Source organism: Triticum aestivum, chromosome 5A, assembly GCF_018294505.1.
Source record: "Triticum aestivum cultivar Chinese Spring chromosome 5A, IWGSC CS RefSeq v2.1, whole genome shotgun sequence".
Classification (NCBI taxonomy): Eukaryota; Viridiplantae; Streptophyta; class Magnoliopsida; order Poales; family Poaceae; genus Triticum; species Triticum aestivum.
The window spans coordinates 599299725-599371813 of NC_057806.1; the positions used below are offsets into that span (position 1 = coordinate 599299725).

At 44.5% G+C, this 72089-nt stretch overlaps 1 protein-coding gene across 3 annotated transcripts; it reads left to right on the forward strand.

Moving 5' to 3' along the window:
* The first annotated feature begins 11270 nt into the window (after nt 1-11270).
* Nucleotides 11271-17756, forward strand: LOC123105165 (homeobox protein knotted-1-like 12). Of its 3 annotated transcripts, none has more exons than XR_006450718.1 (6): nt 11271-11782; nt 11884-12003; nt 12107-12221; nt 16676-16917; nt 17023-17339; nt 17473-17756. XR_006450718.1 is itself a non-coding variant. In XM_044527171.1 (5 exons), the coding sequence occupies exons 1-5, from the start codon at nt 11489-11491 to the stop codon at nt 17251-17253; spliced, it is 1002 nt and encodes a 333-aa protein (XP_044383106.1). In that variant the 5' UTR covers nt 11271-11488; the 3' UTR covers nt 17254-17756. The 3 variants fall into 3 exon arrangements, 1 of the variants encoding a protein (XP_044383106.1); XR_006450719.1 differs by having other exon boundaries at nt 17488-17756; XM_044527171.1 differs by having other exon boundaries at nt 17023-17756.
* The last annotated feature ends 54333 nt before the right edge of the window (nt 17757-72089 follow it).

The following is a 72089-nucleotide window of genomic DNA, read 5'->3' on the forward strand; positions in this document are numbered from 1 at the left end:
GATGGCCGCGAGGTGCTGCTCACGCGGGTCGTGCATATGAAGGCAAACCTGCTGAACGACATACACGATGTTGAAGAAGGTCATCCACTTGGGGAAGACGACACTCTTGAACTCGAGGACGATGGGGACGAGGGAGCATACATTGGGAATCGCGGTGGCCTGCGCCCAAAGGGCGGCGTTGGGGTGAGGTGCAGGCGGTTCGGAGGTGGCCGGCGCCATGGGAGGGAGTGGAGGGAGGTGGCCGGCGTCGCGGGATTAGAGGCCGGCGGCGCTAGGGTTGGAGGGAGCGGAAGTGAGAGGATTCTTAGGCTGATACCATAAAAGATTTAGGAATACTTGCCACACTTGGACTTTTCCATTGCATGTCAATATATAGACAGAATTACAATCCTAACCATAAATGGGAGATCGCAATAATATCGATACTCCTCAATTTCGGGAATTAGGAGATATGTCATGATACGTGACATATTAGTCTAACATCTACCTTTGGAAGATGCATGCAGTCACTTTATTAATTATTCACAAAAACCTCACGAAGTAATACATCAATATGCGCGAAGCCATCATTTTGACAACATCTGCCGCTACTACATTGATGAAGGGATGCAGAAAGTGTGAGTCGTATACCCAGACTTCTCACCTAGCTTAACATCTAAAGCCGGAGGCCTCGACCAAGCCACATGCCGGGTCTAGGGCATCAACCGGTCCGACACACTCATAGATCGTCGCCGCCGTGTTCCATCAATCCATCTTCAGAGCAGGTACTGATGCATCAACCTTGCCAGGCCTGCGGTTGACACCCCCACAACGCCAGACAGCACCTCCTCCGTGTGCGCATTCATCATCGCGCATCCATCGACGAGACTTTGTTGCGTCTCGCCGCCGAGAGTCCATGACGCCGATGCATCACAAGGAACACCGCTCCACTGCAGATGCCATCCACCGGTCCCTCGAGACTATGCACACCTCCAAGAATGGCGCACTCAAGAGGGGTACGACACATGAGCGTTGTCGTCATCCGATCTACTGATCTAGGGTACCACAACCCCCTACTTTCGAAATATCAAGTACTCCCTCCATTTCCTTATACAAGGTCACAAACTCATATTACAGGTATCAAGGTAAAATTTAATGACTGATTTGCAAGCCAACTTTTCTTTTCGTTAACCAGGATAATTAATACAAGGCATGCATGCAAGGAAGAAATGAGAAGGAAGTAGCTCTATATCATTATGACTACATGCATAATTTTTTTAAACAAATTGCTAGTATGAGAAAACATCATTATTTTTTGTCTCGATTACTGTTAGTTGTCTTGTATAGATGCAAAATATATTTTTCATAGTGCCCTTATATAAGGGAAGGGAGGAAGTACATGTCGATCATCGCTGCTAAACAATGAGTAATGCACACTGATCCAAATTATTTGTTCTTAATACATAATCGAAACATAATGAAAACATAAAAATTGTTCTAGTGCATAACTAAAATAATAAAAGCAAAGTTTACTTATTTCCTGCATGGATCCACATATGGTCCACAAGATCATTCGGAATTTAGAAGTTGCATATGCACCCGTCGATCTTGCAGTTGTCGATGCATCTTTAGAAATTGGCAATATGTTCTGCCTCTTGTTTCAGGAGGCGGACCAGAACACCTAGCTTCTGAAAATCATGTGTGCGAGCTGCCCCTTCACTGTCATCCTCGAGAATCATGTTGTGTAAGATTAAGCAACATGTCATGAGCTAGCAAAGTGTCTCCACTTTCCACGTCATTGCAGCTCCACGAACCACACCCCAACGAGTTTGGAGCACTCTGAATGCCATATCCACATCCTCCCTAACTGCTTCTTGCATTGTTGTAAAGTAGCTTTGTTTGTTTCCATGGGGATCAAATGTGGTCTTCACAAACACCGCCCATTGAGGATAGATACCATCCACAAGGTAGTACCCCATGTTGTAATTGTGCATGACGGTGTAGTTGCACGGCGAAGCTTCTCCATCACAAAGTCTCTTGAACAAAGGAGATCGTTGGAGAATATTGTTGTCATTGTTAGAACCGGGCATGCCAATGAAAGCATGCCAAATCCACAAGTCGTTCGATGTCACTGCTTCAAGTATGATGATGGCTTCTTTGACATGACCTTGATATTGCCCACAAACCTTTTGGGAAGTTTTTCCATTGCTAGTGCATGCAATCAACTGAATCCAACATATCTAGGAATCCTCGTGATGCTCCAATTGCCAACAATTTTTCTGTGTCCTCCGTAGTTGGCTCTCCCAGGTACTCTGGTCCCAACATCTTCACCATAGTGCGTGCAAATTGCACCATGGTGCAAAGGACCGTGGTCTCTTCCATCCGAATTTCAGTATCAATTGCATTTGATACCTTACCATAAGCAAGCATACTGAGAGCAGTTGTGCATTTCTACAAATGAGAGAAATAAAGTTTTACTCAACAATCCTTCCTCAGCTTGAAGTTGTCATCAGCCTTCTCCACGGCAGCCACTACGCGTAAGAACAAATCTCTGCTCATCTAGAAGTGATGTCATAAGAAACCTTCATGGTATGTTGGGTCCATTGTGAAATAGCCAGTGTACAGAAACTGTGCACCAGCAATCGTATCTCGGGGAATAACTCTCCGACCCTTTATGCAACCCATGAAGTTCAGTACGTCCTCCTCTGACTTCTCCATTTCCTCTTGGATCATCATCATTTCAGCATCTTCGTTGTCCGAATTGAACGAATATATGAGCTCGTTGTATATGAATTCGTTAACACCATGTTTTCATAGCCATCATTCCATCGACGAATCCATCAGTGACCTAGAAATGACCAAAAGAATAAAAAAAACAGCTCAAATATTTCATTGAACACATAGAGCGTGAGGTGTATATCCCGGGGAGTTGGACGTACCAGGACGGTGCCTTGACCTGTTGCGGCACGGTCGGCGGCGGTGTGGGTCGGGTCCTCCGGTGGCGAAGCCGCGTGTCGGGGACAACGATAGAGCAACGATGACGACGAAACTACGGTGGAGGTTGTGCTGACAAAGGAGAAAAGAGAAGAGGAACAGGGGTGGTCACGCAAGTAAGGGGCGTCTTCAAACAAATTGGCGTGGGCCCTTGCAGCCAGTCCTAACGTTACAACTACTTAATTGTCTTATAGAGTGTGGACTCACGCTGGATATTAATGAATTTTATGTTTAAATTATGCACTATGAATAAATATTTTAACTATGTATTTTTACACATGAATGAAGTTTATTATGCAATATTCATTGTATGTATACTTCTATCATGAAATATCGGCAAGTGACGATGTCCTGCACTAGGGGGTACTAACCTAGTTGTCCCATGCTCCTCGAGTTGGGCTGATGGACCCTCATTCTTCTCAAGAACTCTGGAAGCTGCACGACGGGGCGTGATCAGGACTGCATCTGCCAAAGGCTTGACGTATACTCCAAAACTCCTCCTGCCGCCTCGACACCAAGATACCGACCTTATAACCCTAGATGCCATATCTGGCGTGTATATAAGCCATAGGGTTTAGCCCATGGAAGGGGCATTAACACAATCTCATTCACTTAGCCCTAGAGTTAGAACACATATTACGATCTTGAGGTAGATCAACTCAGTATTCGATACATTCATATCAATATAAACAAGAGCAGGACGCAGGGTTTTACCTCCATAGAGAGGCCCCGAACCTGGGTAAACATCGTCTCCTTGTTCCTGTTACCATCTGTCTGAGATCAACAGCTCGGGACCCCCTATCCCGAGGTCTGCCGATTTTCACACCGATAGCGAGCACATTTACATGAATTTGAGGTATCAAAAGTGAGAGTTATGGGTGCAAAGGAGGATGTTTAAGAGGTCGGATGCCATTGCCCGTGGACACGTGTGAACACACCTATAGATATTTAAGGGTGCAGCTATGATGTCGTAACGGCACCTGCCTTTGAGTGTGTGACATGTGGGCCAGCCACATATTGGGCTCACATCTCATGCAACCAAAGGCACCTGAAGACACTGAAGCTTAGTATGATGTTTGGAGATCTACAACTGGAGTCCTCAAATCCGCTCAAACGCCGGGACGGGCTGCCTAAACGAAAAAACGCCACCTAACCGGGCATTCCACTTTCGGCCCAAACGTCTGGGCACCCCTATATTCAACCCAAATTTGAAGCGGATGTGGGATGTCCGGACACACCAGCCACGTCAGATTGGCCGCTAGGGCCTGCGCCAATTTGTCCATATCTCCGCCCCTCCTTCCCGGTCAATGTCACCGCCACCGAACGCCGCCCCGTTGTCGTTACTTGTAGGCCATCGATTGATTCATTGTGGAATGATGGCTACGAGAGCACATATGCAATGGACAAAATGATCTAACTTAAAAAAAAGTAGGGCTATCAATTATACAGTTTGAGAAGGGTATGAAATATCACTATGAATCTTCTCTATTCGTAACAGTTCATATCCTTCACAAAGCAAGGATGGCCATACTCATAGCGAAAAAGAAGCTTACCGTTTTTGGACGACGCGACTATTTGAACCGGTCGGGTCGCTCCTCGCGCAGCGTGGTAGAACTAAAAAGAAAACAACTCCACCGGCCCAACACCGGATGTACGTCCACAATTAAAATCTTAAGTACTAACAAGTCGTATTTGCGTGCACTGAATTGTGTTTAACCTAAATGATCCACGTGCATAGGTGCATGCCTTTGGTGTTTGAAAAAGATTTGTGGTTGCAAATGATAAAAAATAAGGCACGCTCAATCATTGTCGGCGGACACGTCCGCAAACTGTAGAGGACAGAATTTGCTCCGTCCAATTGAAGATGCTCCTAGTAGTTAATCTCCGTTACAAACTCATCTTATCTGAGAATTTTTGTCGAAAGAGACCATCTGCCCAACAAAATGGTCAAAAAAGACCCCCTCTGGATGAAAGTGACAAAAAAGACCCCCTGGCCGTGGCGGCAGGCGCGCCGGGCGACACGTGGCACCTGCCGCCACGGTGGGAGGCGGCAGCCCCTGCCGCCACGGCGCCAGGCGGCAGGCCGGTGATTACGGGAATCGGCGCGAGCAACCGAACGGGATGGCAGTGTGGGGCACGGCCGCCTTAGGTGGCGGCGGCAATACTGTAGCAGCGGGCCCTGCCGCTTGGAGGGCTGGCGGCAGGCCTGTGCACTGCACGCTGCCGTTTCGTTCGCTGTTTCACATGCCGCTCGTCGTTTTTCTGGGTTAGGCAACAACAACATTCTCCGATGGGGAAAACGGGTCATACACAGCACACGCACAGCTACTATTGCTAGTAATGCATTGGGAGCAGATAATTTGCAGGACGGGCTGCCGTTGCTGTTTGGCCCCGTCGAACACAATGAAACGAATTAAACGCAGTGGGGGAAAGCGACGAGCGGCATGGGAAACGGCGGTACGCAGCGCACAGGCCTGCCGCCAGCCCCCCAGGCGGCAGGGCCTGCTGCTACAGTGTTGCCGCCACCACCTGAGGCGGCAGGGCCCCACACTGCCATCCCGTTCCGTTGCTCGTGCCAATTCACGTAATCATCGGCCTGCCGCCTGGCGCCGTGGCGACAGGGGCTGCCGCTTCGCACCGTGGCGGCAGGTGCCGCGTGTCGCCCGGCGCGCCCGCCGCCACGGCGCAGGGGGTCTTTTTTGTCACTTTCATCCAAAACGGTTTTTTTTGGCAATTTTGTTGGGCAGACGGTCTCTTTCGACAAAAAATCCTTATCTGATTGTGTTTTGAAGACTGCCATTCTGATTTATTTTTCCTACATTCGGAACGCAAGCACATGTCAGTAGCAGTGCACGGCTGACAAGCCAGAGCCACATAAAATACCACTGGCAAGTCAAGGAATACGTACGTACTACAATGTCCCTACGTACAGCGGCTAGCTGATTGACGACGTGTGAGCCGACGTAGCATCAACCCTACACCATAGCCTAGGGGTACACGAGATGACATGATAGGCTGCCAAGCTTTAAGTCCCATCCTCCTCACTGTTCGATAAGATTCTTTGACCATTATCTGCTCAAAAGATATCGCTAGTAAACTATGGGCAAGAACGGCTTGGTTTTCTGGTCTATGAGTTTACATCTACGTACAGCTTTTAGCTGACAAACTTCTTTTCCAAAATAGTTTAGCTGATAAACTAGTTCAATGAAAACTCTGCCTTTTTCTAAACAGCCCGGCACCGTATCAGATAAACCTGCTAGTGGTTTGTGATTTTGACATGTTTTTGTGTAGAATGTGACATGTTCTTATTGTGTTCAGCATAATTGCCTCTGTTTGTCCGGACTCTGGAGTCTCAATCTCTCAACTCCAAGTATTCTCGTCTTTGCTCAGCCATCATCGCCGATTGGGGTGGATCACGTGCCCGTGCCTGCACAGCATGAACTGAACATTTTTCTGAGTGACATGAACTGAACGTTGCTAACTCTAGTAGCCCATCTTTTGACATCGACTTGACAGGACGAGCAGAAAACACGGGCTCCTCCTCTTCTCTCTCACCCTTTCTCTCCCAGAGTCCGAGGGTGCTGTGGAGCTACTCCTCTAGCTCGGTCTCGAATGATTACAGAGTGCAAATATTTTGTACGTACTAACTTTTTGGGATTGTACTAAGGCTTTTAAAATCTCAGTAAATCGTTTACTAGCCGTGTCAGCCCATGGTCCAAGTTTGCATATCGTGAGAAAATCTTTGGTTCATAGGATAGGATTATCATAGGAATATGAATTTTGTAGGAAATGAGATGAGATGTATCTCAAATTCTATGAGTAGGAATAGGAAACAATATGTCATTTGCTTGACACCAAGGGATTTTTTCATTAAGTCTGGGCTCATTTTTATTTTCCTATAAAATGTGGAGGATAGGAACCAATCCTATGTAGGAATAGGAATCTATTCATATGAACCAAAGGCTCTAAAGGAAAAAATCCTATCCTCTAAAATTCCTATGAAATTCCTTCAAACCAAAGGGGGCCTAAATGTTTAGTTTGCATATAGTATTTACTAAATATCACAGTAACTTTTTCACTATAATGTTATGTGCATAGCTAACTAATGCACATATACCCATAAGGATGTAGTGAACTGTATATTCTTGGCGGGGATACGCTTGACTCTACAATATTGTTTCATCAACATCATGTGTCTGCACTATATTTCGTTCACGTGCTTGAACTGGACTTTTTCATGGTGTTTTTTCAACTATCAATTGTCATGTGTTTTAATTGCAATTTTTGAGGTAATTACACAAACACCAACTGTTGTTGTTCATTTTGCAGAGAACACCTATTGGTGTAATCTGTTGCAGCTAAGTCTAATCCGGCATTTAGGTCGGTTTACAAGATTTCTAACAGGTGATCTCGTTGGTAAGTGCATGGGTGGCAAAAAAAAAACGCTCACATCAGCATGCCAACCAAATAATGTTTGGTCCTATTATGCTGAAATGTTCCTAGATTAGCATTAAGTATAGTATGATTTACTGTTCTTTTTTTACTGAAAATGTTAAACTAAAAACGAGCTAACTAACATTCCCATGCTAATCTGGTCGATTGATGGCCAGTTTTCTCCGTCATGCGTGCACTTACAAGTGGGGTCCACCTGTAACAAATCAAATCAACATATCTAACGCTGGATTATACCTAGCTGCAACTGATTACACTAATATGTGGTGTTTTGTACAACAAACCCATAGGCATGGAGTCGGTGTTTTGTGCAAAATCAGCACCGACAGTTAGTGGTTTATGCAATTTCCTCTACGATTTTCAACTGCATGACATGTTGCAACAACTCCACATGTTTGAATGACACTATGGTTTAACTACATCTTTGCGTCGTTACTGCAATGTGTGTGAGTTACGAAAGTAGTGGCCACTCTTTTATTACCAAATAATCATGTGTTCATATGAATTTTATCTAGTTCATTAAAGCAACACATGCAAATATGTAAATGACAATAACGGTTTAATGTAAATTAAATATCAGTTGATGTACAATTGAGGAAAGACAACATCAAGATCATTGGTAGTCTAGATTCCATAAAGAGTCCCAAACTATATCACAGGGAGGAAGTACTGAAGGCAATACATTTTTACTTTGGCATTCTCTAGGTTGTAGATCTGACGGCTCATTAGTTTTATGGCCAGCAATTACGCTTTGAAGTGCAATTTATCCTATGTTTTTTCATGTACTTTTTTTGCATTAGCTTAGTTTAGGCTTTTCAATGCATTGTAAGAACTGTGAAATTTCCGATCATAGTTATTTTTTACTAGAAACCATTTGGATCGCATAAATGATGCTAGCACATTTATACAAATTGCTTTCGCATGTCCTCAGTTTGATAGAAACTTCAAGGTTCGTTCCGGTTCTCTTCTTCTTCTCTAGGGCGTCTTTGCTCCAAGGGTTTCAAATATAATTTTGGAGGATTCTAACTATTAGGTACGTGTGGGTATATGGTACACAGGATTGCAGACCTTATAAATATGTATTTAGGTTTTATTTGTGATTGATTTTATAGGAGAATTTCCACCCACGGCTCCTGGAAAATCTTTCGAACCGAAGAGTCCTAGTTCACACATGGTTCCATGCATATTTTGTGAGGCTGATTGATTTGATGCCAGCACTTGACATGATTATGGCGTGACTTTTTCGATACGACATGCTTCTTGTTTCTCTTTGATTATTGTGTTACTTTTTTCGTTCGTATAACCATTTGGCTAAGTCCTCATTTGTTTTACAGAAATTTTGTAGGAATTCTATCTATGTAACTTATATAATTTTGAGCCATTTGATTTGTAGGAATGAATTTCTATTACTATATAAGTTTGGTTTCTTCCTTCATATTTTCAAAAGGAAAAAACATTAGCTAAGATAAAATGAAAAATCCTATCCTATGAGTTAACTGACATATTTTTTATTATAGAAATTGAGATACATGTCATCTTATTTCCTATTCTTATAATATTTCTATGCTATGAACCAATAGGCCTAAGTTCAATATTGAGTAGATGTGCTATTAAATGTAATAAAAATCACATGATATACTACTAGGTCATAGTACAAGAGGAGGAGAGGGACGGGGCAGCCGCAGACGCAGTAGCGGCATGCAGCTTTTCCAAGAATCTTTCCATCCTGGTGAAAAGGAGGACTATTGCTCCACACATGCAAGGACCAACCCGGGCCAGGGACTAGACGTGGATAGGCGACAGGCCGGGCACACACCGCAACTGTAACCTGCTGGAACTTCTCTCCCTGTACAGTCCCATTATGTGAGTGACCCCTGCCACTGCTGGCAGATGAAACAAGTCACCACTCTGACTGCCCCTGCGCTGCATGCCCTCCTTCAATCAGACCAAACGAAACCTCAAAGAATCCATCCACGTGTTCAGGGAAAAACAGTTGCCCGGAAAACGTTTTAGTTTCAGTTGATTCTGTCTTGATCGTTAAATTAAAATTTCCCTCCTATGAATGAATATTGTTCATCTTCCTCTTCCGATGGTTACCGTTCTTCTTCACCGCCCATCAGCCGCCTGCCGCCACCATCCACGGCCGGTGCCACCACCTTCTTTGTGTCGCCGCCGTTTGGACCTGCCCCCTATGCCCCGTCACAGTCTTCATCGTCAACTTTCCCGTCACCATCCCACACCACGAATCCACCAAAGCTCTGCCTGGCCCTGCTGATACCATCTGCATTGTCGTGGTTCTCGTCTAACCCTCGGATGCTTTGTAGAAAACATCCGACACGACAGAAATAACAAGAGCAACTCTAGCGGAGCCATCATATGAACAACCTCTATGGTGCATAAGAAGCACACTCCATATAAATATGAAGACTGCAAGGCAAAGCGCAAACATAAAGTTATCATAACGCGGCCTTCATAGTTTTGTTACATGTTGGTCCTGCTTGTCATTGACTATGACTTTCATTCCCCAATTCCCTGTCTAGAGCTCAAATCTACTAGTCCCTCACACGCGCATACCACGACTCACGCACACAAAGCACAAACTCTAGCACAACACACGCATACATTAATCACAGATGCCTACTTGCATAGGAATGCATCACACATCTCACACGCGTGCACGCATCTTGCTTGGCCGCCGAGTCATGATTTTTTCCCACCTAATGACAAAAATCATTGTAATCATTTTCAGGGACACATCAAGGATGTGAAATCCTTATGTGTCCAACAAAATGGCTAGTGTAAATTTCAACGACGTTTTCACGGCGGTCCCGTTCCTCCTTCGAGAATATCACCCAATCTATTGGCGGTGATAGTGGAGGCCGTGGGCAGTAAGAAGGGAAGTGTAGGTTCTGTGCGACGAGAAGGAACATATAGATTGTGGGCGGCAAGAAGGAAAATGAAGGTTGTGAGTCTTTCCATAGCCGCGAGGGGCGGACAACAAAAGAAGTGACGATAAACTGCCACGGGCCAGTGCGGGGGGCGAGGAAAGAGCGGCTCTGTCCGTAAATTATGTGACTCGGGGTCGTATGACGACTCTACTAGCTATAGAGTGGTATTATCGGCCAAAATTAACATATCAATTGTTATTATGATTTGTGAACCAACTTGTGATCGGATAGTTAGAAGGGCAGTGGTATCCTTAGCCCATCATAGTTCAAGTCATACATTTGACATTAATACTCGCATTTTTCTGAAGAGAGATGCTAGACTTACGACAGGATTAGACTTACGGGATCACGTGTAGAGTTATGGTTGAAGAAGATTAAGGAGAAAAGGTCCCATCAGCTACAATTAGGGGTGGTTGGTTGGTGAGAGAGGAGTCTGTAAAATCAATTTGTAGAAGCTTTTCGTAAGTGTAGCATTTTTGTTTTGAATGTATTTCAGGCCTTCCGGAGAGGAGACTTTTCCGTCGACTATGAATGCGTCTATGGCGACTTCATCAATTTTAATATGATTTGCCGGCTCAGTTTTTCGAAATTTCTCATAAGAATAGGGTGTGCGTGCGTGTATTCATGGGGATGTTTATACGTGCATATGTATGAGCGTTTTGCTTATATACTATGTTAAAAAAAGGTTACTATGATTTGCTAAAGTTGCTGTGAGAGTAGCGGTAGAAAAAAGATAGAGGGTGGTGCACGTAGTATTTGCATGTGGCACGTACGGATCCGTCTAAGATTCTATATCCTTGGCCGCGGCGTGAGATTGCGTCGTGTCGAAACAGCGGCAACGGCAACAGCGACGCAAGAAAGACAGCTTCATCTTTACTCATGATTTGACATGGGAACAAAGCCAATCCCTTCCCACCAGCCACACACACACTCGCTCATCATTCATTCACCTTCCGGCCTCCTCCTCCTCCTTTCTTCCTCCGTCCGTCCACCCCCAAGTTTCGTCCTCCACCACTACTTCTCTTCTTTTCAGCAGAGTTCATCCCATCTCCTTCCTAGTTAGGGTTTCTTGGCCTTGTCGTCTGTTCTTGATTTGTCGATTCTCTGCGCAAATTATGGAGAGGTTCCCTAATCTTGGGGGAGGAGGAGGGAGCGGCAGTAGCAGCAGCAGTGCGTCCATGGCCTCCTTCTTGCAGCTCCCGCCGCCCTCCGCGTCGTCGCCCTCGCCGGAGCTGGCCGGCGAGCAGCACGGCTCGCGGCTCGCGTTGCAGCAGCTCCTGGCCGTCCCGCCGCCGTCGGCGCAGCAGCGCAGGGAGATCTCGCCGGCGGACGCCGCGACCATCAAGGCCAAGATCATGGCGCACCCGCTCTACTCGCCGCTCCTCGCCTCCTACCTGGACTGCCAGAAGGCATCGCCCAAACCATGCAGATTTAGTTAGTTAGGTCACACAGGATGTGTGCACCTGCACCATGTGCTGAAGCTGAGCGCGCGATTTGCTTTCTCTTATAGGTCGGCGCCCCGCCGGAGGTGCTGGAGAGGCTCTCGGCCGTGGCGGCGAAGCTGGACGCCGGGCATGGCCGGGGGAAGCACGAGTCCCCGCGCCCCGACCCGGAGCTCGACCAGTTCATGGTATATGTTCCTCGATACATACGATGGACCAAGCTCGTCGCGTGATGCCATGTGATGCTTTCCTGTACCTGTACTGATTCCGAGCTCACCGGCCGGCGTGCAGGAGGCCTACTGCAACATGCTGGCGAAGTACAGGGAGGAGCTGGCGCGGCCGATCCAGGAGGCCACGGAGTTCTTCAAGAGCGTCGAGACGCAGCTCGATTCCATCACATTCACAGGTATACTCAGATTTCAGCAGCAATATTTATGCGCCTGGTGGCAGCTGGTGCTTCCGAGATGAGAAGATTCTTGGCTTGCCGCATTGGGAAATGTCCGGTTTGTGCGACGGAATGGAGCCAACTTTTTTCCTCTTTGGATCCATGCTGTCGTTCCCTGCCACTGCCACGATAACCTTTGCCCCTTTGTTTATTTAGGGAGGGGATAAGGGCATGCATTAGACCACAAGTTCACTAATTATAATAACACCGGCATCTTAGCGGAGTACGTACACATCAGCAGTATGTGAGTATTAAATTAGCATCCGTAGTAATATGCATCACGAGCCCACAGGGAGCTCGTGGTTCCAATCTCCGCCTCTCGTTATTGATACCTTCGGCTCTCAGTTTATAATTAATCAAGATTGGAAGTAACACACTGTCTTCAACCATTAGAGTTCATCTTTGGTTCAGCAGAGGCAATTCATAGGCGAACAAGAGGCATGTGGCTTAGCCTCGCTCGTAGGGCTACAAAGTCGATTGTTTCGGCAGTTTAATCATCTATGTCTATGTGGTTTAACACGTACTGTTTAATCAGCTAGCACGAAGGAATTACATCAAGGTAGCTGGTGTTCAGCGCACATAGAGATTATAAATCGGATACTAGTACTAACAACCGGCCTTGTTATTCGGTGGAAGCAGTAGTGATTTAATTGGGATGCAGAACACAGGGTACTAGTAGCTGATTCGACGCGCGTGTACGTATGCGGCGGTGGATGAGCGGTGGGCCTGTAGCACTTCTGTGCCTCCGCGAGTATTAGGGTGCCAATAAATCGCCGCACTGTACTAGAGCGACGCCTACTGTTACTACACTGCGCACCCTGTCTCTTTGTCCAGTCGGAGTGAGTGGGAGGGAGGGACGCCTAGCCTGAATTATTTTGTGGAAACAAATATTAGCAAGGACTTCAAAATGTTTTGCTTGTGAGGTGTTCCTGGTTCCGGCCATGCAAAGTCTATCCTCTGAACATGCAGCTGTCTGTTGTCCTATTGGTGAAGAGACATTCTTGTTTGCACAAGTATTTCACCGCTGCATTTTTTTCTTTTGCTGAAGGAATGAAAACTGACTAGTTTCTTGTTTAATAATGCCCTCGATGTTGCACAGAACACAAAATCACCTCTTCAGATCAGGTCAAGATGTTAATCGTTATGCAATGCTACTTGTTTTTTAGGGACTTCACCATTAAGAGGCCTCTTATGTGGGAGCTTTTTTTTTTTTGCATCGAAGTGGGAGCATTCGTAATTTCATATACACTAAGAGGCCTCTTATTTCTTCGATTTAATTTTGATCGTAGCCATGGAGCATTGTTAATTGGTTTAAGGATTTTGTGTCTTTTGTTTATATATAATCACCCTTTTGTGACCCAAGTTATTCGATGTGTGGTTCCTACATTACATTGTTGAAACATATACATGCTTTGGACTTAGCATGATGGGTTCCTTTGCTGGACCTTAAGAAACTTTTGCATCTTTTGAACAAAGGTTTTTTGGGTGGAAAACTTGTAGTGTTAGATGTACATATGGCAATACTTCATTTTTCCTACACATAATGATATTCAGCACCTCGGTACGTATGAACCTTATTTTTTTTAATATTTAGCAAAAGAAATCATATTTCCAAGTTTAGAAAACTATGAAAATTTCGTGTTAGTTAACAATGGGTAGACACTTGCCATTTTGAATTATTGGTAAAAAATGATTATTCGTGAGCTGTGAAAAAACACAATTTGAGGTATGGAACAATTTGCTATAGTGAAAATTATGTAACTTGTGATGCAGAAATCTATTTTGTGATTTTCACACAGGCTGCAAATGGTCACATTCTTTTATGGAAATTAAAGGAGCAATTTTCTGCTCAATACCAACATGCACGAAGTTTTTCATAATGTTTACAGAAACTTAGAATGTGATCTTTGGTTGGGTATAAAATGGGATCGGCTATCATCTGGTTCCAAATATACTTTCTCAATTTCCTACATATATCATATATGTTTTCCAGAACTAAGTTAAAATTCCAAAAAAGTGCATTTATATCTTTCTCTCCACCGTCTTGTACATCTGATCTGAGAAGTTATTTCACTGATCCTAGGAGTTATTGAAATATATCTTTTCAACAATGGCAGTGATTTTGTTTGATTTCGTACGCTGAGTACTGTGGGCAAATTTCCCTTTTAAAACCAAGTTAAAGTCCATGTACTGTAGTTTGAACAGCTTGTGCTCCTAAGATGTTCAAAAGAAAGTGATAGCATGAAATATGGATGTGGATTTATTTACAAACAACTTCACTTGCTAACATAAAGAAAACGGCCAGTGATAAGTAATCTTTATTATATACTCATGATATATTTGCATAATGAAAATGAGTATTTTTCATATAAATTTCAAGTGTTTTTTATGCCTGGAAACTGCACTTTTGCTATACATCCCTCCTTTAATTCCCGACTTGTTTCTTTTTTTCTCACTTGTTCTAACGGATATTGGGATATGTCAAACAACCCTTTCATTTTGATACTTCGCTATCCATACTTGAGAAAATTAACACAACCTGGCACGTGTATAATTACTTCTATTCCTAGATGGATTCGACAGAATTAGGGTAGTTTGCTAGTTATTGCTCACAAGGCTGCACAAAAGTGAAAGGCACTCCATTTCTCTATCTGGTGTTTGGATGATATGCGTCCGCCCCCTGCCCCCGCGTCGCCTAACCTAGGCGACACGGGGGGCAATCTGCCACCGCGGGCCCAAAGGCCTCCTCCCACGTCCTCTCTCCCCTGCCACCGCCGGAGGCCACGCCCGTAGCCTGGCCGGTGATGGCGGCGGCGGGGCTTTCCCCCTCGCGTGGTGCCTGCGCCTTCCCCTGGCGGCGGCGGCGGCGCAGAACTGCGGGACACCGGCGGCGTGGAGTGGCGGGTTCCCGGTGGCGAGTGTGACAGCGGCGTCAGCGTAGGCGCGATACCGCGACAGAGGAGCCCCTGTGGCGGCGGCCCAGATCGCGGATCTAGCCGTACCCAGATGGGCTTCGGCGTGCCAACGGATCTGGTGAGCGTCTATAGGCGAGCATGGTGGTCCTGACAACGCCGGCCTAGGCACCATGGTGGTGCCATGGCTGGTCAGGCGGCGGCGGCCTGGATTCTCCGTCCAGTCCCCGGCAGCAATGGCGGCGGTTCATGTACAAGTTGCTTGATGGAGGTCCTATATTCAGATCCGGGTGAAAACCTGGCCAAGGCCGGCGGTGACGGCGCTGGTATGCGGCATTTTCCTTCTTGAAGGCATCGCCAAGGAGAAGTTCAAGACAACTATCTGCTACCTCTGGGGGAAACCCTAGATCAGTAGATCGGGTGACGGCAACGCGTTGGTGTCGTTTTCTCCTTGGGGGCGTCATTCTAGGAGGCGTACACGGAAACGAGGGACCAGTGGGCGGCTTTCTTGGTGAAGAGGTGCTTCATCCTACACATTGATGACGACGGATCTCGACGGTGTGGCGCAGTGGAGACTCGGGGCCCGATGTCCGAGGATGGACTCGCGCAGGAGGACGGCGCTGTCTAGCGTCATGGTGGCGTCGATGGCAGAGAGACCTGGCACGGTAGATGTAGCAGTATAGCTCTGAAGATGGATTGGTGGCAGGTGGCTGCGGCGGCCTCATACCCGGCAGGCGTCCTGGTTGAGGAGTGCGCCGGATTGGTGGGTGCCCCATACCCGGCAGGCGTCCTGGTTGGGACCTCGGGTCTTAGATGTTAGGTTTGGCTGCGAGGTCTGTTTGGTATTAGGCTCAGACTATCAGCATCCCTACATCAACTGGATAGGAGTAGTGACAGATGTTGCCTAGACGGTGGCTTTAGTCTACTGTTGTATGACTTTGTAAGGTCTTATGTGAATAATTAATAAAGTGACTGCATGCATCGTCCAGATGCAGAGGCCGGGGGTCCTCCTCCATTTCAAAAAATAAAACTGGTGTTTGGATGAACTTGGGAGGTTGCATGGAGAAGGCTTCTGGCTTTTGCAGCATGAGGTTGCACCTTACTCAATGATGCAAATTTGCAGCAGCATGGTTGAAATATGCCTCCATTTATTGTTCTGATCTTCACCCAGTAACCATTTTCAGTTCACACACTTCTAATTAAGATGACACCTCACTACTCACCGTTTGTTACAATGTGAGGCATGCATTTGTGTGGCTGATATTACTATGTGAATTTCTTCAAAATTAGTTACTTCTATTTGTTGAAGTGGTCCTTCCCCTTTCCGCGTGTTTTTGGATGAGGATATTCTGCATGCACGAACACATGCACCTTTTGAAATTAAACCAGGTGTTATGTATTTTCAATCCAGTTAAGAGCACTCCTATTTTCCTGAGTGGTCCAGAGTCTCCTGAATGAATTCTTATGGGAACGGGACCATCATTTTTGTTTTGTGATGCGCAGACAATAATTGCGAAGGCGCGGGATCGTCCGAGGATGAGCTGGACACGAGCTGCGTGGAGGAGATCGACCCCAGCGCCGAGGACAAGGAGCTGAAGCACCAGCTGCTGAGGAAATACGGCGGGTACGTCGGGAGCCTCCGCCAGGAGTTCTGCAAGCGCCGGAAGAAGGGGAAGCTCCCCAAGGAGGCCCGCCAGAAGCTGCTGCACTGGTGGGAGCTGCACTCCAAGTGGCCCTACCCCTCTGTACGATACGATCGTCATACATGCCACCATTGAATTTCTCGGATAGGTGTCGACGTCGGTAATTTTCAGTCGCTGATGATTGCTGGTGGTGGTGCATATGTGCAGGAGACGGAGAAGATCGCGCTGGCGGAGTCGACGGGGCTGGACCAGAAGCAGATCAACAACTGGTTCATCAACCAGAGGAAGCGGCACTGGAAGCCGGCGCCGGAGGACATGCCCTTCTCCGTGATGGACGGCGGCGTGGGCGTCAGCTTCCTCCCAGCCTCGCAGGGCCCGGCGCTGTACATGGACAGGGCGCCCTTCATGGTGGACGGCATGTACCGCCTCGGGTCGTGAGGCCTCTCTCCCCATCGGACGGGGACTGCCGGCCGGTGCCGTCGGCGTGGTACGTAAGCTCCATGCATGGCAACGGCATGCGGCCGGTACGTAACGTACTTAGTCTGACGACAACCGCTCAATATTATGGTCCTTCGGTAAATACTCCATATATATCTGCCGTTCACGCTGAACATGTCTGCCAAGTAGGAAATATATATATATTTGATTTTCCATCAGCCTGCCTGTGCCCAGGTAAATACTAGGTGGTCGACATCGATGCATGCATGCGAAGTCGTTGTTTCACCACCAGTGCAACATTATTTTGCTAGCTAATGGCAAGTCAGATCAGGCGTACTGCTTCTACATGCCCGGCTCCTCTCATCATCAACAGATAAATTCGTGGGGATGAACAAACTGTCTCATTGATGGGCCCCTGAGATCCATCCTGTAAGATTTGAATAAAACTATTGTATTAATTTGCCGGCCACATAGAGCGGTATATATAAGAGTTTACAAGCCAACCATACCTATTACAATACGACTAGGACTATTACAATACGACTAGGATTAGGTAACTTGAGAGCCAAATAGTAGTCTAACATTCCCCCGCAGTATTAATGGGAGGCTCGATAACGTTGAGACTGGATCGAATATTACAAAAAGATGTAGATGGCAGTCCTTTGGTAAATATATCAGCAAACTGAGCCGTTGAAGGAACATGCAGCACCGAACTTGTCCAAGAGCCACCTTCTCGCGAACAAAGTGTATATCAATCTCAATATGTTTAGTCCGACGATGTTGAACAGGATTCCCGGACATGTAGACAGCTGATATGTTATCACAATAAACAATGGTAGCATGTGGAAGTGGTCGATGCAACTCGGAGAGCAACTGACGGAGCCAGATCGTATCAGCCACATCATGTGCAACCGCACGATATTCAGCTTCAGCGGACGAGCGGGAGACGGTTACCTGCCTTTTCGAGGACCAAGAAATCAAATTGTCACCAAGAAAAACACAGAAACCGGATGTAGATCGTCGAGTGTCGGGACAACCAGCCCAGTCTGCATCAGAATACGCGGTGAGAGAGGTGGGGGATGAATTGTTTATGTGGACACCATGATCCAGAATACCTTTGAGATACCGAAGGATGCGTTTGATATGATTATAGTGAGGAATTCGAGGATCATGCATATAGAGACAAGCTTGTTGGACAGCAAAAGAGATTTCAGGACGAGTGATGGTAAGATACTGGAGAGCACCGGCAAGACTGCGATAAAGAGTAGGATCAGAGAAAGAATCACCATTGGCTGAAAGTTTGAAACTAGTGTCGACAGGAGTATGGGAAGGATGACAGTCTAGCATACCAGCACGATTGAGAAGATCCAGAATGTATTGACGCTGGGAAAGAAACAGACTAGATGAATCACGAATCACTGCAATACCTAAAAAATGGTGAAGAAGACCAAGATCGGTCATAGAAAACTCAGAACGTAGATGAGTAATAATGCGGCACAAAAAAGTTTGAGAAGAAGCAGTGAGAATGATATCATCAACATAAAGAAGTAAGTAGGCAATGTCAGAATTATGATGATAGACAAAGAGAGAGGCATCAGAAAGAGAGGGAATAAAGCCTATGGTTTGAATAAATGAAGAAAAGCGTTGAAACCATGCACGGGGAGCTTGTTTGAGACCATAGAGAGATTTTTGAAGAAGACAAACATGGTTGGGATAGGAAGGGTCTTCAAAACCAAGAGGTTGCTGACAATAGACGGTCTCTTGAAGAGAACCATGAAGAAAGGCATTTTTTACGTCTAATTGGTGAATAGGCCAGGTGGAGGAGACAGCAAGGCTGAGAACAGTGCGTATGGTACTGGGCTTAACTACAGGAGAAAAGGTTTCATCGTAATCAATACCATGCTGTTGGGAATAGCCTCGACATACCCAATGTGCTTTGTAGCGAGAAAGAGTACCATCGGAGTGAAACTTCTGGCGAAACACCCACTTACCAGAGACAATGTTGGTGTTGGAAGGGCGAGGAACAAGCTGCCAGGTATTATTTTCAGTAAGGGCTGAATATTCTTCTTGCATAGCTGCAGCCCAATTAGGATCAAGAAGTGCGGTTTTGTATGATTTGGGAACTTGAGATAGGGAGACGGTGCCATGAAGGTTGAGACGGTCGATGGGTTGACGAAAACCCGATTTGGAACGAGTGCGCATAGAATGATCATTGACTGCTGGGATAGTGGGAACAGCGCGAACGGGAAGAGGAGCTACACTGGTGTCCGGCACAGCGGAAGATGCGGACAATGGAGGGGATGGTGGCGGATCGGCATGAGTGGGTGATGGTGCCGAAGGGGATGATGGCGAATCATGGGCGGGAGTCGGCGATGTGTCGAAAAAGGCAGTGGCATTTGGTTGGTTTGGGGAAGAGGTATTTAGAGAGGCAGTGGCATTTGGTTGGTTTGGGGAAGAAGTATTTAGAGATTGAGACGTCAAGAGAGGTGCATAGAAAGGGAAACGTGTAGGAGGAAGGCTAGGTGTGGATGTAGTGGTGTGTGATGGAGTAGGACGTTGAGCAAATGGAAAGATGTGTTCGGCGAAGGTGACATGCCGAGACACAAGAACCCGACCGGTGTATAAGTCAAGGCAGCGATAGCCTTTGTGCTCATCCGAAAAACCGAGGAGAACACAAGGGAGAGAGTGGGGAGAGAGCTTATGAGCGGCGGTAGCGGAAGTGTTAGGAAAACAGAGACAACCGAAAACACGAATGTCGGAGTAGTTTGGATGGCACAGAAACAGAGAAAAATAGGGGGTGATATTGGGATTGGCTTTGGTAGGACGGATATTGAGAAGATATGTAGCGGTGTGGAGAGCCTCAGCCCAGTACTGGGGTGGCATGGAAGATTGAAGAAGAAGGGTACGGATAATATCATTGATAGTACGAAGAGAACGTTCAGCTTTGCCGTTTTGAGGAGAAGTGTAGGGACAAGAAAAACGGAGAAGAATGCCATGGTTAAGAAAGAAGGTGCGATTTTTAATATTATCAAATTCACGACCATTATCACATTGGATGAAGCGAATATGGAGGAAGAAGTGCACAGAGACGTATCGCTGAAAATTGAGAAAGAGAGCGTGAACGTCGGATTTGTTGCGTAGAGGAAAGGTCCAGACAAAATGTGTAAAATCATCTAATATGACAAGATAGTATTTAAAACCAGAGACACTAGCAATAGGCGATGTCCAAAGATCACAATGTATTAATTCAAAAGGATAAGTGCTTGAAGAACTAGACGAACTAAAAGGAAGACGCACATGCTTGCCTAATTGACATGACTCAAAAACTGAAGAATCGTGAGAATCTCTATTACAAGGTATGGTAAATTCACTAAGAACAGACGCTAAAACTGCAGGGTTGGGATGCCCTAAACGCCGATGCCAGAGATCGACAGATGCCAGCATGGAGGTTGGAGAAGCGGCAGCAGGAACACCATTGAGAGAGTATAAGTCGCCGGAGCTATTGAACCGCGCGATCTCGACCTTGGTCTGATAATCCTTCACAGATAAGCCAAAGGGGTCAAATTCGACAGAAACAAGATTATCACATGTGAATTGACGAACAGAAATTAAATTTTTGATAAGGGCAGGAGCAACAAGTACATCACGAAGAAGAAGAGGTTTAGTGGTGGAGGGAAGTTGAGCCTGACCAACACAGTAGATGGGGATAGAAGAACCGTCACCGAGGGTGATGGATTTAAAGAGGGGTGAAGTGCAAGAGGAGAGAAACGTACTATTTGCAGACATATGACTAGAAGCACCGGAATCGAAAATCCAATCCGTACCTATGTTGCCTTGGGCGGCAAAATTATTCATGGCCTGGATGAAGGCGTCTTGGTCCTAGCTTGGCGGTGCAGCAGAGGTCGGTGTTGGCAGCAGAGCCGGCTGGTACGACGGCGAGGCAGTAGGGCCAGCGGTGGAGGCGATGGTAGGAGGGCCGGCTGGTACGACGACGAGGGCAGTAGGGCCGACGGTGGGGTGTAGTAGTGACCTCCGTCAGCATAGTAGGGAGCGCCATATGTTGGAGCAGCATGGTAGGCATGGGCCGGCTGGCGAGGCATGAGGAATCCTGGAGCACCAGTGTGGGGCCGCACGCCGGGCTGCCAGGCACCGGTATAAGCTGGTGGAGCGCCTAGGGGAGCCGGAGCGGACCATGGCATAGGCCAAGCTTGGACGAGCCCCGTCCAGGGATCATGTGGAGGACGCCAAGGTGTAGCTGCTGGTGGTGTACTTGGAGCTGGCGAAGGTGGAGGAGTAGGCGCCGAGCGCGTCGAAGGTGGCCTGTAGATGGGGTTCTTGCCGCGATAATTAGGGCTGGGACGCCAGCCCGGCGACGGAGCGAACGCTGCCGGGGAGGGAGGCACCGCTGGTGGAGGTGGCGCCGCGGGTGCCGGAGCACGCGGAACGGCGGCGAAGAGCTGAGGGCGAGCGTCCTTGTTGGATTGAGCACGGTCGGCCCACTGGAGGATGGAGCGCACCTCGGCAAAAGTTGGCTGAGGCCGCATCATGGGGATGAAGGAGGCCTGCTTGTCGAACTTTTCGCTGAGCCCGATGAGGAGGATGTTGATGAGCTGCCGATCTTCAACGGGATCACCAAGTTCACGGAGTTCGTCGGCGATGGACCTGAGGCGTTGGCAGTAGACACTGAGAGAGGAGTCGCCTTGCACCGTATTCCTGAGCTCGGTGTGGAGTAGATTGGTGCGAGCATCGACGTTGTCTTGGAACAACTGCTGAAGAGCCACCCAGAGACCAGCGGCGGTGGCAGCATCCCGAAAGACAAGGTTGAAGATCTCGGTGGAGACGCGCATGTAGATCCATTGGATGATGGCGAGGTCATCCTTGACCCATTGGGGATCATGGGATTGCGGCACGGCGGTGGCGTCGACATGGGAGCGAAGATTCCAGCGCCCGAGGTGAACTTCGAAGAGGTGGCGCCAATGGTAGTAGTTGTGGGAGTTGAGATCAAGGGTGATGGGGATATAAGGACTAATATCCGAGATTGTATCGGTGAGGGAGAGCACCGGGGGCATAGGTGGTGGTAGTAGAGCTAGGGTAGAGGAGGAGGAAGCTGTGGCGGCGGCGCGGGCGAGGGTAGCGGCCCGGCGCTCAAAGTAGCCGGGCGGCGGCAGCGGCGGTGGGGTGGGCGGCGGAGCCATACCCTAGGACTAGGAACTCTAAGATATCATGTAAGATTTGAATAAAACTATTGTATTAATTTGCCGGCCACATAGAGCGGTATATATAAGAGTTTACAAGCTAATCATACCTATTACAATACGACTAGGACTATTACAATACGACTAGGATTAGGTAACTTGAGAGCCAAGTAATAGTCTAACACATCCAGCCATGCCCGAGCAACGTGTGCTGTGTTTTTCCTACACCACGGTACACGTACGCGCTGTGCGTGCTGTTGCTTTCCCGGGGAACGATGGAAGCTGCTGAACAGTGCCGCAAAACAGGCCCCGGGATCTGCTTCTCAACGACGCCGACACGCCACGCCCCGGCAGAGAGGGCCGGATGCGTTGCCGTCGGCGCCACTGTGGCGCATTGCCGCGCGCACAGTGGCGGCGGCAGCGGTGATTAACTAACTGTGCATGCACGATGCATGGCCGGCGGGATGGTTGCGGGTCGCCGGAGGCTCGTACTGCTTGCAGCTTGCTACTGTAGTACAGTCTACTGTTGTAGCTCACGGAAACCGTGCGCCCTGTGTCCTGTGTCCTCTACGTGACAGCGAAGTTGGAGCTGCAGCATTTAACTGGCTGACTAGCTACAGTGCCTGGTCGAATCATAATGGTCGCACAACAGCTGCGACCCATGCGCGGCGCGGCTGCAGAAGGTCACTTTGGAACACGGGTGCCAGTGAGCACTTTATTTGAAAGGTTTTCCTTTAATGCTAAAATAAATTTGACATGGTACTATGGATGTATGCTATACACTTGCAAAGTTTTATAATGAAACAAGTTTGTAAAGTTTGACACGTCCAGTCGACCGGACGTTAGCGCGTGAAAAAAAAGGCACTTCTAAGAATCGAACACGGGACCTGTCCGTTGCAGCCACGGTAGGCTAGCTGAGCTAAGACTCTGATATACTATTTCAATCGGATTAGAGTACTTTTATACCTTATTAAATGAGTGGAAAAAAAACAACAATACCTTATTAACTTGTTTCCTCTTCTACGTTTGCACAACAGTTAATGAAATGTCTAATCTTTTTCGCATTTAAGTAGACTTTTTTTACCAACTCATCTAGAGTTGATGACACCGTGGTAATTTTGCCGACCAGGGGGGATACTGCTCGGTCACTTTTGTGTGAATATCAGGGTAATTGGCATATCACAGACCTGATAACTTATATAACTCAGTCGTGATAACTTTGGCGTAGGGGTGGGTGTTGATGAAATATCCCCCTGTAAATTTTGGTGTGAATAGCATGGTAACTCATACATTGGAGAGCTGATAACTTATGCAACCCGGTCCTGATAACTTTTGGTGAATAGAGGTGGTGAAATATACCCCCGATAACTTTTATGTAAATATCACGGTAACTCACACATTGCTGACCTGATAACTTATGTACCTAGGTCTTGGTAAATTTGGCGACCGGGTGGAGGGAGGCACGTTGATGAAATACCCTCGGTTATTTTTTGTGCGAATAGCTTGATAACTCACACATCGCAGGCCTGATATTTTTTAGGAGAAAAAGATGTTGAAAACAAATCTTGATGCTAGGTTTTCATATTGTAGCTTTATAGCATAAAAAATCATGCTAAAGCTGAGAACTGAACTCAAGACTTCAATATTGAGATCTTAACACACTAGCCAACTTACCCACTACTTGGCTCCTGACAAGTACAAATAAAATACCACTCTTTTGACCATTCGAGGTGAAAAAGTTTTTAAAATATACACCCGGTAACTTCTGTGTAAATAAGATGATAACTTAAGTACAATTAACCTGATAACTTACATCTAAACGCATTGATAACTTTTCACCTTGGGCCATAAGTTCTAGAAATATGCCCTGATAACCTAGTGCAAATATCATGGTAATTTACGCACCAGACACCCGATAGCTTACATACAACACATTTGATAACTTTTTACCCATGTGAAAAACGTTACTGAAACATGTCCTCGTAACTTTTTTTTGTCGAAACATACCCCAGTGTGAAGTTACCACTCCCCCATGCTAAAGTTATCATGCTTCTCATGGTATAGTCATTAACCTTCTCATATTATAGTTATCAGGCTTATCATAGTATATTTATCATATTGCTCAAGTCATAGTTATCACGCTGCTCATGCCAAAGTTACCAAGCAAAAAAATTATTATCGCTGAAATGACAGAAAAAAGGTTCAAATAACCTTGTTTATATACAATAGACAACAACTAAAGGTGCCTTAGTTGTTTATTGGGCTCAAAGTCTAATGAATAGACTTGGGTTCAAGTCCCCTTTCTAGCACTTTTATTTTCATTCCATATTGTGTAGCCAAAAACCAGAAAAACCACGAGCGATTTATTATTGGCGTATATGGTTTTTTCGAGAAGAAAAAAAAATGATGGAATCAAGCGCGCGGGTTGCGAGAGGAAGGTGGGTTACCATCGTGCGGATTTGTTGCTTAACGTCCAGTCGACTAGACGTTAGCACAGTCCTTATAATGCGAAGTGAAGTCCAATGAGATAAAAAAATGCAGCATATGTGATAAATATTGAAGCATTGTTCCCTTGGTTTTGGGTAAAGAATGATGAGACGGCTCTTTCAGACATGCATACATAAATGTAAGAAGCAGAATATGATAGTGCTTGAAGAAAATTTGAACAGTTTTTTAAGATCCAGTAAATATTCACATTTCATTGATCATTAGAACCGAGCAATAGAAACATATGTGCAGAGTTGGATCCGAGGATCAGAGGAAAAACACAATAATAAATAGGGAATACACGCGATATCTCACGGTGGATTCCCGAAGGGGCTCTCTAGGCATTTTGCTCCTGCCACCTACCATAGTTCTATGTATCTGGTGACCGCATTGATGATTCCTTTTGAGGCCGAGATCTTTCCTCTGAATGTGCAATCGTTGCATTCCTGCCAAAGCTCCCAACAAGTAAGAAGGATGATTGACTTGATGCCATTCCTTTGGCCTGCAACAGTGACGAAGATGATGCTCTGGATGATTGATGTTGACACGGTTTGCCGGAGCCATCCATCCCATGGCGCTGAACTATAAATCATGAAGTATGTGTAGTGTTGGAAGCATGATTTTTCAAAATTAACATGGAATGCAAAGGAAGCATGGTGTGCAGGAACAAAACTAGTCGGCATATCTGGTCTTGACTCAATTAACCACTCGTTGGTCTCGTGGGTTGCTAGAGACGGTACTTTTGTTTTCTAGCTTCCACCTTCTAAGCTCGAAGTTGCGGAGATAGCACAAAAGAAATGTCACTGTCATATTTGAATAGACCATGCCTATTAGCAGGTATAACGAAGGAAGTAAAGTTGCACATTCAAAATTACTCGTTTGATATATGTTTTTTTAGAATGAACATGTGAATATGAAAGTCTTATCAAGTTGGTTCGGTTTCGGGCATGTTGAGACTTGAGGGATACAAATTTGCTTGTATCGTTGAAATGAGCATACAGTTTAGGAATGTCAAACTATTTCTTAAGAGCGGTCAATCTAAAATTCAAATGAACAATATTGTAACTTATGAAACTTTGAATTATAAATAGTCATGCATGTTATGAGTTGCATGATTTTGATATAAAGTATATATCACACATGTACCAATGGCTAACTTCATTCCCCCAAATAAAAAATGACAAATTTGAAGAAATGAGCACCGTAACAAGCAAGAGCAAAAGAGACAATTTGATGACAAGCTACTACTTGCACTTTACACGCTTGGATTGAGCACAAACTACTAACTAAAACTTCATGCACCCTAGAAATATCTATTTATCTACACCTAAACTTTGTAGTCTTGAACTCCAGATATCTCTACCAAGTAATTAGCTAGGTCCATACACTCTACACGCACAAGTCTTGATATCTAAGGATACCATGGAAAACAATACACATGCAAACACTTTATAATACATCAACAATATAAATAAATATGTTGGATAATGTGAATGGTCTTCTTGAATTTCTAATGAAACCCATGTAACAATAGTCTTTTCTTATGCACCCAGACTAAATAATACATATTTTTCTGCAACAAAATACAATTCCAGTTTAGCACTAGGAATGTGTATTGTAATGAAAAATATGAGAATTGTATGAAAATTTTGTATCTTAATGTAGATGTGCAATTTGAGTTGTTAATGGTGCTATTAATATAAAAATAGTTATCAATGTCCTTTATTGGATAACGAATCAATAAAAAAATACATTAAGTGCAAGCTGAGTTATGACAAAGTAATTTTTTTATATAAATATGAGAATTAACAAATGGTCCATTTTGAATTATCAACACTGACTAGTCAATTAGCAGCCAGTTAGTGAAGACAATAGGCCCGCTTCAGACATCAAATCACGTCATCACAGACCGGGCAATTTAAGGTCGGTCGGTGATAAACCTACATCCAAGCCATCAAAACGTTCTCACTGATGTTTCCATTGTGGCTCATCACTCACGCTGCCTGGTCCCGGGCACATCACTGATGAGGGGTCGGTGCTATTCAGTTATATATGTAGTAGCGTGTCACCAAGTTGAGATGCGACTAGTGATATCGTTACATGGGAAACAAAGCTAATCATGTAGCAACCTCTACCTCGGTCGACAAGGTACTGGAACATGTTATGGATGTGAATATTGTTGTGTTATTTCCAAAAAAAATGTATGGATGGTTTGCCAGAAAAAATAAGGGTATTTATGTTGAAAAAGCTAGAAGTTGGGGGTTTTTCAATAGTCATTTGATTGTTGTGAATCTTTTTAAAAGATACATTTAATTTCTGAAAGTTGAAAAATGTGTATAAAGCTCAGAAAAATGTATTGAATGTTGCATAACTTTTTGAAAGTAGAACGTTCATCTTTAATCCAAATTTTGCGCAAATTCCAGTTTAACTATATTTGTTGGTGGGCGGGAATTTAGAAGAAAATCATCACATAATAGGCGAAGCACCTTCTCTACCCTCCTGACGACACTACCGTAATTGTCGGGATATGACTGTGTAGAGATATATCATGTTTGGTTAGAGGCTTGAGCGCCGTGCATGGGGAAAATGTTGCTTGGATGGAGCATGAGATGGTGGGAAATTTGCAACCTATGATGCATTTGGTAGCATGTATTCACCTCAACCAGACCGGCCCGGGAAGAAAACGGGTTGTTTGGTTAATTGGGTAGCATCAGATTCTTGCATAGCACGGAGCTTCAAGTACTCCTTGGGTAGGCCTGTTAGAAACGGCCGAATCGACTGTTTCTAGTGAATCAAGCTGAGTCAAGCCACATCTAGCGCACATGGTGGGTCAAGTTGCACAAGAGGAACACATGTGATGCAAGATATTATACATGTTGTAGGTGGTTTTTTCTCCTACCTCCATTAAGCTCCTTCTCTAATCTTCTTTATTTCGTCCCTTCTAATCTACACAACGGTGCTTCGATTTGAGATAAGCTCTACATAAAAAATGCACATCAATGTTATGGTTCTATTCAGGCGATCGGTTCGTAGTTTCGTCGACCATAAATATTCAATTTCGTGTTCATGTTTAGAGATATTTTGGACGAATTTTGTCAAATTCATCGCGCATGGCCGATAGTTTGAAATTTCTTTGACCAGTAACTTCATCTCACGGTATCACACGACTTACGTGTTGCACATTTTGTGTCCCGATGATCGTTGACGAGTAGATCTAACTCTTCCTCATGGACTATACATAAGCATATGTGTGATCTATTTTAGTGACACTCCTTAATCTCCTCAAACTAGCCGTTCCTCTCCCGTGTCCTACTACACTAGCGTCACTGTCGGCATCGTTCCTCTCAGCCTCCTCGCCCACGTGTTGTTACACTAGTGCCACCGCGGCGTCGTTCCTCTCAGCCTCCTCTCCCGCGTCCTACTAGACTCGCACGATCATCGTTCCTCTCTGCCTTCTCTCACACATCTTGCTATGCTGAAGCCACCGTCGAGGTTGTTTCTCTCGGCCTCCTCGCTCGCGTCGTACTACACTGGCACCATCGCCAGCGTATTTCCTTTCGGCCTCCTCCTCCACGTCTTCCTAGACTGACGCCGCCATGACGCGTGCACTACATTTCTCCTCCATCGCTTTCTGCTCAGCGCCCTCCTATTCGACACCCCGTATGGACTTTCTATGCGGCGATGACACTAGCAACTAGTTCACCACGCCGCCGATGGGATCGATCTCCCGCGACTCCATGCTCGTCGTGTCAGACGCGGTGCGGCGACCACCATCCATCGCAATTGCCAAGTAAAACTGTTGGGAAACGTAGCATGCAATTTCAAAAAAATTCATACGCTCACGCAAGATCTATCTAGGAGATGCATAGCAACGAGAGGGGGGGAGTGTGTCCACGTACCCTCGTAGACCGAAAGAGGAAGCGTTTGACAATGCGGTTGATGTAGTCGAACTTCTTCTTGAAGGAAATATGCCCTTGAGGCAATAATAAAGTTATTATTTATTTCCTTATATCATGATAAATGTTTATTATTCATGCTAGAATTGTATTAACCGGAAACATAATACATGTGTGAATACATAGACAAACAGAGTGTCACTAGTATGCCTCTACTTGACTAGCTCGTTAATCGAAGATGGTTATGTTTCCTAACCATAAACAAAAGAGTTGTTATTTGATTAACGGGATCACATAATTAGGAGAATGATGTGATTGACATGACCCATTCCATTAGCTTAGCACCCGATCGTTTAGTATGTTGCTATTGCTTTCTTCATGACTTATACATATTCCTATGACTATGAGATTATGCAACTCCCGTTTGCCGGAGGAACACTTTGTGTGCTACCAAACGTCACAACGTAACTGGGTGATTATAAAGGAGCTCTACAGGTGTCTCCAAAGGTACATGTTGGGTTGGCGTATTTCAAGATTAGTATTTGTCACTCCGATTGTCGGAGAGGTATCTTTGGGCCCTCTCGGTAATGCACATCTCATAAGCCTTGCAAGCATTGCAACTAATGAGTTAGTTGTGAGATGATGTATTACGGAACAAGTAAAGATACTTGCCGGTAACGAGATTGAACTAGGTATTAAGATACCAACGATCGAATCTCGGGCAAGTAACATACCGATGACAAAGGAAACAACATATGTTGTTATGCGGTCTGACCGATAAAGATCTTCGTAGAATATGTAGGAGCCAATATGGGCATCCAGGTCCCGCTATTGGTTATTGACCGGAGACGTGTCTCGGTCATGTCTACATTGTTCTCGAACCGTAGGGTCCGCACGCTTAAGGTTTCGATGACAGTTATATTATGAGTTTATGAGTTTTGATGTACCGAAGGAGTTCGGAGTCCCAGATGAGATCGGGGACATGACGAGGAGTCTCAAAATGGTCAAGACGTAAAGATCGATATATTGGACGACTATATTCGGACATCAGAAAGGTTCCGAGTGATTCGGGTATTTTTCGGAGTACTAGAGAGTTACGGGAATTCGCCGGGGAGTATATGGGCCTTATTGGGCCATACGGGAATAGAGGAGAGAGGCCAAAAGGAAGGAGGCCTGCGCCCCCCCTCTGGTCCGAATTGGACAAGGGGCGCAGCCCCCTTTTCCTTCTTCCTCTCCCCCTCTTTCCCCTTCTCCTACTCCAACAAGGAAGGAAGGAGTCCTACTCCCGGTGGGAGTAGGACTCCCCTTGGCGCGCCCCCTCCTAGGCCGGCCGCCCCCTCCCCCTTGCTCCTTTATATACGGGGGCAGGGGGGCACCTCTAGACACACAAGTTGATCTTCGTGATCGTTCCTTAGCCATGTGCGGTGCCCCCCTCCACCATATTCCACCTCGGTCATATTGTAGCGGTGCTTAGGCGAAGCCCTGCGACGGTAGAACATCAAGATCGTCACCATGCCGTCGTGCTGACGGAACTCCTCCCCAAAGCTTTGCTGGATCGGAGCCGGGGATCGTCATCGAGCTGAACGTGTGCCAAGAACTCGGAGGTGCCGGAGTAACGGTGCTTGGATCGGTCGGATCGTGAAGACGTACGACTATATCAACCGCGTTGTCACAACGCTTCCGCTGTCGGTCTACAAGGGTACGTAGATCACACTCTCCCCTCTCGTTGCTATGCATCACCATGATCTCGCGTGTGCGTAGGAATTTTTTTGAAATTACTACGTTCCCCAACACTTCTCGTTCTGACCGATCAAGTACCGAACGTACGGCACCTCCGAGTTCTGCACACATTTAGCTCGATGACATCCCTCGAACTCTTGATCCAGCAAAGTGTCGAGGGAGAGTTCCGTCAGCACGGCGGCATGGTGACGGTGATGGTGAAGTGATCCGCGCAGGGCTTCGTCTAAGCACTACGTGAATATAACCGGAGGCGTAAACTATGGAGGGGGGCGCCGCACACGGCTAACAATGTTTGTTGTGTGTTCTAGGCACCCCCTCCCCACATATATATAGGTGGGACGGTGGAGGGGGACCGCCATGGGGCGCCCCAAGTAGGAGGAATCCTACTTGGGGGCCTTGTCCAATTCGCCCCCCTTACCATCTTTTCTGGAGAGGGAAGGAAAGGGGAGAGAGGAGGGAAGGAAGGGGGAGGCTGAATTTCTTTCCCTTCCTTCTCTCTTCCCATTTTCCTTTCCCCTTCCTATTCGGGCAGCAAGGGGGGCGCAGCAGCCCATGTTGGCTGTTGTGTTTCCCCTCTTGGCCCAATAGGACCATATAGTTTGCCGGGGGTAGCCCGGAACCCCTTCTGGTGACCCGATACGTGTTAGGAATGTAGTATGCAATTTTAAAAAAATTTCTACGACCACGCAAGATCTATCTAGGAGATGCATAGCAACGAGACAGGGAGATTGTGTCCATGTACCCTCGTAGACCGAAAGCGGAAGCGTTAGGTTAACGCGGTTGATGTACTCAAACGTCTTCACAATCCAACTGATCTAAGTAACGAACGTATTGCATCTCCGTGTTCAGCACACGCTCAGCTCGATGACATCCCTCGAGCTCTTGATCTAGTAGAGGGTCAAGGGAGAGTTTCGACAGAACGACGGCGTGGTGACGGTGATGGTGATGTGATCCGCTCAGGGTTTGACCTAAGCACTATGACAATATGACCGTAGGAGTAAACTATGGAGGGGGGCACCGCACACGGCTAAGAGAAATCTTATGTGTCTTTGGGGTGCCCCCCGCCCCCGTATATAAAGGGGGGAGGAGGTGGTCGGCCCAAGGGGGCGCGCCAAGGGGGGAGTCCTACTTGGACTCCTAGTCCAAGTAGGATTTGGCCCCCCTCCTTCCAAGCAATGGAAAGGGGAAAGGGGAAAGAAGGGCGGAGGAGAAGGAAAGAGGGGGGCCGCGCCCCCTCCCCTTGTCCAATTCGGATTGGGCAAGGGGGGCACGCTCTACCTCCGTGGCCTGCCTCCTCTCCTCCACTATGGCCCATTAGGCCCATTAACTTTCCCGGGGGGTTCCGGTAACCTCCCGGTACTCCGAAAAATCCCCGAACCTTATCGGAACCATTCCGGTGTCCGTTTATAACCTTCCAATATATGAATATTTACCCCTCGACCATTTCAAGACTCCTCGTCATTTCCGTGGTCTTATCCGAGACTCCAAACAAACTTCGGTTACCAAAACACATAACTCATAATACAAATCATCATCGAACGTTAAGCGTGCAGACCCTACGGGTTCGAGAACTATGCAGACATGACCAAGACATATCTCTGGTCAATAACCAATAGCGGAACCTGGATGCTCATATTGGATCCTACATATTCTACGAAGATCTTTATCGGTTAAACCGCATAACAACATACGTTATTCCCTTTGTCATCGGTATGTTACTTGCCCGAGATTCGATCGTCGGTATCCTCATACCTAGGTCAATCTCGTTACCAGCAAGTGTCTTTACTCGTTCCGTAATGCATCATCCCGCAACTAACTCATTAGTCACATTGCTTGCAAGGCTTATAGTGATGTGCATTACCAAGAGGGCCCAGAGATACCTCTCCGATACTCGGAGTGACAAATCCTAATCTCGATCTATGCCAACTCAACAAACACCATCGAAGACACCTGTAGAGCATCTTTATAATCACCCAGTTACGTTGTGAAGTTTGATAGCACACAAGGTGCTCCTCCGGTATTCGGGAGTTGCATAATCTCATAGTCAGAGGAATATGTATAAGTCATGAAGAAAGCAATAGCAATAAAACTAAATGATCATTATCCTAAGCTAACGGATGGGTCTTGTCCATCACATCATTCTCTAATAATGTGATCCCGTTCATCAAATGACAACACATGTCTATGGTCAGTAAACTTAACCATCTTTGATCAACGAGCTAGTCAAGTAGAGGCATACTAAGGACACTCTGTTTGTCTATGTATTCACACATGTACTAAGTTACCTGTTAATACAATTCTAGCATGAATAATAAACATTTATCATGATATAAGGAAATATAAATAAACACTTTGTTATTGCCTCTAGGGCATATTTCCTTCAGTCTCCCACTTGCACCGGAGTCAATAATCTAGATTACATAGTAATGATTCTAACACCCATGGAGTCTTGGTGATGACCATGTTTTGTTCGTGAGAGAGGCTTAGTCAATGTGTCTGCAACATTCAGATCTGTATGTATCTTGCAAATCTCTATGTCTCCCTCCTTGACTTGATCGCGAATGGATTTGAAGCGTCTCTTGATGTGTTTGGTTCTCTTGTGAAATCTGGATTCCTTCGCCAAGGCAATATCTCCAGTATTGTCACAAAAGATTTTCATTGGACCCGATGCACTAGGTATTACACCCAGATCAGATATGAACTCCTTCATCTAGACTCCTTCATTTGCTGCTTCGGAAGCAGCTATGTACTCCGCTTCACACGTAGATCGCGCCACCATGCTCTGCTTGGAACTGCACCAACTGACAGCTCCACCATTCAACATAAATACATATCCGGTTTGTGACTTAGAGTCATCCGGATCATTGTTAGAGCTTGCATCGACGTAACCATTTATGACAAGCTCTTTGTCACCTCCATAAATGAGAAACATATCCTTAGTCCTTTTCAGGTATTTCAGGATGTTCTTGACCGCTGTCCAGTGACACACTCCTGGATTACTTTGGTACCTCCCTGCTAAACTTATAGCAAGGCACACATCAGGTCTGGTACACAGCATTGCATACATGATAGAACCTATGGCTAAGGCATAGGGAATGACTTTCATTTTCTCTCTATCTTCTGAAGTGGTCGGGCATTGAGTCGACTCAATTTCACACCTTATAACACAGGCAAGAACCCTTTCTTTACCTGATCCATTTTGAACTTTTTCAAAACTTAATCATGGTATGTGCTTTGTGAAAGTCCAATTTAGCGTCTTGATCTATCTCTACAGATCTTGATGCCCAATATATAAGCAGCTTCACCGAGGTCTTCCATTGAAAAATTCTTATTCAAGTATCCTTTTATGCTATCCAGAAATTCTGTATTATTTCCAATCAACAATATGTCATCCACATATAATATTAGAAATGCCACATAGTTCCCAATCACTTTCTTGTAAATACAGACTTCTCCAAAAGTATGTATAAAACCATATGCTTTGATCACACTATCAAAGCGTATATTCCAACTCCGAGAGAATTGCACCCGTCCATAAATGGATCGTTGGAGCTTGCACACTTTGTTAGCACCTTTAGGATCGACAAAACCTTGTGGTTGCATCATATACAACTCTTCTTTAAGATATCCATTAAGGAATGCAGTTTGGACATCCATTTGCCGAATTTCATAATCATAAAATGCGGCAATTGCTAACATGATTCAGATAGACTTAAGCACCGCTACGGGTGAGAAGGTCTCATTGTAGTCAACTCCCTGAACTTGTCAAAAACCTTTCGCAACAAGTCGAGCTTTGTAGACAGTAACATTACCGTCAGCGTCAGTCTTCTTATTAAAGATCCATTTATTTTCTATGGCTTGCCGATCATTGGGCAAGTCAACCAAAGTCCACACTTTGTTCTCATACATGGATTCCATCTCAGATTTCATGGCCTCAAGCCATTTTGCAGAATCTGGGCTCATCATCGCTTCCTCATAGTTCGTAGGTTTGTCATGGTCTAGTAACATGACCTCCAGAATAGGATTACCATACCACTCTGGTGCGGATCATACTCTGGTTAGCCTACGAGGTTCGGTAGTAACTTGATCTGAAGTTTCATGATCATCATCATTAGCTTCCTCACTAATTGGAGTAGGAATCACTGGAACTGTTTTTTGTCATGAACTACTTTCCAATTCGGGAGAAGGTACAATTACCTCATGAAGTTCTACTTTCCTCCCACTCACTTCTTTCAAGAGAAACTCCTTCTCTAGAAAGGATCCATTCTTAGCAACGAATATCTTGCCTTCGGATATGTGATAGAAGGTGTACCCAACAGTCTCTTTTTGGTATCCTATGAAGACACATTTCTCCAATTTGGGTTCGAGCTTATCAGGTTGAAGCTTTTTCACATAAGCATCGCATCCCCAAACTTTAAGAAATGACAGTTAGGTTTCTTGCCAAACCACAGTTCATATGGTGTCGTCTCAATGGATTTAGATGGTGCCCTATTTAATGTGAATGCAGCCGTCTCTAAAGCATAACCCCAAAACAATGGCGGTAAATCGGTAAGAGACATCATAGATCGCACCATATCTAATAAAGTACTATTACGACGTTCGGACACACCATTACGCTGTGGTGTTCCAGGTGGCGTGGGTTACGAAATTATTCCACATTGTTTCAAATGAAGACCAAACTCATAACTCAAATATTCACCTCCATGATCAGATCATAGAAACTTTGTTTTCTTGTTACGATGATTTTCCACTTCATTCTGAAATTCTTTGAACTTTTCAAATGTTTCAGACTTATGTTTCATTAAATAGATATAACCATATTTGCTCAAATCATCTGTGACGGTTAGAAAATAATGATACCTGCCGCGAGCCTCAACACTCATTGGACCGCATACAACAGTATGTATTATTTCCAGTAACTCAGTTGCTCGCTCCATTGTTCCGGAGAACGGAGTCTTAGTCATCTAATCCATGAGGCTTGGTTCGCAAGCATCAAGCGATTCATAATCAAGTGATTCCAAAAGCCCATCAGCTTGGAGTTTCTTCATGCGCTTTACACCAATATGACCTAAACTGTAGTGCCACAAATAAGTCGCACTATCATTATTAACTTTGAATCTTTTGGCTTCAATATTATGAATATGTGTATCACTACAGTCAAGATTCAACAAAAATAGACCACTCATCAAGGGTGTGTGACCATAAAAGATATTACCCATATAAATAGAACAACCATTATTCTCTGATTTAAATGAATAACCGTCTCGCATCAAACAAGATCGAGATATAATGTTCATGCTCAATGCTGATACGTCTCCGTCGTATCTATAATTTTTGATTGTTTCATGCCAATATTATACAAGTTTTACATACTTTTGGCAACTTTTTATATGATTTATTAGACTAACCTATTGATGCAGTGCCCAGTGCCAGTTCCTATCTTTTGCATGTTTTTTGTATCGCAGAATATCCATATCAAACGAACTCCAAATGCAATAAAATTTTATGGAGAATTATTTTGGAATATTCATGATTTTGGGGAGTTGGAATCACCGCAAACGGAGTCCCGTGGTGGGCACAACCCACCAAGATCCGACCCTTGAGCCAGGCGCGTGGTGGTGGGTTGTGCCCACCTCGTACGTCAGTTGGGGCTCTACTTCGGGCGCAAGGAATCTTATATCCAAAAAAACCATGTTAAAATCTGAGCACAATCAGAGTTACGGATCTTCGGAAATATAAGAAATGGTTTTCGGCCAGATCTGGGAGCGCAAAACAGAAGAGAACGGAGAGGGAGATCCAATCTCGGAGGGGCTCCCGCCCCTCCGCGGCCATGGAGACCAAGGACCAGAGAGGGAACTCTCCTCCCATCTAGGGGGAGGCCAAGGAAGAATAAGAAGGAGGGGGGCTCTCGCCCCCTCGCTTCCGGTGGCGCCGGAGTGCCGTCGGGGCAATGATCGGGACAACGACCTACATCAACAATCTTGCTACCGTCAACACCAACTCTCTCACCCTCTATGCAGCGGTGTAATACCTCTTGCCCCCATTGTAATCTCTATTTAAACATGGTGCTCAACCCCATATATTATTTCCCAATGATCTATGGTTATCCTATGATGTTTGAGTAGATATGTTTTGTCCTGTGGGTTAATCATGATCTTGGTTGGTATGATTGTATATTTTATTTATGGTGATGTCCTGCCGTGCCCTCCGTTCTCGCGCAAACTGGAGGGGGCCCCCACCGTAGTGTGTTGCAATATGTTCATGGTTTGCTTACGGTGGTTTGCAAGAGTGACAGAAACTTAAACTCGAGTAGGTGGGGTATGACGTATGGGAATAAAGAGGACTTGATACTTAATGCCATGGTCAGGTTTCATGACCTTAATGATCTTTACTAGTTGTGGATTCTTGCTAGAGTTCCAATCATAAGTGCATATGATTCAAGTAGATAAAGTATGTTAGCTCATGCCTCTCCCTCATATAAAGTTTCAAGAATAATTACCGGTACTTGTTATCGATTGCCTAGGGACAAATAACTTTCTTGTTGACACAAACCCTTTTACTAAACACCTAACTTTTATTATCTTGCAAAGTACTTCTAGTTTTACTGTTGCAAAGTAGTTCTAGCATCACACCTACAAAATAGTTTCATACCTGTTTCCGATAAAGCAAACATCAAGTGTGTGTAGAGTTGTGTCGGTGGTTGATAGAACTTGAGGGGATATTTGTTTTGCCTTTAGCTCCTTGTTGGGTTCGACACTCTTATTTATCAAAGAAGGGTACAAATGACCCCCTATACTTGTGGGTTATCAAGACCTTTTTCTGGCGCCGTTGCCGGGGAGCAATAGCGTGGGGTGAATATGCTCGTGTGTGCTTGTTTGCTTTATCACTAAGTAGTTTCTATTTCCTGTTCTAAGTTGTTCTCTATCTTTAGTTATGGATATGGAACATGAAACACCAAAAAATTAGTGGTACTTGCTGATACGTCTCCAACATATCTATAATTTTTGATTGTTCCATGCTATACTATATCCTGTTTTGGACATTTTGGGCTTTATTATACATTTTTATATTATTTTTGGGACTAACCTATTAACCGGAGGCCCAGCCCAGAATTGCTGTTTTTTTGCCTATTTTAGGTTTTCACGGAAAAAGAATATCAAACGGAGTCCAAACGGAATGAAACCTTCGGGGACGTGATTTTCGGAACGAACATGATCCAGAGGACTTGGACCCTACGTCAAGCAATCAACCAGGAAGGCATGAGGTAGGGGGGCGCGCCTACCCACCCCAGGCACACCCTTAACCCTCGTGGGGCCCATGTTGCTCCACTGACGTACTCCTTCCTCCTATATATACCTACGTACCCCCAAACTACCAAAAATGGACCCAAAACCCTAATTCCACCGCCGTAACTTTTTGTATCCACGAGATCCCATCTTGGGGCCTTTTCCGGAGCTCCGCCGGAGGGGGCATCGATCACGGAGGGCTTCTACATCAACACCATAGCCCCTCCGATGAAGTGTGAGTAGTTTACTTCAGACCTACGGGTCCATAGTTATTAGCCAGATGGCTTCTTCTCTCTTTTTGGATCTCAATACAAAGTTCTCCCCCTCTCTTATGGAGATCTATTCGATGTAATCTTCTTTTGCGGTGTGTTTGTTGAGATTGATGAATTGTGGGTTTATGATCAAGTTTATCTATGAACAATATTTGAATTTTCTCTGAATTCTTTTATGTATGATTGGTTACCTTTGCAAGTCTCTTCGAATTATCAGTTTGGTTTGGCCTACTAGATTGATCTTTGTTGCAATGGGAGAAGTGCTTAGCTTTGGGTTCAATCTTGCGGTGTCCTTTCCCAGGGACAGTAAGGGCAGCAAGGCATGTATTGTATTGTTGCCATCAAGGATAACAAGATGGGGTTTATATCATATTGCATGAGTTTATCCCTCTACATCATGTCATCTTGCTTAAAGTGTTACTCTGTTCTCTTGAACTTAATACTCTAGATGTATGCTGGATAGCGGTCAATGTGTGGAGTAATAGTAGTAGATGCAGGCAGGAGTCGGTCTACTTGTCTTGGACGTGATGCCTATATACATGATCATACCTAGATATTCTCATAACTATGCTCAATTCTGTCAATTGCTCAAAGGTAATTTGTTCGCCCACCGTAATACTTATGCTCTCGAGAGAAGCCTCTAGTGAAACCTATGGCCCCCGGGTCTATTTTCCATCATATTAATCTTCCAATACTTAGTTATTTCCTTTTCCTTTATTTTACTTGCATCTTTATTTCTCTTTATCATAAAAATACCAAAAATATCATCTTATCATATCTATTAGATCTCACTCTCGTAGGTGACCGTGAAGGGATTGACAACCCCTTTATCGCGTTGGTTGCGAGGAGTTTATTTGTTTGTGTAGGCGCGAGGGACTCGTGCGTGGCCTCCTACTGGATTGATACCTTGGTTCTCAAAAACTGAGGGAAATACTTATGGTGCTCTGCTGCATCACCCTTTCCTCTTCAAGGGAAAACCAACGCAGTGCTCAAGAGGTAGCAAGAAGGATTTCTGGCGCCGTTGCTGGGGAGTCTACGCAAAAGTCAACATACCAAGTACCCATCACAAACCCTTATCTCCCGCATTAGATTATTTGCCATTGGCCTCTCGTTTTCCTCTCCCCCACTTCACCCTTGCCGTTTTATTCGCCTTCTCTGTTCATCCTCCCTCTCTTTCTCTATTCGCCTCTTTTTGCCTGTTTCTTGTTTGCTTGTGAGTTGGTTTGTTTGCTTGTCATCATGGCTAGTCCCCTATCTTCTCCGTTGTCTCCCAAAAATGAATTTCTTAATTTTAAGCAAAAGGAAGTATAAAACCTAAATGATGCTTGGTATAGAATTTGCAATGCTCAAAATAGATCTACCAGGAAGCAATCTACTTGTATTCTTCTTTGCAATTTTTATGTAGGTGCTATTCCTTGGCACAGATATGTCCTTGATATCATTACCGAAGGGAACTTCTTGGGTAGCCACACTTTTGATTCCTATAATGCTATGATAGATTTGTTTGGCTCACCCCCTCTATTGGTTAATGGAACTATGTTAACTTTGGAGCATGTAATGCAAAAACTTGAAATTATTGAAAATAAAGTTTCTACCATAGAGTTAATTGAAAATTTCGATAAAAATATCCATAACCAAATTACTCAATATGGATCTAAAGTAGGAGTCACTTTGAAAAATATTAAGGAGAAGGAACCCATAGTTAATGAAAGAATAAACCATGATTCCACTAGAATCGATAAACTTGAGGGTATCATTACCAACTTGGGAACCACTTTTTCTTCCGTAAATAATACCCCAAGTCCTCCAACTAAAATTGCCAAGCTTATGTATGTTCCTAAAAATAAGGGTGAATCCTCTAGCAAAGAAACTGCGGATCTCAAATCTATAAGTATTCATCCTAATCTTTTTACTATCATTAAGGAACCATTTGCTACTAATGATTTTTCGATTTTGTGCCTAGAAGTTTGATTATTGATAAAAGGAAATAAACTCCTAAAGGTTATAGCTGTCTCATTAAAGAATTACCAACTAAAGATACCTAGATCTATCTTCGCTTTTATGCCTAGCTAGGGGCGTTAAACGATAGTGCTTGTTGGGAGGCAACCCAATTTTATTTTTATTCCTTGCATTTTGCTCCTGTTTAGTAATAAATAATTTATCTAGACTCTGTTTTCGTTGTGTTTTTTGTGTTTAATTAGTGTTTGTGCCAAGTAGAACCGTTTGGAAGACTTGGGGAAAATCTTTTTAATCTTGCTGCAAAAAACAGAAACTTTAGCGCTCACGAGAACTGCTGCCATTTTTATTCGGAAAGTGATATTTAGTTAATTATTTTTGCAGATGATTAATAGATAAATTCCTCACGTCCATCAATTTATTTTAGAATATTTGGGGTTCCAGATCTTGCGCTAGCTACAGATTACTACAGACTGTTCTGTTTTTGACAGATTCTGTTTTCCGTGTATTGTTTGCTTATTTTGATGAATCTATGGCTAGTAAAATAGTTTATAAACCATAGAGAAGTTGGAATACAGTAGGTTTAACACCAATATAAATAAAGAATGAGTCCATTACAGTACCTTGAAGTGATGTTTTCTTTTCTTTCGCTAACGGAGCTCACGAGATTTTCTACTTTAAGCTTTGTGTTGTGAAGTTTTCAAGTTTTGGGTAAAGATTTGATGGATTATGGAACAAGGAGTGGCATGAGCCTAAGCTTGGGGATGCCCATGGAACCCCCAAGATAATATAAGGACACCTAAAAGCCAAAGCTTGGGTATGCCCTGGAAGGCATCCCCTCTTTCGTCTACTTCTATCGGTAACTTTACTTGGAGCTATATTTTTATTTACCACATGATATGTGTTTTGCTTGGAGCGTCTTGTATTATTTGAGTCTTTATTTATTAGTCTTCCACAATAATCCTTGCTGCACACTCCTTTTTGAGAGAGACACACATGATTCGAATTTTTTTAGAATACTCTATGTGCTTCACTTATATCTTTTGAGTTATATAGTTTTTGCTCTAGTGCTTCGCTTATATCCTTTAGAGCACGATGGTGGATTTGTTTTATAGAAACTTTTTGTTATCTCATGCTTCACTTAGATTATTTTGAGAGTCCTACAAAACAGCATGGTAAATTGCTTTAATTATGTTAGGCATTGAAGATTAATAATAAAATTTTCTTATGAGTGTGTTGAATACTATGAGAAGTTTCATACTTGATAATTGTTTTGAGATATGGAGATGGTGATATTTGAGTCGTGCTAGTTGAGTAGTTGTGAATTTGAGAAATGCTTGTGTTGAAGTTTGTGATTCCCGTAGCATGCACGTATGGTGAACCATTATGTTAAGAAGTCGGAGCATGATGCATTTATTGATTGTCCTCCTTATGAGTGGCGGTCGGGGACGAGCGATGGTCTTTTCATACCAATATATCCCCCTAGGAGCATGCGCGTAGTACTTTGTTTTTATAACTAATAGAGTTTTGCAATAAGTATGTGAGTTCTTTATGACTAATGTTGAGTCCATGGATTATACGCACTCTCACCCTTCCACCATTGCTAGCCTCTCTAATACCGCGCACCTTTCACCGGTATCATACACCCACCATATACCTTCCTCAAAACAGCCACCATACCTACCGATCATGGCATTTCCATAGCCATTTCGAGATATATTGCCATGCAACTTTCCACCGTTTCGTTTACTATGACATGCTCCATCATTGTCATATTGCTTCGCATGATCATGTAGTTGACATTTTAGTTGTCGCAAAGCCACCGTTCATAATTCTTTCATATAAGTCACTCATGCATCATTGCTATCCCGGTATATCGCCGGAGGCATTCATATAGAGTCATACTTTGTTCTAGTATCGAGTTGTAATCATTGAGTTGTAAATAAATAGAAGTGTGATGATCATCATTCATAGAGTATTGTCCCAATAATAATAAAAAGAGAAAGGCCAAAAAAGGCCCAAAAAAGAATAAATAAATAAATAAATAAAAAGGGGCAATACTACTATCCTTTTTCCACACTTATGCTTCAAAGTAGCACCATGATCTTCATGATAGAGAGTCTCCTATGCTATCAATTTCATATACTAGTGGGAATTTTTCATTATAGAACTTGGCTTGTATATTCCAACGACGGGCTTCCTCAAAATGCCCTAGGTCTTCGTGAGCAAGCAAGTTGGATGCACACCCACTTAGTTCTTTTTTGAGCTTTCGTATACTTATAGCTCTAGTGCATCCGTTGCATGGCAATCCCTACTCACTCAAATTGATATCTATTAATGGGCATCTCCATAGCCCGTTGATACAGCTAGTTGATGTGAGATTATATTCTCCCTTTTTGTCTTCTCCACAACCACCATTCTATTCCACATATAGTGCTATGTCCATGGCTCATGCTCATGTATTGCGTGAAGATTGAAAAAGTTTGAGAACACCAAAAGTATGAAACAACTGCTTGGCTTGTCATCGGGGTTGTGCATGATTTAAATACTTTGTGTGGTGAAGATGGAGCAATCTAGACTATATGATTTTGTAGGGATAACTTTCTTTGGCCATGTTATTTTGAAGAGAAATAACTGCTTAGTTAGTATGCTTGAAGTATTATTATTTCTATGTCAATATTGAACTTTTGTCTTGAATCTTTCAGATCTGAATATTCATACCGCAATTAAGAGAATTACATTGAAATTATGCCAAGTAGCATTCCACATCAAAAATTCTGTTTTTATCATTTACCTACTCGAGGATGAGCAGGAATTAAGCTTGGGGATGCTTGATACGTCTCCAACGTATCTATAATTTTTCATTGTTCCATGCTATATTATATCTTGTTTTGGACATTATTGGGTTTTATTATACACTTATATATTATTTTTGGGACTAACCTATTAACCGGATGCCCAGCCCAGAATTGTTGTTTTTTTTGCCTATTTTAGGGTTTCACAGAAAAAGAATATCAAATGGAGTCCAAACGGAATGAAACCTTCGGGAACATGATTTTCGGAACAAACATGATCCAGGGGACTTGGACCCTACGTCAAGCAATCAACCAGGAAGGCACGAGGTAGGGGGGCGCGCCTACCCCGCCCAAGCGCGCCCTCCACCCTCGTGGGGCCCATGTTGCTCCACCGACGTACTCCTTCCTCCTATATATACCTATGTACCCCCAAACTACCAGAAACACAGCCAAAACCCTAATTCCACCGCCGTAACTTTCTGTATCCACGAGATCCCATCTTGGGGCCTTTTTCGGAGCTCCGGCGGAGGGGGCATCGATCACGGAGGGCTTCTACATCAACACCATAACCCCTCCGATGAAGTGTGAGTAGTTTACTTCAGACCTACGGGTCCATAGTTATTAGCTAGATGGCTTCTTCTCTCTTTTTGGATCTCAATACAAAGTTCTCCCCCTCTCTTGTGGAGATCTATTCGATGTAATCTTCTTTTATGGTGTGTTTGTTGAGATCGATGAATTGTGGGTTTATGATCAAGTTTATATATGAACAATATTTGAATCTTCTCTGAATTCTTTTATGTATGATTGGTTTGGCCTACTAGATTGATCTTTCTTGCAATGGGAGAAGTGCTTAGCTTTGGGTTCAATCTTGCGGTGTCCTTTCCCAGTGACAGTAAGGGCAGCAAGGCACGTATTGTATTGTTGCCATCGAGGATAACAAGATGGGGTTTATATCATATTGCATGAGTTTATCCCTCTACATCATGTCATCTTGCTTAAAGCATTACTCTGTTCTCTTGAACTTAATACTCTAGATGCATGCTGGATAGCAGTCGACGTGTGGAGTAATAGTAGTAGATGCAGGCAGGAGTCGGTCTACTTGTCTTGGACGTGATGCCTATATACATGATCATACCTAGATATTCTCATAACTATGCTCATTTCTGTCAATTGCTCAATTGTAATTTGTTCACCCACCGTAATACTTATGCTCTCGAGAGAATCCTCTAGTGAAACCTATGGCCCCCGGGTCTATTTTCCATCATATTAATCTTCCAATACTTAGTTATTTCCTTTACCATTTATTTTACTTGCATCTTTATTTCTCTTTATCATAAAAATACCAAAAATATTATCTTATCATATCTATCAGATCTCACTCTCGTAGGTGACCGTGAAGGGATTGGCAACCCCTTTATCGCGTTGGTTGCGAGGAGTTTATTTGTTTGTGTAGGTGCGAGGGACTCATGCGTGGCCTCCTACTGGATTGATACCTTGGTTCTCAAAAACTGAGGGAAATACTTACGTTGCTCTACTGCATCACCCTTTCCTCTTCAAGGGAAAACCAGCGCAGTGCTCAAGAGGTAGCACTTGCTACTCATGGAGATGGGGAACCTCCTAAAACCCTCGATGCTCGTTATGTGAAAAATATTATGCGCTATTTTGATAATCTTGAGAAAACCCCATTTAACTTGATAATGGGAGTAATGTTGGATCAAGGCGAATATTTTAGGGATTATCGCTTGACTCAAAAGGGAAATCTTTTATGGGGTCAAATTGAAATGTTGCAATTGTATGCTTGGAATCTATGCGTGAGATATGATTATACTTGTTGTTCTAAGATTGAGGTACCACACCTTCCCTATTCATGCGAATTTAATGATAATGAAACCTTGGCTTCTTATGCTAGAGGTATATATGACTATTATGATGTGGAATGAATAGAAGAGTTTGTTGCTTTTAAGGGTGCTTATGAAATTGAATCTTTGTTTGAAAAGTTTGAAGATTTTGATGATTTAGTTTATAGACCTAAAATTCTTGCTATCCTTAAATATTGCTATGATAATTATAAATATAATTATGATATTTATGTATTTATTGAGAATAACCCCACTGTCCAAGAAAAGATTAATATTTTGCAGGAGTCTATGGAAGAAGAAATTGATGAAACCGTGAGCTCATTGGATGAAAAAGATGATGAGGAGAGCGAACAACAAACGGAGGAAGAGCGGATTAGCTACCCATTCCCACCTTCTAATGAGAGTAACTCTTCAACTCATACATCTTTAATGCCCCTTCGTTCTTACCGAAGGATGAATGCTATGATAATTGCTATGATCCTGTCGATTCTTTTGAAATATCCCTTTTTATGAACTTGATGATTGCTATGTTTGTGGCCAAGATGAAAATGTGAATGATGCTTATGGAGATGAACTTGATATTGTTCCTTATGTTAAACATGAAATTGTTGCTATTGCACCCACACATGATAGTCCTATTATCTTTTTGAATCCTCCCAACTACACTATATCGGAGAAGTTTGCTCTTGTTAAGGATTATATTGATGGGTTTCCTTTTACCGTTGCACATGATGATTTTGATGAATATAATATGCATGTGCTTGCTACTCCTACTTGCAATTATTATGAGAGAGGAACTACATCTCCGCCTCTATGTTTCCAACATGATAGAATTGCAAGAAATTGCTTATACTATGCATTGGCCTTTACTTGATGTGCATGAATTGTTCTTGTTGATACGTCTCCAATGTATCTATAATTTTTTATTGTTCCATGCTATTATATTATCTATTTTGGATGTTATTGGGCTTATTTTTACACTTCTATTTTATTTTTGGGACTAACCTATTAACCGGAGGCCCAACCCAAATTGCTATTTTCTTGCCTATTTTAGGGTTTCGATGAAAAGGAATAAAAAACGGAGTCCAAACGGAATGAAACCTTCGAGAACGTGATTTTCTCAACGGAAGCAATCCAGGAGACTTGGAGTATACGTCAGGCAAGCAACGAGGCAGCCACGAGGCAGGTGGGAGAGCCCACCCCCCTGGGCGTGCCCTCCACCCTCGTGGGCCCCTCGTTGCTACACCGACATACTTCTTCCTTCTATATATATATGTATATATCCATATACCCCCAAACATCGAGGAGCAGAATAGATCGGGAGTTCCGCCGCCAGAAGCCTCCGTAGCCACCAAAAACCAATCTAGACCCGTTCTGGCACCCTGCCGGAGGGGGGAATCCCTCTCCGGTGGCCATCTTCATCATCCTGGCGCTCTCCATGACGAGGAGGGAGTAGTTCACCCTCGGGGTTGAGGGTATGTACCAGTAGCTATGTGTTTGATCTCTCTCTCTCTCTCGTGTTCATGAGGTGATACGATCTTGATGTATCGCGAGCTTTGCTATTATAGTTGGATCTTATGATGTTTCTCCCCCTCTACTCTCTTGTAATGAATTGAGTTTTCCCTTTGAGGTTATCTTATCGGATTGAGTCTTTAAGGATTTGAGAACACTTGATGTATGTCTTGCACGTGCTTATCGGTGGTGACAATGGGATATCACGTGATCCACTTGATGTATGTTTTGGTGATCAACTTGTGAGTTCTGTGACCTCATGAACTTATGCATAGGGGTTGGCACACGTTTTCGTCTTGACTCTCCGGTAGAAACTTTGGGGCACTCTTTGAAGTTCTTTGTGTTGGTTGAATAGATGAATCTGAGATTGTGTGATGCATATCATATAATCATACCAACGGATACTTGAGGTGACATTGGAGTATCTAGGTAACATTAGGGTTTTGGTTGATTTGTGTCTTAAGGTGTTATTCTAGTATGAACTGTATGATAGATTGAACGGAAGGAATAGCTTCATGTTATTTTACTACGGACTCTTGAATAGATCGATCAGAAAGGATAACTTTGAGGTGGTTTCATACCCTACCATAATCTCTTCGTTTGTTCTCCGCTATTAGTGACTTTGGAGTGACTCTTTGTTGCATGTTGAGGGATAGTTATATGATCCAATTATGTTATTATTGTTGAGAGGACTTGCACTAGTGAAAGTACGAACCCTAGGCCTTGTTTCCTAACATTGCAATGCCGTTTGTGCTCACTATTATCATTAGTTACCTTGCTGTTTTTATATTTTCAGATTACAAAAACCATTATCTACTATCCATATTGCACTTGTATCACCATCTCTTCGCCGAACTAGTGCACCTATACAATTTACCATTGTATTGGGTGTGTTGGGGACACAAGAGACTCTTTGTTATTTGGTTCCAGGGTTGTTTGAGAGAGACCATGTTCATCCTACGCCTCCCACGGATTGATAAACCTTAGGTCATCCACTTGAGGGAAATTTTCTACTGTCCTACAAACCTCTGCACTTGGAGGCCCAACAACGTCTACAATAAGAAGGTTGTGTAGTAGACATCAAGCTCTTTTCTGGCGCCGTTGCCAGAGAGGTTAGCGCTTGAAGGTATATCTTTAGATCTTGCAATCGAATCTTTTAGTTTCTTGTTTTATCACTAGTTTAGTTTATAAAAGAAAACTACAAAAAAATGGAATTGAGTTTGCCTCATACGCTTCATCTTTTTAATATCTTTCATGAGAATGATGGAAAGGAAAATTGTGCTCAAGTGCTAGGAGAAGAAGTCTATAAAATGTTTGGCACTAAATATTTGAATGATGAGCATGATTGAAATGTTATTAGTATGAACACTTTGAATATCCATGGTACTAATGAAGATTGCACTAGTTATGATGAAAATATCTCTTATAAGCATGTCGATTTTTGTGGAGTGCATAGAGTTTGCAAGTACATACCAAACAGGGAAGATAGATTTCGCAAGAGGCATAAGTATTTGGAAACTAAATGGTTACAAGAAAGGCTAGATGTTAGTGCTGAAAATTTAAAATATCTTAGCCATACTTGTGAACTTTGCAATGAACATGGTCATTCAAATATCAAATGCAAATTGTTTCCTGATCAAATCGTGTCCAAAAATTGTGATGACTTGATTTCCCTTGCACATCATAATGAACTTAGTTTGCTTTTGGGTTATGAAGAAATGAAACGTCAAACTAAGATTATTCCAGGATATAACCTCAAGAAATTCCTCGATATTGATCTAGAAGAAATTTATATGTATTGTGCGGTAAATTGCATCAAAAATCCTTATATTGCCAATTACATAAAGAAAAGAAAACAAATAGAGGATGAAGAGAATACTAATGAAAGGGAAGAGACTTCCTAATATCCTCCTATTATTTCTTATGATGAATCAGGTAACGAGGAGGAGCCTCCTATTCAACCAATCTCATTAATAAGGAGCTCCGAAAAGAGGATTAAACCCACACATGATGTGAAGAAGAAAAATAAAATACGGAGAAGCAAAGGTAGAAAGGTATCTCTCCCAAATGATGTTGCTCCTATTACTCATTGTGATGATGATAATTGTTATACTTTTGGTGCCATCCATACTATTAATGATGAGAGTGATTATGCTAATGATATGAAAAGGCCCAAGCTTGGGGATGCTATGTTTGATGAGAATGACAAGTTTGAACATATATTTGCTGCAATTAATGTTTGTCCCAAGCTTGGGGATGCTACGTTTAATGAAGATGATATTTCTAGCCTCCCAAGTTTTGATATGCAAATTTGTTATGATGATAGCATGCCTCCTACTTATGATGATTATATTGATGAAAGTGGGCTTGGAAGAGTGTCAACTTTAGGAATAAATGATCCCGCTATTTTGTAGGATGTTGAATCTTATTATGATAATTATGAAAGTGGATTTGGAGAGGTCATGACTTTATTTAGTGATGATTCCACTATCTTGGAAGAGGTTTCAATCAATTATGATGAGAATGAAGTTGCTACTTATGATAATTATTGTGATGATACATATGCTATAAAAAGTAGAGATGATTATATTTACAAAACTTGTCATGATTATGATTACCCTTTTTTTGAACATTACTCTTTTAATGTGGAAACAATTTATAGTATTCGAGTCTCTTATGATACTCCCACTATTCCGATTGAGAAGAATTTTGCTTATGTAGAGAGTAGTAAATTTTCTATGCTTGTAGATCATGAAAAGAATGCTTTAGGTGCTGGTTATATTGTTGAATTCATTCATGATGCTACTGAAAATTATTATGAGGGAGGAATATATGCTTGTAGGAATTGCAATAATATCAACTTTCCTCTCTATGTGCTTAAAATTTTGAAGTTATGCTTGTTTTGCCTTCCTATGCTAGTTGATTATTGTTACCATAAGTTGTTTGCTCACAAAATCCCTATGCATAGGAAGTGGGTTAGACTTAAATGTGCTAGTCATATTCTTCATGATGCTCTCTTTATGTTTCAATTCTTATCTTTTATGTGAGCATCGTTGAAATCATCATGCCTAGCTAGGGACGTTAAACGATAGCGCTTGTTAGGAGGCAACCCAATTTTATTTTTGTTCCTTGCTTTTTGTTCTTGTTTAGTAATAAATAATCCATCTAGGCTCTGTTTAGATGTGGTTTTATGTTTTATTTTAGTGTTTGTGCCAAGTAAAGCCTTTAGGACCTTCTTGGGTGATTGCTATTTGATCTTGCTATAAAAAACAGAAAGTATGCGCTCACGAGAATAATTTTAATTTTTACCAGAGAGTGATAAAATACCAATTCCACTTGTAGTAGATTAATAAAAAAATGCCTAGGACTTCCTAATTTCTCAGGATTTTTGGGGTTCCAGAAGTTTGCGTAGTTACAGATTACTTCAGACTGTTCTGTTTTTTGACAGATTCTATTTCTCATGTGTTGTTTGCTTATTTTGATGAACCTATGGATAGTAAAAGAGTTTATAAACCATAGAGAAGTTGGAATACAATAGGTTTAACACCAATATAAGTAAAGAATGAGTTCATTACAGTACCTAAGTGGTGATTTATTTTCTTATATTAACAGAGCTTACGAGTTTTCTGTTAAGTTTTGTGTTGTGAAGTTTTCAAGTTTTGGGTAAAGATTCGATGGATTATGGAACAAGGAGTGGCAAGAGCCTAATCTTGGGGATGCTCAAGGCACCCCAAGGTAAAATACAGGGACAACCAAAAGCCTAAGCTTGGGGATGCCCCGGAAGGCATCCCCTCTTTCGTCTTTGTTCATTGGTAACTTTACTTGGAGTTATATTTTTATTCACCACATGATATGTGTTTTGCTTGGAGTGTCATTTTATTTTATTTTATTTTGTTTTGCTTGCTATTTGAATAAAATACCAAGGTCTGAAATTCTTAAATGTTAGAGAGTCTTCATATAGTTGTATAATTATTCGACTGCTCATTGATCTTCACTTATATCTTTCAGAGTAGTTTGTTGTTGCTCTAGTGCTTGCCTTATATCTTTTTAGAGCACGGTGGTGGTTTTATTTTATAGAAATAGATGAACTCTCATATGTCACTTATATTATTTTGAGAGTCCTAAACAGCATGGTAATTTGCTTTGGTTGTGAATTTAGTCCTAATATGATGGGCATCCAAGAGGGATATAATAAAAACTTTCATATAAAGTGCATTGAATACTATGAGAAGTTTGATACTTGATGATTGTTTTGAGATATGAAGATGGTGATATTAGAGTCATGCTAGTTGAGTAGTTGTAACTTCGATAAATACTTGTGTTGAACTTTGTGATTCCCGTAGCATGCACGTATGGTGAACCGTTATGTGACGAAGTCGGAGCATGATTTATTTATTGATTGTCTTCCTTATGAGTGGCGGTCGGGGATGAGCGATGGTCTTTTCCTACCAATCTATCCCCCTAGGAGCATGCACGTAATACTTTGCTTTGATAACTTGTAGATTTTTGCAATAAGTATGTGAGTTCTTTATGACTAATGTTGAGTCCATGGATTATATGCACTCTCACCCTTCCACCATTGCTAGCCTCTCTAGTATCGTGCAACTTTCGCCGGTACCATAAACCCACCATATACCTTCCTCAAAACAGCCACCATACCTACCTATTATGGAATTTTCATAGCCATTCCGAGATATATTGCTGTCGGTGTCCAAACCAGCGGATATCGGGTAGGGAGTCCGAACTGTGCATCTAGGCCGGATGGTAACAGGAGGCAGGGGACAGGAAGTTTTACCCAGGTTCGGGCCCTCTTGATGGAGGTAAAACCCTACGTCCTGCTTGATTAATATTGATGATATGGGTAGTACAAGAGTAGATCTACCACGAGATCAGAGAGGCTAAACCCTAGAAGCTAGCCTACGGTATGATTGTATGTTGTGATTGTTGTCCAACGGACTAAAACCCTTCAGTTTATATAGACACCGGAGAGGGTTAGGGTTACACAAGGTCGGTTACAAAGGAGGAGATATCCATATACGTATCGCCTAGCTTGCCTTCCACGCCAAGTAGAGTCCCATCCGGACACGAGACGAAGTCTTCAATCTTGTATCTTCATAGTCTAACAGTCCGGCCAATGGAGATAGTCTGGCTGTCCGGAGACCCCCTAATCCAGGACTCCCTCAGTAGCCCCTGAACCAAGCTTCAATGACGATGAGTCCGGCGCGCAGTGTTGTCTTCGGCATTGCAAGGCGGGTTCCTTCTCCGAACACATCACAGAAGAATTTGAATACGAGGATAGTGTCCGACCCTGCAAAATAAGTTCCACATTCCACCGTAGAGAGAATAATATTTTCGCAGATCTAATTTGCTAGCTTGTTTCGGCAATATGACGTTACGTCATGCCCGATGATTATTTGAACCATTTATTTCAACCAGCCCCACACATAACGTGAGGCAGTTTTTCGACACGCCTTGTCAAAGCAGAGACCGTGTCCCCTTATTACGGGATTCTCATCAATATGGGCATGGGTAACCCAACCGCACCATCAACTGCGGCGCTTGGGGGATAAGCGAGTTTTACCAGGCAAGTGGGGACGCTTAGTTTCGTCCACCCATATAAAGGGATAAGGATTCATCTTTATATCCACGCCTTCTTCCTCCTTTGCTCATCCGCTCCCGCACACTCGAGCTCTAGCGCCCAAGTCCTCACTTCCATCTCAACCTTCTCCAACCATGTCCGGAGCGGGAGGCAAGTGGATGGTCTCCTCCGTCACGGAGGGAGACATCAAGAAACTGAGGAGAGCCGGATACCTGCCCGACGACATCGCGCACCGGCTCCCAGATGAGGGGCAACTCATCTCCAGTCCCAGGCCCCATGAGAGGGTGGTATTCCTCACCCATTTCCTCCGTGGACTGGGATTCCCTCTCCATCCCTTCATCTGGGGGCTCATGTTTTATTACGGCCTGAATTTCCACGATCTAGCCCCGAACTTCATCCTCAACATCTCGGCGTTTATCATCGTGTGCGAGGCCTTCCTCCACATCAAGCCCCACTTCGGCTTATGGCTGAAGACCTTCAACGTCAAGCCGAAGGTGGTGGGCGGCCGTCAGGTGGAGTGCGGAGGCGCCATGGTGGGCAAGATGCCCAACATAACATGGCTCGAGGGCTCCTTTGTGGAAACCATAAAGGGGTGGCAATCGGGGTGGTTCTATATCACCGAGCCGCGCAACCCCGCATGGGTAGCGGCCCCCGAGTTCCGATCTGACATCCCCATGCGGCTCACCTCCTGGAAAGAGAAGGGCCTGTCCTGGGGTAGTTCGAAAGAGCTGACCGGACTCCAAACATGTATTCAAAATATGGTGGACAAGAAGCTCAAGCTTGTCAACATAGTCCAGGTTATGCTGATCCGCCGGATACTCCCGTGCCAACAATGGGAGTTCACCTTGTGGGAGTTCAATCCGGCGCAGCACCGGACTCTGAACAGGCTCTTCGACACAACTCATGGAGACGCATGGAGGGTGCTGTTTAAAAGTGCCTAGGTCCCTCCCCCTATCACTGAGGATCGCGGATTCAGCGCGAAGCGCCAAGCTAGCGCGGTAAGCTGCTTTACCTTTCACAGGATACTTATTTTTTTATATAGATTGGCTCTATGCGGGATCTAAACTCCCGGACCTTTGACAGGACTGGCAGAAGATGGCCGGACAGATCGACTGTCCGGCTCCTTTGCCCGAAGGCCCCGCAGACGCTCTTCTGGCGAAGATGCTGACTCCGGCCCCTTATAAGGTGCTGGAGAAGACCAAGAAGGCCAAGGGAACTCGAAAGAGTTCCCGACACCAGGCGTCATCGAACTCACTGTTCGATGACTCTGTGGCGCACTCTTCCCCTGAAGATGAGGAAGAGGAAGAAGATGCTCCCCCACCGACTGGGGGAGACAAGAAAAGGAAGGCCACCCCAACTGGGAAGGCCGGAGGGTCCAAGAAGGGAAGGACTCTCCTTCCGGACAGCTCCACCATCGCCGACGAAAGCGAAGACGAGTGGTTGCCCAGGGCCAAGCCCCCGGGGAGATCATAAGTATTCGGATACCAAAGTTACCCATAGGATTCCTTTGTCGCACTACTTTCCCTAACGCCGAACGCAATTATGCAGGCCGCCCCGAGCCAATATCGAGGTATCATTGAACGGCTCCCTGGGCTCTTCGGACATGGATAGCGATCCAGTCCCGACCGCCACCTCCCATCATCCTGCTGACGACGCCGAGGTGTTGTCTCAAGAGGCACCGGATCAAGGGGAGACAGTCCCGGAGGCGCCTCAAGGCGACCTTCCGGACTCTGGGAGCCGCGGGTATGGGGCCCCCGAGAGCTCCGAGTTCGGCCCTCAGCCGAACACCGTGCCGGACCCTCCAGCGGTTCCGGACTCAGGAAGGCGGCCTCCTTCTAAGAGGGGCAAAACGCCTATGCCGGTGACCTCTGTCCATCCAGAGGCACCGGACAATCTGCTGAAAGCGCTTCACAGTGCTTCCATCGACGAGGAGCACCGCACTATCATGAGTGCGGTGATCCAGAAGGTCCAGTCCGCCAAGAGTGGATTGACTGAAGCCTGTGCCAACCTTCTAACAGGCTTTGAGGTAAGTGTGTTTAAAATGTAGTAGAAATATTACCGCATAGATAGTAGCCCCTGATGCTTTGTTCGGTGTTCACAAAGAAAAGCCGGACATAGGATCAAATAATATCGCATGAGTCTAATATAAGTATGTCAATATGCATATGCAGGCTTCGCTGCTGGCGTCCGCCGCACTAACTGCGAAGGTCGCCGTACTGAAGCAGGACCTCGAGGGGTCCAAGAAAGAGCTCGGCCTTGCCAAGAGGCAGCTCGAGGAGAACAAGGGTAAGTAATACTCTATCTATAGATATGTATGTATAAAAAGGACGCGATTGCAAAATGACAGGATCGCTATATGTTTGCCAGGGGCCTCGACCGAGGTGGCGACCCTGAAGCAAGCACTAAGCAAGGCTGAAGATACAGCGGCCAAGGAGCGCACCGAGCGAGAGAAGCACGAGGCTCGGGTGGGCGAGGTGCAGCAAGAGCTCCAGGCTCTCATGACAAAGCATGAGGCGTTGGAGCTTGACTCGAAGATGCGGGAGTCTGAGCTTGCCGCGGCCCTTGAGAGTGCAAAGAGTGCCAAGGCCGAGGCCCAGAAGGCCCTCCAGGAGATCGACGCGATGAAGAAGATAGCGGCGGGTAAGGCTTTCTATATGCAAAGCAAGCATGTAAAAGTAAATTAACGATTACTTACCCGGATCCAGAGCTCTTCAGGAGCATTCTCAGATTTGCCCTGCAGTGTGTCCGATGCCGCACAATTTTACCAGGCCGAGGACGGAAGCTCGACGGAGAAGCTGTTCTGGTCTCAGTATGCTGAGGCCGAACATCCGGTGCCGATGAGCGACGAGCTGAAGCAAATGGTCGAGCTACATAAGGCGGCCAATCAGGCCATGAAGGGCTTTATAGTCCGGTTGTGGCCTGGCGACGCCCTTCCGAACAGCTTCTTCGGCCTGGTGAGGCTTCTTGTGGATGCTTGCCCACGGCTGGAGGTTGTCAAGCGATCCGTCTGCATTGAAGGTGCACGCCGGGCTTTCGCCCGTGTAAAAATGCAGTGGGTCAAGCTAGACGCCGTGAAGCTGATCAAGGAGGGGCCGCCGAAGGGCAAGGAGCACCGCCACCCCGAGATGTATTACGAGGGTGTTCTGTCGGGTGCCCATCTTATCGCGGATGAGTGTTCGAAAGATGTAATATTTGAGTAAACTTGCTCGTTTTATCCTGTATGTATGAAAACTTGTTTCATATGCGCTATGCAACACTTGTTGGAATTTAAAATATTACCTTTTGTTTGGCTGTTTATCCAATCTGAGAGATGGCTAGTCCTCGGCTTCTGCCCCCATGCCACGAGTGCTGGGGTGTTCGGGATAAACCTGAGCACTCTTGTTCCCATGTTTGGGTCCTTCGAGGGAGGTGCTCAGCACAACGAACAAGGCAACCGGACTAATATTGCTTTATCACTCTTACCTAGCCATAGAATTCTATAATTATAAATTTCGGCGAAGCCCCTGGTATTCGGAAGGCCGAATTCGGGGCTTGATACACGCCTTTAAGCCGGGCAGGGCCGGCCCCTCGCCCTATGCGGCATAAGTCTTTAGGGACTCGAAAAACCTCGCCGAACAGCGACCAGTCTCTCGCCTTATCATGACAGTCAGTTTTAGCTTTCTCTACTGAGGTGCTCAGCCCGGCAGAACCGGGGCACAATCGCAGTAGTTCTCCTAGCGCTACCTTAGCTGATAGAGCGGAACGTAAGGTACCAAAACATAGGAGCCGGGCAAACCCAACATTTGACCAAAGACATGATTCGGAGCTGATGCATATAATGCTATAAGTTCGGGGTGCCGCACTAGTGAAAGTGTTCGGACTTTTCACACCGCATTGTGGGGTACGTGAGCCCCTGGTGTATTGGCCGTACCAAAGTGTACGGTTGCAAGGCATCGTTAATGAACACACACACACACACACACATATATATATATATATATATATAATGCAATAATGGTCGTAATGTAATGCATTGTTTATTAAAAAGCTGCGTTAAAGCAGAGTGATACAGATAGTGCGATAAGCAAAAAGTAGGACTAAGTCCGTTCCAAGGGCGAGCTGAGGGATGATATGAAATCTGAGATCAACCTGGGAATTCCGTTGTATAACGTAGCTGTCTGCCTTCTTGGTTGCTGCATCATGTGTTCAGCAATAGTGCTGCCGGACAGTGTTTCCAGAGATTAAGGTCCTAAAAAAAGGAAAAATAACCAAACGGGAAGCCCCTAGTGCGGTTTAGGCCGCGTTTTGGGGCGTGCCGTAGTTGTGCCCCCCCTCCCCACCTGTGCCCATGGTATTTTTAATGCATAATTATGTACACACGGCACGAATATCGCCGTTGGGCTGGGATTGGGGTGGCCGTCGTATTGCTATGCGAGCTCAGATCGCGCCAGACGGTCTATTTGCCGATTGCCTCGAGCACGCTTGAAGGTGTCCGGGCTTTGAAACGCCGAACTGGTTGATTGCCTTGAGAGGCTGCTTTGTGCTTCTGCTGCGAGGGCCGCGGTGTGCTCCTATGTTCGGAGGGAGCGCTCTATGTTTCCATTGACTGTAATAACTCCGCAGGGTCCTGGCATCTTGAGCTTGAGGTATGCATAATGTGGTACCGCATTGAATCTAGCAAATGTGGTTCGCCCGAGCAGCGCATGATAACCACTGCAAAACAGGACTATATCGAAGATTAACTCTTCGCTTTGGAAGTTATCCGGGGATCCAAAGACCACTTCCAGTGTAATTGAGCCTGTGCAATGGGCCTCTACGTGTGGAATAACGCCCTTAAAGGTCATTTTTGTGGGTTTGATCCTTGAGGGGTCTATACCCATTTTGCGCACTGTGTCCTGATAATGCAGGTTCAGGCTACTGCCGCCGTCCATAAGGACTCAAGTGAGGTGAAATCCGTCGATGATTGGGTCTAGGACCAGTGCGGCAAATCCGCCATGACGGATACTAGTGGGGTGGTCCCTGCGATCGAAGGTGCTCGGGCAGGAGGACCAAGGGTTGAACTTTGGGGCGACTAGCTCCAACGCATATACGTCCCTGAGCGCATTCTTTCGCTCCCTCTTGGGGATGTGGGTTGCGTATATCATGTTCACGTCCACACTTGCGGGGGAAACCTCTTCTATCCTCCGGCGTGCGGCTGCCGGGGTTCCTCCTCATCATCGCTATGTGGCCCCTTGTCCTTGTTTTCGGCAATTAACTTGCCGGCCTGCTTGAACACCTAACAATCCCTGTTGGTGTGATTGGCTGGCTTGTCTGGGGTGCCGTGTATTTGACACGAGTGATCGAGTATACGGTCCAAGCTGGACGGACCCGACGTACTTTGTTTGAATGGTTTTTCTGCTGATCGGGTTTAGAGCCTTTGAATCCAGCATTGACTGCCGTATCCTCAGTATTTTCGCTATTAATGCGGTGCTTATGCTTATTGCGACGTGACCTACTATTGCGGTCCTTGGTATCTAAGGTACCATGGTTTTTTGATATGTTATTACTACGAGCCAGCCAGTTGTCTTCTCCCGCACAAAAGCGGGTCATGAGCGTCGTGAGAGCTGCCATAGATTTCGGCTTTTCCTGACCAAGGTGCCGGGCTAGCCACTCGTCTCAGATGTTGTGCTTGAAAGCCGCTAAGGCCTCCGCATCCGGACAGTCGACGATTTGATTTTTCTTTGTAAGGAACCGAGTCCAGAACTGCCTGGCCGACTCTTCTGGCTGCTGAATTATGTGGCTCAAATCATCGGCGTCTGGTGGTCACACATAAGTGCCCTGAAAGTTGTCGAGGAATGCGGCTTCCAGATCTTCCCAACAGCTAATGGAGTCCGCTGGCAAGCTGTTAAGACAATGCTGCGCTGGTCCTTTGAGCTTTAGTGGGAGGTATTTGATGGCGTGTAAGTCATCACCGCGGGCCATGTGGATGTGGAGGAGGAAGTCCTCAATCCATACTGCGGGATCTGTTGTGCCGTCGTATGATTCAATGTTTACAGGTTTGAAACCTTCTGGGAATTGATGTTCCATTACTTCGTCTGTGAAGCATAAGGGGTGTGCGGCGCCTCTGTATTGGGCTATATCTCGACGCAGCTCGAATGGGTCTTGCCCGCTGTGTTCGGCCCGGCCGGGTTTGCTTTTACTGTATCCGGCTTGACGTTTGTCGCCTGGCAGAGTGGTATGCCCTCGTGATCCGTAGATCGATCTTGAATGTTTTGCCTTGTCCTCCAACATATCTAGCAGGTCTAGCGTATCTCCCCATGCCTTTTTATTTGAATGGCGTTGGGGTGGAGGCTGAGTTTTTGGCTGGAATGCCTCTCTATCGCGGCCACGAGGTGGCCGATCAGCCGTGTCATACGCTTCTTCTTCCAATCGGGGTAGTAACCTGCGCCTTGGGTAACTCTTGGAGGGGTGCTCGAGTTTATATTCCTCGGCTGCGAGGACTTCGGTCCATTTGTCAGCTAGCAGATCTTGATCAACTTGAAGCTGCTGCTGCTTTTTCTTCAGGCTATTTGCCGTGGCCATAAGCCGGCGCTTGAAGCGCTCTTGTTCGACGGGATCCTCTGGGACGGCGAATTCATCGTCGCCGAGGCTTGCCTCGTCTTCGGAGGGGGGGATGTAATTGTCATCCTCCTCCTCTCCATCTAGCGCTCTCTTAGGAGAGTTGGCTCCTTCATCCTCCTGCTCTAAGTCTTGCTGGAGGGGATTGTTGTTGTCTTCGGCACTGTCCGGAGTATTATTATCTCCTGTGCCGGTATCACCACTTTTGCTTTGGCGGGACTTAGAGCGGCGCCGCTGACGTCGGCGCTTGGGTTGCTTCTTGGAGGGGTCATCCTCCGTTATCTCGTCGCCATTGCCTTCATTGGGTGTATCCACCATGTATATGTCATATGACGAGGTGGCTTTCCAGTGCCCTATAGGTGCTGGTTCATGTTCGTCTCCTACATCGTCGTCCATACCGTCGATGTCTTCAGAGTCGAAGTCGAGCATGTCGGTTAAATCATCGACAGTGGCTACGAAGTGGGTGGTGGGTGGGCGTCGAATTTCTTCGTCGTCCGCATCCCAATCCTGTTGGCCATAATCCGGCCAGGGCTCTCCTGACAGAGAGAGGGACCTTAGTGAATTCAGAATATCGCCAAAGGGCGAGTGCTGAAAGATATCTGCGGCGGTGAATTCCATAATCGGCGCCCAATCGGATTCGATTGGCAGGGGCGCGGGCGGTTCGGAGTCAGAAAAAGAGTCCGGCACCTTGGTGTCACGGGCTGCGCAGAGGATTATGCTGGTGTTTGGCTCGATCGCCGTTGAGACTGCAGCCCCTGAGGCGGTGTCTAACCACCCGTCCTCGATTGGCGCAGTTGGCTCCGAGCTAAGGGTCGGAGCAGATGCGGGCGCGGCCTCTGGGGTACTGTTCGGCGGCAGAGCTAGGTCATACCCATCGCGACAGTGCGGCGTGCCCGGCTGTGGCTCGAATCCGTCGAAGATCAAGTCTCCGCGGATGTCGGCCGTGTAGTTCAAACTTCCAAATCTGACCTGATGGCCAGGGGCGTAGCTTTCAATCTGCTCCAGATGGCCAAGCGAATTAGCCCGCAGTGCAAAGCCGCCGAATACGAAGATCTGTCCGGGGAGAAAAGTCTCACCCTGGACCGCATCGCTATCGATGATAGTAGGAGCCATCAAGCCTAACGGCGACGACACAGAGGAACTCTCAATGAAAGCACCAATGTCGGTGTCAAAACTGGCGGATCTCGGGTAGGGGGTCCGAACTGTGCGTCTAGGCCGGATGGTAACCGGAGGCAGGGGACACGAAGTTTTACCCAGGTTCGGACCCTCTTGATGGAGGTAAAACCCTACGTCCTGCTTGATTAATATTGATGATATGGGTAGTACAAGAGTAGATCTACCACGAGATCAGAGAGGCTAAACCCTAGAAGCTAGCCTACGGTATGATTGTATGTTGTGAATGTTGTCCTACGGACTAAAACCCTTCAGTTTATATAGACACCGGAGAGGGTTAGGGTTACACAAGGTTGGTTACAAAGGAGGAGATATCCATATACGTATCGCCTAGCTTGCCTTCCAAGTCAAGTAGAGTCCCATCCGGACACGAGACGAAGTCTTCAATCGTGTATCTTCATAGTCTAACAGTCCGGCCAATGGAGATAGTCCGGCTGTCCGGAGACCCCCTAATCCAGGACTCCCTCAATTGCCATGCAACTTTCCATCATCCCGTTATTATGACACGCATCATCATTGTCATATTGCTTGCATGATCATGTAGTTGACATCGTATTTGTGGCAAAGCCACCATTCGTATTTTTCATACATGTCACTCATGCATCATTGCACATCCCGGTACACCACCAGAGGCATTCACATAGAGTCATATCTTGTTCTAAGTATCAATTTGTATTTTTTTGAGTGGTAAGTAAAAAAGTGTGATGATCATCATTATTAGAGCATTGTCCCAGGTGAGGAAAGGATGATGGAGACTATGATTCTCCCACAAGTCGGGATGAGACTCCGGACGAAAAGAAAAGAAAAAAAAGATGAAGGCCATAAAAAAGGAGGGCCAAAAAATGAGAGAAAAAGAGAGAAGGGACAATGTTACTATCCTTTTTCCACACTTGTGCTTCAAAGTAGCACCATGATCTTCATGATAGAGAGTCTCCTATGATATCACCTTCATATACTAGTGGGAATTTTTCATTATAGAACTTGGCTTGTATATTCCAATGATGGGCTTCCTCAAATTGCCCTAGGTCTTCGTGAGCAAGCAAGTTGGATGCACACCCACATAGTTTATTTTGTTGAGCTTTCATACACTTATAGCTCTGGTGCATCCGTTGCATGGCAATCCCTACTCACTCACATTGATATCTATTAATGGGCATCTCCATAGCCCGTTGATACACCTAGTTGATGTGAGACTATCTTCTCCTCTTTTGTCTTCTCCACAACCACCATTCTATTCCACCATAGTGCTATATCCATGGCTCACACTCATGTATTGCGTGAAGATTGAAAAAGTTTGAGAACATCAAAAGTACGAAACAATTGCTTGGCTTGTCATCGGGGTTGTGCATGATTTAAATATTTTGTGTGGTGAAGATGGAGCATAGCCAGACTATATGATTTTGTAGGGATAACTTCCTTTGGTCATGTTATTTTGAGAAGACATAATTTCTTAGTTAGTATGCTTGAAGTGTTATTATTTTTATGTCAATATTGAACTTCTGTCTTGAATCTTATGGATCTGAACATTCATGCCACAATAAAGAGAATTACTTAGAGAAATATGTTAGGTAGCATTCCACATCAAAAATTCTGTTTTTATCATTTACCTACTCAAGGACGAGCTGGAATTAATCTTGGGGATGCTGATACGTCTCCAACGTATCTATAATTTTTTATTGTTCCATGCTATTATATTATCTATTTTGGATGTTATTGGGCTTATTTTTATACTTTTATATTATTTTTGGGACCAACCTATTAACCGGAGGCCCAACCCAAATTGTTGTTTTCTTGCCTATTTTAGGGTTTTGATTAAAAGTAATATCAAACGGAGTCCAAACTGGATGAAACCTTCGGGATCGTGATTTTCTCAACGGAAGCAATCCGGGAGACTTGGAGTATACGTCAGGCAAGCAACGAGTCAGCCACGAGGAAGGGGCACACCCACCCCCCTGGGCGCACCCTCCACCCTTGTGGGCCCCTTGTTGGTCCACCGAAGTACTTCTTCCTTCTATATATATCCATATACCCCCAAACATCGAGGAGCAGAATAGATCGGGAGTTCCGCCGCCAGAAGCCTTCGTAGCCACCGAAAACCAATCTAGACCCGTTATGGCACCCTGCCGGAGGGGGGAATCCCTCTCCGGTGGCCATCTTCATCATCCCGGTGCTCTCCATGACGAGGAGGGAGTAGTTCACCCTCGGGGCTGAGGGTATGTACCAGTAGCTATGTGTTTGATCTCTCTCTCTCTCTCGTGTTCATGAGGTGATACAATCTTGATGTATCGCGAGGTTTGCTATTATAGTTGGATCTTATGATGTTTCTCCCCCTCTACTCTCTTGTAATGAATTGAGTTTTCCCTTTGAGGTTATCTTATCAGACTGAGTCTTTAAGGATTTGAGAACACTTGATGTATGTCTTGCATGTGCTTATCTATGGTGACAATGGGATATCACGTGATCCACTTGATGTATGTTTTGGTGATCAACTTGCGAGTTCTGTGACCTCGTGAACTTATGCACAGGGGTTGGCACACGTTTTCGTCTTGACTCTCCGGTAGAAACTTTGGGGCACTCTTTGAAGTTCTTTGTGTTGGTTGAATAGATGAATCTGAGATTGTGTGATGCATATCGTATAATCATACCCACGAATACTTGAGGTGACATTCGAGTATCTAGGTGACATTAGGGTTTTGGTTGATTTGTGTCTTAAGGTGTTATTCTAGTATGAACTCTATGATAGATTGAACGGAAAGAATAGCTTCATGTTATTTTACTATGGACTCTTGAATAGATCAATCAGAAAGGATAACTTTGAGGTGGTTTCGCACCCTACCATAATCTCTTCGTTTGTTCTCTGCTATTAGTGACTTTGGAGTGACTCTTTGTTGCATGTTGAGGGATAGTTATATGATCCAATTATGTTATTATTGTTGAGAGGACTTGCACTAGTGAAAGTATGAACCCTAGGCCTTGTTTACTAACATTGCAATACCGTTTGTGCTCACTTTTATCATTAGTTACCTTGCTGTTTTTACAATTTCAGATTACAAAAACCATTATCTACTATCCATATTGCACTTGTATCAACATCTCTTCGCCGAACTAGTGCACCTATACAATTTACCATTGTATTGGGTGTGTTGGGGACACAAGAGACTCTTTGTTATTTGGTTGCAGGTTTGTTTGAGAGAGACCATCTTCATCCTACGCCTCCCACGGATTGATAAACCTTAGGTCATCCACTTGAGGGAAATTTGCTTCTGTCCTACAAACCTCTGCACTTGGAGGCCCAACAACGTCTACAAGAAGAAGGTTGTGTAGTAGACATCACTTGTATGACATGCCGATGCATGGGAAGAGAGTTAGACTTCATCATTGCTTGATATATGTTTCTCTGTGCTCACTACTAAATGCCAAATCATTGTTAATTCAAATTGGCTTTGATATACCTTGGGATCCGGGTGGATCCATTACTTGAGCACCTTATGCCTAGATTAATGGCTTTAAAGAAAGCGCTGCCAGGGAGACAACCCGGAAGTTTTAGAGAGTCATTTGTTTTTGTTGAGTTCATAAAGTTTATAAAATAGAGGGGAACTTAAAAAAAATTCACAAAAGAGAAGCAATTGGAAGTTATGCATTGGAGAAGTGAGGGTCGACCTTGAACACTTGTGTTCATGCTCATGGAAACAATGTAGAATTTTTCATGAAGATTCTCACAAAAATAATTATCCCCTTGTACAATTCCATTGTATTATAAAAATAATGTGCCAAGATTTGCCTTTAGGATGATTAGACTGCTTGTTGGTTTGTGCGGTGCAAAACAGAAACTTTGGCTGTAGTGCTTGATTTACATTTTTTTACTGGAACGTTAAATGGTTCTAAAACTTTTTGCACTGTGTTTCTATATTTCCCTAATTTTTTAGAATTTGTTGAGTTACAGAAGTATGGTGGATGTTCGAATCTTTACAGACTGTCCTGTTTTCATAGATTGCTGTTATAGCTTCATTATTTGCATATGTTTGAATTCTTGTTGAAGCCTCCTTGACTTGGGGCCATAGAATTATGATAGAATACAGTGGGTAATGTTTGTTTATAATTATACAGTAATGTTACAACATTATATGATGGTATTTCATTGCCATATTCACTAACCCTGCCACTAAAGGTTTGGTTAAGTTTTGTGTGGATGAAGTGTTCGAAGATCGAGGAGGTCTCGATGTGAGGAGAAGGAGGCCAAAGGCACCCCAAGTAAATATTCAAGGAGACCCGAGCATCCAAGCTTGGGGATGCCCCGGAAGGCATCCCATCTTTCTTCAACAAGTATCGGTATGTTTTCGGTTTCGTTTCGTTCATGCGATATGTGCAAATCTTGGAGCATCTTTTGCATTTAGTTTTAACTTTTCTTTTATGCACCATGCTGGTATGAGATAGTCCATGGTTGATTTATAGAATGCTCATTGCACGTCACTTATATCTTTTGAGTGTGGCTTTATAGAATGCTTCATCTGCTTCACTTATATCATTTGAAGTTTGGATTGCATGTTTCTCTTCACATAGAAAACCGTTATTTGGAATGCTCTTTTGCTTCACTTATATTTGTTAGAGCATGGTCTTTTGTAGAAAGAATTAAGCTCTCATGCTTCACTTATATCTATTTAGAGAGTCAAAAGGAATTGGTCAATTGCATGGTTAGTCATAAAAACCTACATAAAACTTATGGATCGCTGAATATGATATGTTTGATTCCTTGCAATAGTTTTATGATATAGAGATGGAATATGTGGGAGGTACTAGTAAACGGTTATGTTTAGTAAGAATATTGGTGTTAAGGGTTGTGATTCCCGAAGCATTCATGTATAGTCTCTCGTTATGCTATGATGTTGGAGCATGCTTTATTATTGATTGTCTACCTTATGAGTGGCGGTTGGGGATGAGCGATGTTCTTTTCCTACCAATCTATCCCCCTAGGGGCATGCGTAGTAGTACTTTGCTTCGAGGGCTAATAAACTTTTGCAATAAGTATATGAGTTCTTTATGACTAATGCGAGTCCATGGATTATACGCACTCTTACCTTTCCGCAATTTGCTAGCCTCTACGGTACCATGCATTGCCCTTTCTCACATCGAGACGTGGTGCAAACTTCACAGGTGCATCCAAACCCCGTGATATGACACTCTCTATCACACATAAGCCTTATTATATCTTCCTCAAAACAGCCACCATACCTACCTATTATGGCTTCTCCATGGCCATTCCGAGATATATGTCATGCAACTTCCACCACTTCCGTTTGATGACTTGAACATCCATTGTCATATTGCTTTGCATGATTATATAGCTAACATAGTGTTTGTGCCTCAGCCACCGTTCATCATTTTTCATACATGTTACGCTAGATCATTGCACATCCTGGTACATGCCAGAGGCATTCATATAGAGTCATACGTTGTCATAGGTATCGAGTTGTATTTTTTATTTTATTTTGAGTTATAAGTAAATAGAAGTGTGATGATCATCATTATTCATTTTTAGAGCAGTGCCCCAGTGAGGAAAGGATGATGGAGACTATGATTCCCCCACAAGTCGTGATGAGACTCCAGACAATGAGAGAGAAAAAAAGAAAAAAATAATGCAAAAAAGAAAGCAAAAAAGAAAAGAAAAAACAAAACAACAAAGAGAGAAGGGGCATTGTTAGTATCCTTTACCACACTTGTGCTTCAAAGTAGCAGCATGTTTTTCATTTGGAGAGTCTGCTATGTTGTCACTTTCATATACTAGTGGGATTTTTTCATTATAGTATTAGATGCACGCCCACTTAGTTTTCATATTGAGCTTTCATACACTTAAAGCTCTTAGTGCATTCGTTGCATGGCAATCCCTACTCCTCGCATTGATATCAATTGATGGGCAGCTCCATATCCCATTGGTTAGCCGCGTTGATGTAGACTTTCTTACTTTTTTGTCTTCTTTATACTTACCCCTATCATCATACTCTATTCCACCCATAGTGCTATATCCATGGCTTGCGCTCATGTATTGCGTGAGGGTTGAAAAAGCTGAAGCGCATTAAAAAGTATGAACCAATTGCTCGGCTTGTCATCGGGGTTGTGCATGATAAATACTTTGTGTTAAGAAGACAGAGCATGACAAGACTATATGATTTTGTAGGGATAGCTTTATTTAGCATTCATATTTTAAAAGATATGATTGTTTGTTGGGATGCCTGAGTATTGATGTATTTATGTCAAATTGTAGATTGTTGCTTTCAATCACTTATGTCTTAATATTCATGCCATGATTAGATATATGATCAAGTTTATGCTAGGTAGCATTCCACATCAAAAATTATCTTTTTTATCATTTACCTGCTCGAGGACGAGCAGGAATTAAGCTTGGGGATGCTGATATGTCTCCATCGTATCTATAATTTTTGATTGTTTCATGCCAATATTATACAAGTTTTACATACTTTTGGCAACTTTTTATATGATTTATTGGACTAACCTATTGATCCAGTGCCCAGTGCCAGTTCCTATTTTTTGCATGTTTTTTGTATCGCAGAATATCCATATCAAACGAAGTCCAAATGCAATAAAATTTTATGAAGAATTATTTTGGAATATTTGTGATTTTGGGGGGTTGGAATCACCGCAAACTGAGTCCCCTGGTGGGCACAACCCACCAGGATCCGACTTCGGGGCTCTACTTCAGGCGCAAGGAAGCTTATATCCGGAAAAAATCGTGTTAAAATCTGAGCGCAATCGGAGTTATGGATCTCTGGGAATATAAGAAACGGTTTTCGGCCAGTTCTGGGAGCCCAAAACAGAAGAGAATGGAGATGGAGATCCCATCTCGGAGGGGCTCCCGCCCCTCCGCGGACATGGAGACCAAGGACCAGAGGGGGAACTCTCCTCCCATCTAGGGGGAGGCCAAGGAAGAAGAAGAAGAAGAAGGAGGAGGAGGAGGAGGAGGAGGGGGGCTCTCTCCCCCTCGCTTCTGGTGGCGCGGGAGTGCCACTGGGGCAACGATCGGGACGACGATATACATCAACAATCTTGCTACCGTCAACACCAATTCTCTCCCCCTCTATGCAGCGGTGTAATACCTCTTCCCCCCGCTGTAATCTCTACTTAAACAAGGTTCTCAACTCCATATATTATTTCCCAATGATCTATGGTTATCCTATGATGTTTGAGTAGATCTGTTTTGTCATGTGGGTTAATCGTGATCTTGGTTGGTATGATTGAATATTTTATTTATGGTGTTGTCCTACTGTGCCCTCCGTTCTCGCGCAAATGTGAGGGGTCCCTGTTGTAGGGTGTTGCAATATGTTCATGGTTCGCTTATGGTGGGTCGCGAGTGACAAAAACTTAAACCCGAGTAGGTGGGGCATGGCGTATGGGAATAAAGAGGACTTGATACTTAATGCTATGGTTGGGTTTCACGTCCTTAATGATCTTTAGTAGTTGCGGATGCTTTCTAGAGTTCCAATCATAGGTGCATATGATCGAAGTACAGAAAGTTTGTTAGCTCATGCCTCTCCCTCATATAAAGTTGCAAGAGTGATTACTGGTACTTGTTATCGATTGCCTAGGGACAAATAACTTGTTGAGACAAACCCTTTTACTAAACACCTAAGTTTTATTATCTTGCAAAGTACTTCTACTTTTATTCTTGCAAAGTAGTTCTAGCATCACACCTACAAAATAGTTTCATACATGTTTCCGATAAAGCAAACGTCAAGTGTGCGTAGAGTTGTGTCGGTGGTCGATAGAACTTGAGGGAATATTTGTTCTGCCTTTAGCTCCTCGTTGGGTTCGACACTCTTATTTGTCTAAGAAGGATACAAACGATCCCCTATACTTGTGGGTTTATCAAACGCTGGCACCAAATAACAATTATTTAGGTCTAAAACTAATCCCGATGGTAGATGTAGAGGTAGCGTGCCGATGACGATCACATCGACTTTGGAACCATTTCCCACGTGCATCATCACCTCGTCCTTAGCCATTCTTTGTTTAATCCATAGCCCCTGTTTCGAGTTGCAAATATGAGCAACAGAACCAGTATCAAATACCTAGGTTCTACAACGAGCATTAGTAAGGTACACATCAATAACATGTATATCAAATATACCTTTCACTTTGCCATCCTTCTTATCCGCCAAATACTTGGGGCAGTTCCACTTCGAGTGACTAGTCCCTTTGTAGAAGGAGCATTCAGTTTCAGGCTTAGGTCCAAACTTGGGCTTCTTCCCTTGAGCAGCAACTAGCTTGCTGTTCTTCTTGAAGTTCCCCTTCTTCCCTTTGCCCTTTTTCTTGAAACTAGTGGTCTTGTTCACCATCAACACTTGATGCTCCTTCTTGATTCCTACCTCCCTAGCCTTTAGCATCGCGAAGAGCTCGGGAATTGTCTTTTCAATCCCTTGCATATTATAGTTCATCATGAAGCCTTTATAGCTTGGTGGCAGTGACTGAAGAACTCTGTCAATGACACTATCATCAGGAAGATTAACTCCCAGCTGAGTCAAGTGGTTATGGTACCCAAACATTCTGAGTATGTGTTCACTGACAGAACTATTCTCCTCCATCTTACAGCTATAGAACTTGTTGGAGACTTCATATCTCTCAACTCGGGCATTTACTTGAAATATTAAATTCAACTCCTGGAACATCTCATATGCTCCATGACGTTCAAAACGTCCTTGAAGTCTCGATTCTAGGTCGTAAAGCATGGCACACTGAACTATCGAGTAGTCATCAGCTTTGCTCTGCCAGACATTCATAATGTCCGGAGTTACTCCTGCAGCGGGTCTTGCACCTAGCGGTGCTTCCAGGACGCAATTCTTCTGTGCAGTGATGAGGATAATCCTCAAGTTACGGACCCAGTACGTGTAGTTGCTACCATCATCTTTCAACTTAGCTTTCTCTAGGAACGCATTAAAATTCAAGGGAACGGAAGCACGGGCCATCGATCTACAACAACATAGATATGCAAAAACTATCAGGTACTAAGTTCATGATAAATTACTATCAGATATTACTTAAGAACTCACACTTAGATAGACATCCCTCTAGTCATCTAAATGATCACGTGATCTATATCAACTAAACCATGTTCGGTCATCATGTGAGATGTAGTAGTTTTCAATGGTGAACATCACTATGTTGATCATATCTACTATATGATCAATGTTCGACCTTTCGGTCTCAGTGTTCCGAGGCCATGTCTGCATATGCTAGGCTCGTCAAGTTTAACCTGAGTATTCTGCACGTGCAAAACTGGCTTGCACCCGTTGTATGTGAACGCAGAGCTTATCACACCCGATCATCACGTGGTGTCTCGGCACGACAAACTATAGCAATGGTGCATACTCAAGGAGAACACTTGTACCTTGAAATTTAGTGAGGGATCATCTTATAATGTTACCGTCGTACTAAGCAAAATAAGATGCATAAAAGATAAACATCACATGCAATAAAAATATGTGACATGATATGGCCATCATGACCTTGTGCCTTTGATCTCCATCTCCAAAGCACCGTCATGATCTCCATAGTCATCGGCTTGACACCTTGATCTCCATCGTAGCGTCATTGTCGTCTCGCCAACTATTGCTTCTATGACTATCGCTACCGCTTAGTGATAAAGTAAAGCAATTGCATGGCGATTGCATTTCATACAATAAAGTGACAACCATACGGCTCCTGCCAGTTGCCGATAACTTTTACAAAACATGATCATCTCATACAAAAATTTATATCTCATCACGTATAGAACATATCACATCACAACATGCCCTGCAAAAACAAGTTAGACGTCCGCTACTTTGTTGTTGCAAGTTTTACATGGCTGCTACGGGCTTCTAGCAACAACCTTTCTTACCTATGCATCAAAACCACAACGATTTTTCGTCAAGTGTGTTGTTTTAACCTTCAACAAGGACCGTCATAGTCAAACTAGATTCAACTAAAGTTGGAGAAATAGACACCTGATGACCCACAAGTATAGGGGATCTATCGTTGTCCATTCGATAATTAAGAGTGTCGAACCCAACGAGGAGCAGAAGGAAATGATAAGCGGTTTTCAGCAAGGTATTCTCTACAAGCACTGAAATTATAGGTAACAGATAGTTTTGTGATAAGATAATTTGTAACGAGCAATAAGTAACAAAAGTAAATAAAGTGCAGCAAGGTGGCCCAATTCCTTTTGTAGCAAAGGACAAGCCTGGACAAATTCTTATATAGAGAAAAGCGCTCCCGGGGACACATGGGAATTATCGTCAAGCTAGGTTTCATCACGATCATATGATTCGCGTTTGGTACTTTGATAATCTGATATGTGGGTGGACCGGTGCTTGGGTGTTGTCCTTACTTGGACAAGCATCCCACTTATGATTAACCTCTATTGCAAGCATCCGCAACTACAACAAAAGTATTAAGGTAAACCTAACCATAGCATGAAACATATGGATCCAAATCAGCCCCTTACGAAACAACGCATAAACTAGGGTTTAAGCTTCTGTCACTCTAGCAACCCATCATCTACTTATTATTTCCCAATGCCTTCCTTGTAATGCCTGGGTAATTAAGCTACAGTAATCCCACGTTAACGGTGCCACGTCACCCATGTTACTGTTGTTAATATCGCGTTGGATCAAAACTTTTCAAAATATAATTTCAAACTAATGTCAACAATAAAAGTTTTTCAAAATTTAAAACAAAAGTGTTCCGGAGGTGCCATATTTTGCATACGTAAATATGGTGTAATAAACACATTTTATAAAATTCCTAGATAATTTAAAATGATTTAAAAACAGAAAAGTAAATAAATAAAAAGAAAAGAAAATACAAAAGAGAAAACAAACAAACAAACAAAAAAGAAACCCCCCTCCCCTTGGGCCGAATGGCCCAGCTAACAGGGCACCGGCCCACCTGGCCCAACCACCAGCCGGCCCAACCACCCCCGCACCCCCATAACCTCCCCCACTTCCCCCCACTCGCCCACCGACAACCACACTCCCCCTCTCCCCGATTGGATCGGGATCGAGGAGGGAGACCGCTCGATGCCGCCCGGTGCCGCCTCGCCACGATGCCGCCGCCCCCACCTCGTCGTCCACCCCGCCGGCCTGCCTCCCGCTCTGCCCCGCCGTCGCCGGACCACCCCAAGCCGCCTCGAGCGCGTTGCCCCGAACCCTACTCCCCCGTGAGCCGCGCCCCTCCTCTCCTTCCCCTGTCCCCGCGTCGTGCCTCCCTGCCCCGCCGTAGCTCGCCGCTCGCCGTCCGGCCGCGCCTCGCTGCTCGCCGAAGGACGCCGGCCCGCGCCTGCGCATCCTGCCAGCTCGCACTCACCATCGCCGGCCCCGCTCGCGCCCGCTATAAGCGGCCACTTCAGCCACCACCGCGCCGCCGCGCCGCTCGTCGCTGCCGGCCGCGCCATGGCCGGCCCCTGCCTGCTTGTGCGTGAGCACGCTCCGGCCATGGCCTCGCCTCACGCAACCGCTCGCCGCCGCCATTGCACCAGGCCCCTGCCCGTGTCGTCCGCCCGCGCCGCCTGACTCGCCCCGCCTCCCCGCCTCGGCTTCGTCGCGCCAGACCGCACCGGCGCTGCCCCTCTCTTCCTGCCGCTGCCCCACGCCGGCGCCCTGAAGCGCCCGCTCGGCCCCCGCCCGGGTTGGGCGCCAGCATGCCCCCGCGCCTGTAACCGCACCGCCCAGCGCCCGCTAGCCCCCTCGGCCTATGACGAACGGGGCCCAGCCCCCTGAGAACGAAAAAAGAATTAAGAAATAATATAATTAATTAATTAATTAATAATTAAAATAATTAAGTTAATTAATCCTATTTAATTAATCTAATTAACCTGTTAGTTTAATTAAACAATAATTAGTTTAACCTAAACCCTAATCAACCTAAAAGTGTATGACAGGTGGGTCCCATCGGGCCCACACGTCAGTTTGACCAGTCAACACATCTGTTGACTGCTGACATCATGCTAACGTCATGATGACGTCAGCAAACACTATTCTGGATAATGTTGAATTAAATTAATTAAATAAATTCTAAAAATGAGTTAAAACTTTAGAAAATCATATAAAATAAACCGTAGCTCAGATGATAATACTTTCTACATGAAAGTTGCTTTGAACGACGAGACGAATCCGGATACGCGGCCCGTTCGTCCACCACATATCCCTAGCATAGCAAACACACAACTTTCCCCCTCCAGTTCATCTGTCCGAAAACCTGAAACCCCGGGGATATTTTCCCGGATGTTTCCCCCCTTCACCGGTATTACCTCATACCGCGTTAGGGCACCCCTGGCACCACTATTTGTCATGTCATGCATCGCTATGCATCTGTTTGCATTATATTCATTGTTTCTTCCCCTCTTCTCACTGATAGACTACGAGACTGATGCCGCTGCTGGTGCCCCGATCGACTACACTGTTGACGACCCCTCTTTCTTGCCAGAGCAACCAGGCAAGCC

Bases quoted from the DNA above. Each gene is read 5' to 3' on its own strand.
- LOC123105165 (XM_044527171.1), top strand. From the start codon at position 11,489: ATGGAGAGGTTCCCTAATCTTGGGGGAGGAGGAGGGAGCGGCAGTAGC. The intron at 11,783-11,883 runs GCATCGCCCAAA...TTTCTCTTATAG, and splicing joins CCTACCTGGACTGCCAGAAG to GTCGGCGCCCCGCCGGAGGT. The intron at 12,004-12,106 runs GTATATGTTCCT...GCCGGCGTGCAG, and splicing joins CGGAGCTCGACCAGTTCATG to GAGGCCTACTGCAACATGCT.